Source organism: Vigna unguiculata, chromosome 6 (assembly GCF_004118075.2).
Source record: "Vigna unguiculata cultivar IT97K-499-35 chromosome 6, ASM411807v1, whole genome shotgun sequence".
Lineage (NCBI taxonomy): Eukaryota > Viridiplantae > Streptophyta > Magnoliopsida > Fabales > Fabaceae > Vigna > Vigna unguiculata.
The window spans coordinates 12,730,376-12,802,464 of record NC_040284.1 but is presented as its reverse complement, the minus strand read 5'-3'; the positions used below and the strand labels follow the sequence as shown (position 1 = coordinate 12,802,464).

General features: G+C 35.0%; 1 protein-coding gene, 1 long non-coding RNA gene, 3 other non-coding genes and 2 pseudogenes across 7 annotated transcripts; 5 read left to right on the top strand and 2 right to left on the bottom strand.

Annotated features, from left to right (window-relative positions):
- Positions 1-23,010: 23,010 nt before the first annotated feature.
- LOC114187679 lies at positions 23,011-24,641 on the top strand. Of its 2 annotated transcripts, XR_003605319.1 has the most exons (4): positions 23,011-23,171; positions 23,343-23,514; positions 23,688-23,892; positions 24,187-24,641. It is a non-coding gene; the product is annotated as an uncharacterized LOC114187679 (long non-coding RNA). The 2 variants fall into 2 exon arrangements; XR_003605318.1 differs by having other exon boundaries at positions 23,343-23,892.
- Positions 24,642-25,505: 864 nt separating this feature from the next.
- LOC114189349 lies at positions 25,506-25,666 on the bottom strand. Its single transcript, XR_003605652.1, has one exon. It is a non-coding gene; the product is annotated as a U1 spliceosomal RNA (small nuclear RNA).
- A 10,318-nt stretch (positions 25,667-35,984) lies between these two features.
- TRNAL-UAG lies at positions 35,985-36,064 on the top strand. The gene has a single exon. It is a non-coding gene; the product is annotated as a tRNA-Leu (tRNA).
- Positions 36,065-37,326: 1,262 nt separating this feature from the next.
- On the top strand, positions 37,327-37,448 carry LOC114189288 (annotated as a pseudogene).
- Positions 37,449-45,936: 8,488 nt separating this feature from the next.
- LOC114189373 lies at positions 45,937-46,086 on the top strand (annotated as a pseudogene).
- A 3,810-nt stretch (positions 46,087-49,896) lies between these two features.
- Positions 49,897-50,057, top strand: LOC114189363. Its single transcript, XR_003605666.1, has one exon. It is a non-coding gene; the product is annotated as a U1 spliceosomal RNA (small nuclear RNA).
- A 5,732-nt stretch (positions 50,058-55,789) lies between these two features.
- On the bottom strand, positions 55,790-68,351 carry LOC114187383 (PH, RCC1 and FYVE domains-containing protein 1-like). 2 transcript variants are annotated; one of them, XM_028075627.1, is made up of 9 exons: positions 67,684-68,347; positions 64,687-64,773; positions 62,676-62,765; positions 61,920-62,000; positions 61,328-61,522; positions 59,094-61,232; positions 57,738-57,884; positions 56,565-56,980; positions 55,790-56,233 (listed from the first exon to the last, which is right to left on the bottom strand). In XM_028075627.1, exons 1-9 carry the CDS (start codon positions 67,756-67,758, stop codon positions 56,098-56,100), a joined length of 3,366 nt encoding a protein of 1,121 aa, XP_027931428.1. In that variant the 5' UTR covers positions 67,759-68,347; the 3' UTR covers positions 55,790-56,097. The 2 variants fall into 2 exon arrangements, 1 of the variants encoding a protein (XP_027931428.1); XR_003605244.1 differs by lacking the exon at positions 55,790-56,233 and adding an exon at positions 57,384-57,466 and having other exon boundaries at positions 56,707-56,980; positions 67,684-68,351.
- Between the last annotated feature and the right edge of the window lie 3,738 nt (positions 68,352-72,089).

Sequence of the window (72,089 nt, the reverse complement as noted above, 5' to 3'; positions counted from 1 at the left end):
GGAATTCAAAACCACAATGAAATCCCTACTCTTCTATGATGATTTTTATATTGCTATGATAGCAATCAAAACAACAACTTCTTTTTTCTTTTCTTTTTTCAGCTAAACAATAATTAGATATGTATAAGTCATGAGAAGGAAAAATATGTACAAGAGGTGTTTGATGAAAAGTAAGTCACAGAGCTTTCTTATTTTTCATATTGATATATTAGAAATTTGTTCAATATATAGAATACAATATCCCATTGTATAAAGGAAAAACTAAAACTTAAGATATCATCATAATACATAATATTTGATGATGATAATAATAATAATAATAAAGAAAAATAAAATATGTTATATCTTAATAAATAGAATTGAAACTAGAGATATATGAAATCTCTAAAAAATAGTCGTGTTGTTCGACCACATTGTACTGAGCACATACTCTTTCATAATTCTCGTCCCACCATTGTTGTGCTTTCTCGCTAAACAATTCCTGACTACATTTACCGTTGCAAGGTTAAACCCAAGTTATATATCATATGGGTAAAATTTGGAATGCAAAAACAATTATCTGAATCTGCTTGAAATTGGTACAAATTTCTAGAAAATATCACCGGAGTTGTAAGAAATAGAAAAATAAATCTAGAAAAGACTACATAGCATTATTAAATGTTATAATTCTAGAATTTTCATTCAAGAAAACTCACTTCACCTACTGACATGCCTATAAAAATGCAATTCACTCATACATTGTAAAAACCTCTACAATTTACAATATAAAGCTTGCTATATTTCACCTTACTAGAAATCCTTAACTTGTTCCCTTCCTATATTCTCTTTCTTTCTTTACTTAAATATTTTTCAACTAATTCAACCACATTATATTTTTCTTCTAAAAACCTATCAATCAGAGCTATGTTTGGTCATCTATTGCACATAGATAAACTTTTCAACTACTTCAAAAAAAAACCTATAATTTTATTCTACACCATTTCCAAAATATTTTCTCTACACATGGCCAGTTCCATTGTCATTTTTAGTGTGTCAAAATGATGACATTCTTTTGCTCTCAAGATTTATGGGACATTATAAAAGAGAGATTCATTATTCTAGAACTCTTACTATAGCTCACAAGAAGGAGTTGAAGGAAAACAAATAGAAGAATTAAGTGCTTAATTTGCTCTTCAACAAGCAATTGATGACACAATCTTTCAAAATGCCACAAATGCAAAATAAGCTTCGAACACACCACAAGAGGAGTTTCAAGGTAGTGATGAGATATATAATGTTAAACTTCATAAGAGAAGAGTTTTAATTAATAACAACAAAAGAATATTAGACCATTAAAGACTACTATTCTAGAATAAAAGAAATAGGTAGTTAGCTAAGAGCCTATGGAGAAAATATTCTTGACAAAAAGATCGTTAAGAAAATTTTAATTTCTATTTCCCAGAAATATAATGCAACCGCAACCGCAATTGAAAAAAAAAAGAAGATTTGGCTACACTGTTAGTAACACAATTTATGGGCTATCTTGAAACTTATGAACAAGATTTGAAAATTTATGGGCTACCCCGAAAATGCCTTCAATCAAAACAAAAATTGTTGTCTCAGAATAAAAAAATTTGAAGGAAATAAAATTAGAGGAGAAATTTCTAGAAATAAAGAAAATTCTAGAAGCTTATTTATGACCCGTCAAGGAAAATATCCTCCATGTTGCATTTTTCAAAAGACAAGTCACTTGGAAAAAATTGTCGGCACCTCAATGTCAATATTACAAGAAATTTGGACACATGGAGAAAATTTGTCGCAACAAAAATCAACAAGAAATTTTTTTTAAATAAGAAGATAAATAGCAAAATCTTTTTTATGCATGATACTCCAACAATCAAAAGGGAGATGATTCTTGAATAGTGGGTGCAGTAATCACATGATTAATGATCCAAGCATCTATAAAGAAATTAATAACTCTATCAGAGTTCAAGTATGATTGGGGAATGGCACAATGGTGGAGTCAAAAGGCAAAGGCACTATCATGGTGAAGACTAAGGAAGGAACGAGACTCATCAATGATGTCATACTAGTACCTAAGCTTAAAGAAAATCTCTTAAGCATTGGCTAACTGATGGAGAAAATCTACTACATACATGTTCCTAATCAAAGAAGGCACAAGCTTGAAGACAATTAAAACTATATGAAGAATGTTCTTGGGATATACTACACAGTCAAAAGGTTATCGAGTCTACAACCTACAAACAAAAATCTTATCATTAGTCGAGATGTTGAGGTTCATGAAAATGCTTCATGGAATTGGGAAGAAGAAAAAGTTGTTAAAAGTAACATTTTAGTTTGAGTGCAACAATCTTAAGAAAAAAAATCAAGAAAGACTAAATATTTAGGTACACTTTCTACACCTCCATAACAACAACAACAACAACAAGATTCTTCACTACAGTCCACTCCAAGACTTCTAAGATCTTTGGTAGACATATACGAAACTTGCAATATAGTAATGATTAAACCTAATTGTTGTGAAATAGCATCAAAGCAAGATGTATGGGTTAAGGATATGGAATAAAAGATTAAAATAATTGAGAAGAATAACACTTAGGAGTTCGTAAATTGTCCTCATGGAAAAGACATTATTGGAGTGAAATGGATATATGAAAAAAAATGTTCAATCTTGATGGACCTATACAAAAGAACAAGGAAAGATTGATCGTTAAAGGCTACTCACAACAACAAAAAATCGACTACAATGAGACATTTTCTTTAATTGCTCGCTTAGATACAATTAGAGTTTTAATAGCTCTTATAACACAAAAAGGATGAACATGAATTGGATGTCAAATCAGTCTTTCTAAATTGAATGCTCGAAGAAGAGATTTATGTTGAACGACCACAAGGCTTCATCAACAAAGGAAATGATGAACGAGTTTAAAGAAGACATGGTGAAGACATTTGAGATGACCGACCTTGGCATGATAAACTATTTCCTCAGAGGTGAAGCAACAAAAAGAAGATATATTTATCTCTCAAAAGAAATATATTGAAGCTCTATTGAAAAAGTTCAAGATGTATGATTGTGTAAACGTGACACTACTCCATTGGTAGTAAATGAAAAGCTACACAAAGATGATGCAGCATAAGAAGCAGATGCATCACACTACATGAGTTTAATTGGAAGTCTCCTATATCTCAGCCACATGGCCAAACATTATGTATGCTACAACTCTGTCAAGATTCATGCAAAAGCCAAGTTAGATTCATTAGGAGTAGGAAATAGAATTTTAAGATATGTGCAAGGCACAAAGTAGTTTGGTTTATGATACAAAACTATGACTAACTCAAGAATGAGCGGCTACGCCAATATCGAGCATCAAAGAAGGAAGTAATTGTGGCACAATCAATAACAGAAGCAGAGTATGTAGTAGCTACTAAAACCACGAGTCAAACAATATGGTTACGAAGAATACTTGAAGAAATAGGTGAACCACAAGATGTACCGACTATTATCTATTGCAACAACAAATGACAATAGCAATAGCTAAAAATCCAATCCATTATCAAAGAACAAACACATAACCATTAAATATCACTTCATTTGAGATGAAGAGGCAACTCAACAAATTCAACTCTAGTATTGCACAATAGAAGATCAAGTTGCACACATATTTATGAAAGTGCTACCAAGAACAAAGTTTGAACAATTACAAACTATTTCTACTAGTAGTTCTATTTCTACAATGGTCCCATTAATTCCAACTAAATAGAGAATCTGATGGAAAAGAGGCATTGGAAAGTTCATTCCTAGCATTCCCCTGCTCAAAAAAATTCAAAAATATAATAGAGCATTCTATACTTGAAGCATAGTCTTTTAAGATATATTAGACCTACTAGGGAGGTCAGATAAATATGTACACCAGGTTCATCTTGCTCAATCCATTCAGTCTCATCGGAACCAAGAACATGTAACCTCATGGCCATATCCTTCAACTATTCAGTGCAAGAAACAAAAACATGTAAGATTAGCCAGACCAATTCTGATACATCCACACTATATACTCAAGAAATAACTAAAGAAAGCATCACTAGGGATAAAATGTATTTGAATAAGGTTTCTCTAGATATAGTTAGGTTATTTTGAAAAAACAAAAATAAATGTTACCAATCCTCTATCTGTGTACGTGAGAGCTTGTAGCTCTTGTAGGAATATAGTTTCTACCTGAGAAGTAAGTCACTTGATCACTTTCTCTACTGCTTTGCATTTGGCACTTTCTTCATTTGCAATTGCTTGAAGCTAGGCTTCCGTGTAAGGTTTTTCACCTGAAGGGGGACAAAACATTCATCAGCCTCACTACAAATGAATGAACACGAGATTTCATCAATCTGTTTATGGTGTTCCTTGATTCTTACCCATCCTTTACATTGGTTTCTGCATCTAGGAGGCAATTTTTCCAAAACATCTTCAACAATGTCCTTAAGTAATTCAGAGTCAGTCCTAGCATATGAAAAGGAAAACAAAGAATTACATCATGAAAACATAACTACACAACTATCATGAAAGGTGTTGCACCACAACAGTATGCTTAATCTAGAAAGGAATTAGGTAAACTTAATCCAACACAAAAATAATGTCCGACTAATTTGCACACTCTCAATTCATTTTGTTACCTATAATTTTGAAAGCTCCATCTAGCTAAGTTGGCTGCTTGAGTGAGAGCAGTTTTCCATTTTATGCAGTTGGGTTCTCCTTCATGTTTTACAAAGCTCTCCATAAACCTCCCAGTTTGGTTCCTGACATGGGATGGATCAGTGTTGTAGAACACTGGTATTACAATCTGTCCCAACTCTTTCTTGCAATCCATAATCTTTATGAGTTCATTCAAGCACCACTTTGAGGAAGCAAAATTCTCTGAAAACACAATAGATACACGAGAATCTTCAATGGCTTTCATCAGTGCTGTTGAGATTTCATCACCCTTTTCAATATCTTCATCTACATAGGTTTCCACTTTCTTTTGCACCAAAGCCTCATAAAGATGGGTGCTGAAGTTCCTGCGTGTGTCTTTATCTCGATAGTGTAAGACCCGTAGAATTTAATTAATTAAATAATTAGTTAATTAATAAATACGGGAGGGATAATAATTATGACATTAAATGATGAGTGGTATGACGTGGAAAAGTACTAGCTCAAATGGTTGAGAGTACTTAGTTGTGTGAGAGGACTTGGGTTCGAGTCCTATGTATGATACTTTTTGTGTTATTATTATTATTTCAATCTATGAAAGCATGTTCTGTTATGATATGATGCTTGAATTGTGATTTCTAGCATGAAATATGAATTGGCATAATGGTTTGATATTGATTTGGCAATTGCATGGTTATGGGTTCAAGGTGTGGAGAGCTCACATTTATTTTTATATTTTTGGGCATTTTTGGGTCTGATTTGAATATGAAAGGGTTGGGAAGAAGCCCTAATGGTAAGGCAGCCGAGAGGTGGCTGGAAGGGAACCATAATGGTGTGGTAAATGGTAATAAACCCCATTCAATAAGTAAATTTCGTTTTTAAAATATTAGCATAGTTTTAGGGCACCTTTAAAAGGTTCTAGAGAGGTAGAAAGAAGGGTTTTGCAATCTGAAAAATCTGACTTACATAGAGGGCACGGAGATTCTGGAAGCTTGTGAGGCTGAAAGGAGAGGCTGAAAGGAGAGGAACCAAGGAGGGCTAGTGAGCAAAGGAGAACTATTCAAGTTTCAAGGGTTAAAGCCTAAGAAGAGAACCAGGTTAGGGGAGCTTTCTACGTAAATTTTGATTGTTAGGTCTGAATTGTATGAAATACTATGTAATTTAAGCATGTACTGTGACTGGATCATGTTTTCGTTGAATTCTGGAAATTTTCCAGAAACCGCCTGGCGGGCTATACATAGCCGCCAGGCGGCTCATCCATTGTGTGCATTTCGCTGTGTTTTGAATTGCAGCGCCTGGCGGTGATTCCCTGTGCCGCCAGGCGACTCATAGTCTGGGCCATTCTGGGGGTTTTTGGGATGAACCGCCTGGCGGGATTGGTTATGATCGCCAGGCGGCGCGGGTGAACTACTCGTTTTAAGCTTTTCTTGAGTGTTTGGCGTGAATTGTTTGGGAGGAAATCAAGGGGTGAGTCTTATGAGTGGATCTGGCATGGAAGTGTTTTGGTTTCGAGTGAAATTGACATGGAACTTTAATGGAACAGTGACCAAGCAGTTAGGGTTGAATAATTGGGGTTTGATGTTGTGAGAGTGGTCAGTGATTGGAATGCTGGAATAATTTTAATAGGTGTGTGAGTGTAGGTAGTGAGGAAGACGATATATAAGGAAGATGGCGAGAGATATGATGGAGATAAATCGGGAATGAAAAGCAAGGGAGAGTGAGACTGCGAAGGTGTGGGAATTCTGGAATTTTTACCAGAATTCTGATGCACCGCCTGGCGGCACGAGACTAGCCGCCAGGCGCTAGCACAGTGACGTGGACGTTTGTGGTTATTCTGGCCTAGGAGGGTATTTTTAGGATAACTGGTGTTTGCTCTCTTGGTAAATTGGTGTGTAGAGATATCATTACGGTAACGATGATTTCCCTCTTGCTATACAAGCGAACTTGAGAAGTGTATAAATTGGTTGAGATAGTGGTAATAGGAAGCTTGGGGAGTATGTTAGGTCACGGGATAATCTAGTATTGTTAGGGTTTCAATAACCTGCGTGTCAGTATGGAATTGGGGAACATAAGGATGACACCTAGTGATGGGTGAGTTCCTTGACTTGAAATTATTTTAAAGAGAGTTGTAGTAGAGCGGGAGAGGGGTATAGTTTCGTCTAAGTGAATAGTACCATGCATTGAGTTAGGAGCATAATGGATTAAGGATGGGTGTGAGGGCAAGATGTGAAGGGAAACTGACCAAAACCAGTACTGCATAAGTACTGATACGGCGCCTGGCGACAGGATTAGGTCCGCCAGGCGGTAGAGAGGCAACAATGGAGTTCTTGTGCAGGAGGCGCCTGGCGGCAAGGGGGTTCCGCCAGGCGATGGCGAAGAAATACGTGATCTCTGGATTAGCGTCCGCCTGGTGATGGAAACGATTCGCAGGCGGAGTTGCAGAAATTGTGAATTATGGGGCGCTTGGCGCCTGGCGGTACGTGTCCCCCGCCAGGCGGTCTGGAAGCCATGGCGCCTAGCGGTACGTGTCCCCGCTAGGCGATTTGGCTGCTGTAAGTCCTAGTTGTTGGATTTCGTAGGGTGTTCTACAAGGTTTCTGGTAGTGCTTCAGAGGTGAGGTTGCTGGAGTTCCTTGAGTTGTGGCTCGGAACGTATCCCTTGAGTTGTGGCTCGGGATAGGGGTTAAGCACGTGGTATTCCTTGAGTTGTGGCTCGGAATAGCATCTCTTGAGTTGTGGCTCGGGATAGCAGACGAACACGAGAAACCCTTGAGTTGTGGCTCGGGTTGGCGAGTGTGGCCGGTATGAGTGTGCTGGTTGTGGCCAGTACGGATGGGTCCAGATAGATTGCCCTCCTCAGTTGTTGGCTGATGAGTTTGGTAGTCTTGGGACGATACGGACTTTGTTCGTATGTGGGAACTCTACCTGGCGTTGCGGTGTATGATCCGTAGCATGTATTCCCGCACGTGCTCTATCGGTTGTGGCCGATAGGTATGGCAGCAAGTCACCTTGAAGTAACTAGCAGACGATGTAGAACACGAATAAACGTATTGGAGATTTAATTGAGGGAATAAAAATATAGGGCAATGTGGAAAGTTAATTTAAGTGATGTGATGTGTATGAATACTTATTTATATATATATATATATATATGTTTATAGCTTTGTATATATATGTGTTTTATCTGCTAAGCTCACCCTATCTGCGTGTGTGTGGCGATGATCGTGTACGCGGTACACGGGAGCAGATGCTGGTGATGCAGGTGGCTCAGGTGCAGCTTAGGCGCGGAGGGGGGATTGTTTTTGGGAAACTTTTATTTGTATTACTTTGTGTTGGAAACATTTGTAAACCTGGATGGGTGATTTAACAACATTGTGGTTTTAATTATGTTATGGACGTTCTAGATTTTTTTATCCGTTCAATTAATAAAGCTTTAAATTTTCCCGCGTTTTTGGGAAAATGGGGTATTATTAAATGCGTTGTTTTAATTATTCTATTTATTTATTTATAAATTAGTAATATCCTGACGGGATGTTACAGATAGCTTATAAAAACATCATATTTTTTTGTACAAGAGTTAGAGGAAGAAGAAACAACACTCATAATTTTCTACTCAACCATCTTGCACTTGCAATGAGTATAACACTACAATTGAAGAGATAGCAAATGTTTTTATATTTCCCTTTGTTCTTGACACTTCTCTTCAACATGAGCATAGATAGAAGAGAAAACCAGAAGATACCAAATTAACCATATCCATTATTTCTATTCAGAGGTAAAATTGAAAACAGAGAGAATAACTAGACTCTTTTACAACAATTAAAGAACTAGAAAAATGAATGTAAATAAAATGTCCATGTGATGCAAATTTTTGAGAAGTATCGTAAAAGGGTTCCAAGTGGGGTCCATTGGTTCAACATTGCTTTGAGAAAGTGTTTCATGTCTCTTCACTTTTGACCAGCACAAGCTTGAGTATGCAATATTCCTGCTGCGAATAAAATTTAGGACTGTTTATACGAAGAGCTATTTATATCTAAATTATATATAAAATATACAAGATGATACATTTATTCTAACAAATAATATAGTAATATTTTATCTAAATTATTTATTTATTTATTTAATCACATTAAATATCTAATGTAATAATTAAATATTAACTTTTTTAACAAAAATTATACAACAATAAAAATTTTTCTTAATTCATTCATTCTACTCTAATAAACTCCTCTTAATTTTATTATAAAGCTCAAACTTGTTATTAACGCTGTGAAACGCCTTCTTAGTCGGTAAAATGTTTTGCATTGATAATACAAGGTAACATTAACAAATGAAATCAATTAATATTGATTTATTTCCTTATTATTCAATTTATGATAATCTTAGAATCATGAACAAATTGAACTAAAATTATAAAATACTTGTTTTTCATTATCTTTATCTCTTCCGTTTGCTTCGTACAAGAAATCCAACAATAATTGTGCTTTATGTAGAGTTGTACAACCGTCACAAAAAGACAGTAGTTGCACTAAAACAATGTGCATGAAAAGCAGTTCCTAACCATCAATAAAATTGTATTACATGCACTACACTATTTGTTTCTACACTTGGAGCATAAAAAATGTGCTTCTTGATGCAAATCTTGGTTTAATCACGAGGTTCACGACAACATTATCACTTATGGTGAAGTTCTCATCTCTTTGGTTGCAGAAAGAAGTTGTTCCCTCTCTCTTTCAGAGCCTCTGATTTCTTTACATTCCCATTCAACAATTTCTTTGCTACTACTATTAATCACCTTCAACCATGTTGTTGTTGTGTTGTGGCATAATATAGTGGAAACACACCCACCCTCTTTTATCATCCTTTCGGTGCCAAAAGTGCATTCATGTTCAAACACAAATGTTATGTCCCTAAGCAATTCAGGATCGGTCCTACCATATTAAAAGGGAAACAAAGGAAGACAATGATTCTTTACTTCACAAAACAGAATAGTTATACAACCATTGTAGTGTTCCTGTTTTTTGTCTTCAGAAATTCACACGTTTTCCTAGATAGTGTGATCCAAGTTTCATGTAACTATGCTTGTCGAACTTTTGACCATGCAAAAGGTTAGGGTATATGCTTTTTTTTATCCCGTTGGATATGTTTTTTCGTAAAAATCGATTCTTTTACAATATTAATCTCAACAAATTAAGGTATGAATTTAAAGTGGCAACTACAAAAACATCCCTATTGGAAAAGCATACAGCAAAATAAAATTGCCAACCAGATAAATTAACATCACAAGTACCTATTCAAGTAAGTATATTTTATAACTGTCACACTTTTATTTTGTACCACAACTTCCACATTTCTAACTACTCTTTCAAAGATGTGGGGCTTATATATCTTTGAAAACAGACGTCTCTGATAACTTAACCTCTGCCACCAAATACATTAACATAAGTTGCTTTCTAATCGGAATAATAAATATAGATAAAATTAACCTTGCACTTGGTAACATAGAATGATTATTCATTTAGGATACATCAGGTGCAAAGTGAAATCTTATCGTGGGATTACACACTTAAAAACTTCAATATTTGAAAGAGAAATCCCTCACTTTGTTGTAAAACAATTAATTACTTAACACAACACTATGTGAAATGAGAATATGAAACCAACATAGACAACAAACAAAGTGCAATGTCTTTCTTCTTTTTCCTGTATCCGAAGGTTAAATTTTTAATTAAATTCAGAATAACTAATTCAGATTTGGTTCAAAAAAATTAGATTTCCATGAGCTACATGAGATAAACAAAACACTTCTTCCACATTAAACTAGACTAATTTTGAAGAATAAGAAGTATTTCAAAGCTCAAAGCTAAATAATGAAAACACATAAATATAATACTTTAATATCTTCGTAACTTCTGGATTTGACATTTTCTTTAAAACTCATGATTGGCCCAAGGGTGTTCGGCCAGAGTGATTGGTCATGGTGTTCGGTCAAGGTGATCAGCCCAAGGATGTTCAACTAGGGTGATCAACCAAGGTGATGCCCCAAGTGTGTTCGGCCAAGGTGATCGGTCACGATGATTGGCCCAAAGGTGTTTGACAAGGGTGATCAGTAGGGTTATTTATGAGCGCAGCTTTGGCGTGTTTGCAAGCTCAAAATCTAAACCCATCCAATGCTTCTCACTATAGGCTTGTGGTCTGCCCACCTAACCCGTCCTGCTTTGCCACCCCTACGACAACATACACATGTTTACTAGTTAGACCAATGTAGTCTGTAGTGAGGATGTCATTAATTGGGGTTTGTTTAAGGAAGGTGTTTAGTCTATGGTAAGCAAGAGTTGTGAAGAGTCTTTCTTTTACTCTATGTTAATTGGTACAATTTATTTCTGGTTTGATTGGGTGGAGAACCAAAGACTTTATATAGGGCACGTACAAGTTTTAAACAAAATGTCAAGTCATGAGGTCCTATGGTCTAGTACAGAACGCAGCCCTTATATTTCAGTCTTGAGTTTTGTTTTGTCTGTGAAATGTGAAATTCATGTTTAGATGTTGTCCCAGTATTACAGTCTTAAGTTCTAGTGTAGTTTATTGTATGTATTACAGTCTTACATCATGTTTAGATGTTTTGTTTTGTTTTTTGTTTTTATTGTTACTTCTTAGTTGCTTATTGTTCCTGTAGTTGCCAATTATGACTTTTGACAGTATTTTCTAATTTAACTGTGCAAAATCTTTCTACAACGAACAAAAATGATGCCAGACAAATATTTTGACAATATCTAATTCTAAAATTTAGGATTGTTTATATGTAGGGTTATTTTATATCTAAATTATATAAAGAAATAGAAGATAATACATTAATTCTAACAAATAATGTACTAATATTTTATCTAAATTATTTTTATTTATTTAATCACATAAAATTATCTGATGTAACAATTAAATATTGATTTTTTTTTAACAAATATTATACAACAGTACAAATATTCAATCTACTATAATAAACTCCTTTTAATTTTATTATACAGCTCTAACTTGTTATTAGCGCTGAGAAACCCCTTCTTAAATAATAATTAATTTTACACAAGTATTACTTTTAATGTATGTAACAAAGTAGACGAGCTTCAACTTTTCCCTTCCAAGACATTCAATACATTTGTATTTTCTTCCTAAAATACTGTCTGGCATCAATTTCTTTCCCTTGTAGAAATTTTTTGCAATCCTCACTTCCAACATTATTGTAAGGTTTAATAAGTTTTGGACTTTAATAATTGAATAATTTTTACCAAATAAATTATAGAAACTAAATAAATACTATAAAAACACTTAATGTAAAGTCACAATAAAAGAAACATGAGAATTCCAAATACAAGAGCATACAACAATAAAAAATAAACATCATAAAAAATAGAATGGAAACATCATATAAAACCTTAACTTACACAAAGAAAACAGGACTGTGCAATTATGGGCTGCAATCAAACTTAAATTATACAACATAACAATACTAGAAGAGTTACACTTGAACAAGAACTATACAGACAAACAACTTACGACCGAAATGTAGGACGCGAGCGTAGGCCCCACTGTCCTAGATCATGGGCCTTCTTGATTATCCATTGATCTTGTCCACGTAAGTATGTTACATATTCATACACACTTTTGTTTTGTAGCACAACTTCCACACTACTCACTACTCTTTCACCCATGTGGAACTTGAAATATCTTTGAAAACAAACATCGATAACTTAATCACCTCTGCCACCAGTTACATTAACATACAATGCTTTCAGCTCAGAATAATAAATTATTTGAAAATATCAACTTATAATAGCAACATACAGAGAAAATTAACTACTATAATGGCTTGCACACAATGATTGTTAATTCAAGACACATCATCACCAAAGTGCAGTCCTATAGTAGGATTACAAACTCAAAAACTTAAATATCTAAAAGAAAAATGACTGAAGTTGTTGTCAATTAATCAATTAATATACCCATGTAGTGAAAACATGAAAGATATACCCATATAGTGTGTTGTGTGTTAAAGTTGTACATGTTAGTGTGTATAAATGTAATTTATTCTGTATTTAATAGATTATTCTATACTTTTAATACATAGCTTTTAGTGATTCTCAATTACTCCATGTAAATAGAAAATTTCCTATAATTCCTCCCCCTTTATTGAATATTAATGTACATATATTCTATAGTGCCTATTTAAGAAAAGGAGGCCGGAGAATCAAAGCAAGTTATTCTAAAATACACTCTTGAGTATTGGATTGGAGTATGTTTTCATATACCGTGATATTGTGACAATACAACCATCAACAGAAGACCGTATTTATGGTAAAAAAACTGTGCATGAAAGCAGTTCCTAACTATGATAATATTGTATTACATGCCCTATAGAATATTTGATTTTTCCACTTGGAGTATTGAAAATGTGGTGGTTGATGCAAGTTTTGGTTCAATCATGCGGTTCACAAGGTTATCACTTATGGTGAAGTTCTCATCTCTTTGGTTGTAGAGAGAAGTTGTTCCCCATCTTTCATTTTCATTATTAGAGCCTCCAACTCTGATTTCTCTACATTCCCATTCAATAATTTCTTTGCTATTGCTACTAATCAGCTTCAACCCTGTTGTTGTGGCATATTTGGAAACACCTCACACTCTTTTATCATCCTTTAGTGCCAAATTCATGTTTAGACACAAATGTTATGTTCTTGAAATCATCATACTCTTCATTTATTGTTGTCAAATTTTCTGATGTCATGATGCCAAAATAACGCATGATCTTAAATTCAATTTGTGAAAATTATCTTCTTGAAACTCGAACATGCCTCATCAATGGGTGTGTCCGTGTCTGACACGTATCGGACACCGACACTCGTATGACACTCGTACAACACGTATCAGTAAAATGTCCAATTTGAAAGACATTTTTTTTGTCTTTAAGATGATTTTGAAATGACTCCATACGATATTAATAACTACAAATTCAATGATTTTATAAAAAATCCATAAACTTGTAAATTTATCACATAAGTTTCTATTATGATTATAAAAATAAGGAAAAAGTATTATATGATCACTATTTTTCATTTTTTTATATTAGATAAATAAATTAGATTCATTTATATATTAGTTGACAATGTGTTAGTTGAAAGTTTGAAAATAATATGTATATACATGTCGTGTCCTATGTCCTACATTTTTCAATTTAGCCACCTTTATACCATCTAGATAGACATAAAATGAAACTTCATTGTCAAAAAGATATAATCCTATAGAAAGAATGATACAGTAAATGAAACCAAACAGGTTAGATTTTGGAAGGTAAGAAATACTTATTTCTAGTTGTAACAATGAGTCAATTTGCCTTCTGTCTTTCTTGCATTCCATAATCTTGATGAGTTCTCGCAACCACCACTTTGAGGAAGCATATTTTTCTAAGAAGACAACAATAGAAACATGAGAATCTTCAATGGTTTTGATGAGTGCTGGTGAGATTATTTCATCTCCCTTTTCAAGATGTTCATCAATGTAGTTTCAACTTTCTTTTTCATCAAAACTTCGTAACAATGGCTAGAGAAGTTCCTACGAGTGTTTTCACCTCAAAAGCTTAGAAAAATGTCATGTCTTTTAGATGAGTTAGAGGAAGAAGTAACATATATCATTCATTGCTCAACCATTACGCATTCCAATTATTGTTGCACCTCCAAACTGCAATAACTATAATGTAGAAAAGGTTTTATGTTTCAATGTCTTCTTCACACTTGCCCTTAACATTATTATTTGGGTGTCTAATATTAAAGAGTTCAAAACTAATATGATTATTGTTAGAAAATCTTTAATTAGTAGATTATTTTTACCAGATTTGTTTTATACAGTAGATTATTGCCTTTTATTTTGTGCGTTACACGTCATGTCTCGTCTTATTATTTTTCTAGTGTGCGTAAAGGTTTACTTCAACAAAATGGTATCAGAGCTCTTAAGCTCTGAGTGCCGAGTGAGAGAAAAAGAGAGAGTGAAACAGTGTGAAAAAAAAAGTGTGTGCTTGAGTGCCGAGTGAGAGAAAAAGAGAGAGTGAAACAGTGTGAAAAAAAAAAGTGTGCGCTTGAGTGCTTTTTAAAAAGGAAGGGAGATAACAAAAGTCATTAATGGTATGATTGTACAACAATTGTCAAAGAAAACTAATTATTACAAATGAAGACTCTTTTGAGATCCCAAGACATATGGGATATAGTAGAGAGCGGGTACCAAGAACCTGCGGAGGACGCAAATCAGACGGTGGCCTAAATTACCACATTGAAAAAGACATGAGCGAAAGATAAATCAGCCTAGTACTTCTTGTACAATGCGCTATATAGAGGTATCAATTTGGCCCAGGCCATAGAGTTTAGCCCTAGCCCATGTGGGCTAGGGCCAAGAAAGCCAACATTGAAAAAAAAAACCGCATCAAAGAACCTAACAAGGCCAAAAACTCCACAAAAGCCCTGTGAGTCAACGCTAACCCATGGGCTTTCTTATTCAACATGAAAAATCTCTTATTTTCTAAAATATATTACTAAACTTTCTGGCGACCTAGACATGCCCGACGACCTAGATTGGCCAAGAAAACGCAACAACATGGATGGCTCGGGCGACCCGATGACCTAGACAGGCCCAACGACTAGAACGCGCCCAACGACCCAAACAAGCTGACGTGTCAGACAGACTCAACGACCCGGACGAGCTCAACGTCCCGAATGGGCCTAACAACTTAGACAAGCCCAATGACCCGAACGACTCCAACGACCCAGACGGGCCCAACGACTCGGATGATCTTGATGACCAGAATAGGCTCGACAATTCGGATGGGCCCAATGACTCAAACGATTTTGACAACCAAGACGAGCCTGATGACCAAGATGGTCCCAAAGATCGGGACGAGTCCGACGAGTCAAGCAGTCCCAACGACTCGGACAAGCCCGACGACCAGGACGAGCCTGAATACCAGGTTGGGCTCACTGACCAACACGTCAAGCCTTTCCGGGTCGTCATGCACATTTGGATCTTTCGAATAGTCTGGCTCGTTCGGTTCGTCAGCCTTGTCCAAGTTTTCAGGCTGGTTTAGGTCTTCGGGCCCATCCTAATCATCGACCTCGTCCTAGTCGTCAGACCAGTTTGGGTCTTTGGATCCATCCAGATCTTCGGGTCTGTTCGGGTTGTTAGGTCATTCAAGACGTCGGGCTACTCGGGTCGTCGAACCTGTCTGGATCGTCTGATTTGTCTAGGTCGTCAGGCTCGTCCAGGTCGTCAGGCTCGTCCAGGTCGTTAGGTTCGTCTAGTTCTTCGAACTTGTTCAGGTCCATCCGGCTCGTTGGGCCTGTCTTGGTCTTCGGACTTGTCCAGGTCACTCGACTTGATCTTTGACTCTAGCCTAATGTAGTATTTTTTGGGGAGCCTAACCCACCTTAGCCATGGTGCTAACCCACTAGAGAGGGGGCTTTGGGGGCTGGGGCTTTTGTTTGGCCCCTCATTTGGGGGCCTTCTAAAATGGGGCTTAATGAAGAGTTGTTCAGGGTTAGTCCATGGGCTACAAATTGATAATTCTAACGGTGGACGAGTCAGGCTTCGAGACATGACGTGCACCTTGATTTAGATGGAACTCGTAACACTCAGGGTTGAGTTCCTTGAGGTAGAGGACGAGGTAGCCAAAGACGAGGTGGACGTGACTAAGGTGATGTTGAAGATAACACGGATCAAACCAAGTTGCATAATTGACGTGGCCACGGTCAAGAAAGGGGCCGAGGAGGTCGGTCCAAGTCAAAAGTGAAATGCTTCATGTGTGGCAAGCACGACCACTATGCAAGAGAATGCAGATCGACAAGCTGTTACAACTATTGCAAGGTTGGTCATATAGTAAAGTTTTGTCGAACTGAAGAAATGGAGAAAAATCTTCTAACAAAGGAAGACGACGAGGAAGAGATAGGAATTTTAATGATGATTCAAAACTTGGATGCTGAACTCAGGAGTTGTAATTCGCCATAAACTCAGGAACTCAACCTCGCGCTCATGTTTAGTGCTATTAGGGAAAAGTTCTCCAGGAACCTCCTCCTGAAGCTGGTCCAAGTCACCTGCACATCCCGGGTTTGCATCTACTGCTTCATCCCCAGCCATCAATACTCTGCCTTGGTCACCAATTGGAAGGTGGCGAAGGTGAGCTTCTACGCCTCGGTGCACTCTATCACTCAAAATATTCTCTCGCACTCTCGCATCCATGTGTCTGCCTCGTCTGGGGTGGCTTTTCCAGTGAACTTAGCTAGTTTATGGCGCATGAAATTCTCCATCGTCACAGGCCTGACAGGTGGGATCATGGCTCTCGGTTGCACTACCACAGGCTGCATCGCATCCACCATCTTGTGGATCACGTTCGCAATCTCATCAGCACCTACAGTGTTCCTGCGTCTCCAGTTTGCCATTGCCTGTGCACGCGACATAGTTCAGCTGTTAACATTAAACACCTAAATTAAAACAAACATTATTAGTTGCAAACAAACAATCACACATCACACAATTTCACAACAATACGCGGTCAACTCACTCCCCAAGTTCCCCAAAAATACAAAACATTTGCTCTGATACCAAATGTAACATCCCTAAGGAATATTACTTAATTAAATAAATAAAGAAAGAAAGGAAAATAAAACATCACGATATCATTATTTCCAAATCCGGGAAACTTTAAAATATTTAAACATCGCGCCAAAAATCCAAAAGAAATTAAATCAAAATCATTACAAGTTCCAATGTTCCAATGAAAGTCATGAAAACAGAATAAAATCCCTAGCTCTAATCCCAGCTAGCCCTCACTCTGTCGCCTGAACATCCTCAGCATCACCTGTATCAACATCTGCTCCCGTGTAACGAATCACACAATCATCGCCATACATAAAACAGAAAGGGTGAGCTGAGAAAATAAAAATCACATATATATAATATGCAAGATAAATCATACACCCATCTTATTCAACCTACTCAGTTCCTAGCAGGGACCTTAACCACAAGGCTTTTCAGCCTTCAAATCACACAAATGGTTAGCCTTGGACTCGGGTATATGATGCTCAAACGAACCTACCCGCTCGTGGTCCTACCTCAACGAACCTCCCCGCTCGTAGTACTGCTCTACGAACCTCCCCGCTTGTAGTCCTGCTCTACGGACCTACCCGCCCGTAGTCCAACACATGTGATCCACCAGCCACGTACCTCCACGCACGCAGCATCTCTCAAGCATGAGAATGGAACATACGAACCTACCTCGCGTGGGAGAGTAACTGGATATGAACCTTCCCACTCATATCATCACATGTTCACCACCATCCATGAACCTACCCGTTCATGGCACAACATCTCCCGATCCAAGTATAGCATCATTGTTTAACACACAACACATAAACAAGTCAAAGTCTGCAGGATTTTCGTCCAACGCAGCCCCAAGTGCCGTCAGGCGAAACATGTCTAGGCGGTGCAGAGACCTCTTACACTAGTCCTATCGCCTTGCGCACACACCTGTGCCGCTAGGCTCTACACTTTCGTCCAACGCAGCCCCAAGTGCCGCCAGGCGAAACATGTCTAGGCGGTGCAGAGACCTCTTACACTAGTCCTATCGCCTTGCGCACACACCTGTGCCGCTAGGCTCTACACTAGTGGCCTACATACTGTCTGATTCATGTGCGTTTATTCTTCAACCTCGAATTGGTGTAATATTGTCACACTACACATGATGAACGTGAACACCAATGTCTGATGTGCCGCTTAGCAGTAGGGGATAAGTCGCTAGGGTTTTCATGCCTCAATTATTAAGTCAAGTTCACAACCAATTCAACAAATTCATATTTGTTATAATTCCTATAATTTTAGGATTATATTATCACGTCTCATATATATATATATATATATATATATATATATATATTATATATATATATATATATATATATATATATGATCTGACATGTTTTTAATCTATTATTTTTCACAAAACAACACATAGATGTCATGTAAGACCCGTGAAAATTAATTAATTAAATATTTAATTAATTAATAAATGCGGGTAGAAAGCGCCTTTATGACATTAACTATTGTTTAATGTGACGTGGAAAAGTACTAGCTTAAGTGGTTGAGAGTACTTTGTTTGTGTGGGAGGACTTGGGTTCGAGTCTTATGTATGCTAATTATGTGTAAATGTTTTATTATTGATTTTAAAAGATATGTAAGAGTATGTGATTAGTATTGTAAACTTATGTGATTTGTGTGTATCATCAAATGTGAATTGGCATAGTGGTTATGCTTTGGCCTTATGAGTGGAAGGTTATGGGTTCAAACCTTGGTGGGCAAAGAATAAACTTTATTTTTGCTAACTAATAGTTGAGGTATGAATGTGAAGGGGTAAAGAAAAGCCTAGCAGAATGGGGTAGTCAAGGGGGTTGGAAAATTACCAAATAATTAACATTGAAGAGAAATTAAAACCCACAAAGTCCAAAACTCGTTTTATTTTTAAAAATCCTCTTTAAAGGCACCTATAAAAGCCAAAACTTAGGAAAAGGGAAGGGTTTGGGCATTGTGGTGGACTGTTATAGTGAGAAGCACGAATTGGAGAGTGTGAGAAGAGTTGTGAGTGTGCAAGGGCTGGACCAAGAGGGAAAGTGTGAATCAAGGATTTCCTAATCTCAATTTTTGATCACTAATTCCAAGTTAGGGGAGTTGTCTCTGTGTGTTGTATGTTAATTGATGGTTGTGTTATGATTCTGGATTATTGTTTCTTGATTAAATTCTGAATGGTGGCAATTTCGCATTCTATGTGCCATGATTATGAAATGGAGATATTTAGAATTTGGATGTTTGATTATGTATGTGGAATAGGTTGTGAGATGAGGGTTTTGGATAATTTTAGTCTTATATTCGCAATTGGTAGTATATTGGGTTGGAATGGATGATTCTGAATGGCATTTGTCATTATAATTACATTGGTATCGATTGAATGGTTGTGGTACAATTTTTGGGTATGATTTAACATGGTTTTGGGTAAAATGTGTGTGTGACAGTGAGGGAACTCTACAAGTCTCGCCCAAGCGAGTTTATCTCGTCTAGGCGAGAGTTGCAGAACCTCACATTTGGTTTGGGTCGCGCTGCTCACCCAGGCGACCTTGGTTTGGTGTTGAGCGACTTAGTCTCGCTCAGGCAAGGGACAGCTCGCCTAAGCGATGTCGCGAGGAAACTTGGACGCTTTTTGAGCGCGATATCTCGCCTAGGCGAGAAGTATTGGTGTTTTGAGCGACTCCGTCTCGCTCAGGCGAGAGACGGTGTGGTGTTTGGGCTTGAAGGACTAAGTCCATTAGGGGTTTGGGATGTGCTTGGAGGTTAGACACATGATGGGCATGGAACTGGTTGAGTTCCCGTCGGCTACTAATGGGCGAGGAGTCCTTAGTATGGTGATTGCATGTGTCGGGCGCACGATGGGTAAGGAACTGATATGTTCCCGTCGGCTACTATTGGGCGAGGAGTCCATAGTATGGTGATTGCGTGCGTGCCAAGGTCCAAGTATGAGACTTGGATGTTTTACTGCAGACGAGGAGTTTGTAGGGCAGGACTATGAGCGGGATAGGCTCATAAGGTTGGACCACGAATGAGTTAGTTTCGTGGGAGCACATGGAAGTCCCAAGACCTAGTTCATGCATATGACTCATGAAGGACTATGAGGTCATGGTTGGGTGATTTGGAAATTATGAGTTTTGTACTTATGTTGTTTTGGGTGGGGAAACATGTTTATTTCATATATTTGTTTATACTTTATTGTGCATAGCTCACCCTATATGTGTGTGTGTGGCGATGATCGGATACCTTGTTATCCGGGAGCAGACGATTTGACAGGTGAGCCAGGAGACGCTTAGACTCGGAACGTGGGCTAGCTTAGGATTTTTGCACATATATTTATTATTTTAGTTTTGAGATAATTATGTAACCATTTCGGGAGACATTGAATTTTAATTCCGTTTTATTACTATGGACTCCTGGTGTATCACAGTTATATTAAAGTTGTAAATTTCCCGTGTTTTGGGAAAATAGTTTTCTTAAATGCGGACTTTAATTTTAATTTGGAATTATTTATTAAATATTCGTAATATTCCTTAGGGATGTTACATTTCACGTAAACTGTCGCAACATGAATTTCATGTGATCAGAAACTTTTAGTCTATTAAATTTGCAAAAACAACACATAAATTTCACTTAAAATTGTCACTACACTCAAATTATGTGACCTGGTGCATTTTTAATCGATTGACTCTGAATTTTTATGTGTTGATTTCATTTATGCTGATGTGGATTTGCTCGAATTGCATTCAATTGATAGACCTAGCCAAATTACTCATCATATGACATTGATAGGACTATAGTAGCAACAATAACAACTAGTGCATCAACTAAAAACCAATTTTGCATATTGCATTGACCATAAAGCACTTTAATTACATGATTCCCAATGTGTATGCATTTGTTGTGAACTGTTTTGAGTTGATAGCATAAAAAATGCTTGGGAAACATCTTACTTTATGCTTTAATACTGATTCCAGAACATTTAATTGGTTATGATTCCCTGTACTACATTGAATCCACAATATTTGTGCAAATTAATTGACTGATTTTATTATCAACATGTTGATTCTATAAATACATGCAAAAACATTATGCATTTGCACTCATATCTGCTAGTAAGAGCCAAACCTAGATTTACCATGTCTCGTAGACAAAAAACAACCCCGTCAAATGAAGAAAACTCCATCCTACCTACTCTATCCTTTCCCGTTGCCTTGAATCATGGAAGGCTTGAAGTTTGGTTCGAAGGGCATGAAGATAGGATCCAAACCTTCTTGATTAAGATCACTAGGAAGCACATGATCATTCCTAAGGTGTTGTGTCTATCATGGTTGAGGGCAAAGAACTTTGGGACTATAGAACAACACTTCAAGTCTAAAATATTTAAGGCTTTTGTTGAACTTTTGGGCTAGATCTATCTGGACTTGGCGAAGGTCTTCTATGCCAACCCCAAGTTCAGCAATGGCATCCTCAAATCAAGGGTTAAAGGTGTTGACGTGCAGATCACTAGGAAAACATGGAAAGATGTTGCTTGCCTAAGGCAAATGGGTGTGCAAATTCACAAGGGTGAAATAACTATTATGGATGAATTCAATAAAGTCCAATATTTCAACTAATGTGTGCGAAATCAAAGTGATCAAACTCACAATTTTCATGTGGGAAGGGTTTGTTTGGAGGAAAGGTTGCTAGCCATGGTGTTGACTAAAATTATCATGCCTAGGGGGAGCAATCATTCAACCTTGAATGAAGGTGACTTGGTGGTGATGTATTGCATCCAAAATGGTGTGGTGGTTGATTGGATATACACCATCTATGGTCACATGTTTAAAGCAAAGAGACTCACTGATTTCAAGCTACCATATGTGGTTCTCATCTCCAAGTTCATTGAGCATTTTGGTGTTGATGTGGAAGGAAAGATTGAGGAGTCCATGGCCTGTTGAATCATGTTTCCACAATCAATATGCACAAGATGGGTTTCACAAAAATATGTAACACATGGCTGGTTGAAGGAGAAGAAGCTGCAAACATTGAAGTTGGAGCTAATGATCATGAGGCTGAAACTGGTGGAGCAAACCTAGGAGAAGATGATGTCTCTGATCCACAATCCATGGCCATTGAGATCTATCAACCTCCTAAGAATACTAGACCTGTATATTCCCAGTTTGAGAGGATGGTTCTAAACAAACTTCAAGACTTGAACATGTCACCAAATGCTCACCATGCATAGGTTAAAAATTATATTTGAAGGAGTTGATAGACAAAGATTATGGTAACTAATTTATATAAAAATTCAATTTAATTTATTTCAGTTTTTACTTTTTATCATTATTTATCTAAAAAGTTTTAACTCAATGAATAAACGATATTGCCGAGTGATTTGCTAAATAGTTGAATTTTGTGGTGAAGTGCATTTATTTATGGAATACTAGTAAAATTCTAACTAAAAGGATTATAACTTTAGAAATTTAATTACGAACTTTGAAAGTTTATTGACTTGTTTAAAACTTCTAAGTAGCTTTAGCATTAATGTGTTACAAATATAGATTGGTTGGAAGTATGCATGATAGTGTGATGAGAGAATAACGGGAAAAGTTTCGTTTTTGGATTGAATGGTGAGGTTGCCATGCTTAGAGGTTTTGGATTTAAGCTTGTTGAGATACGATTCTCATATTTCCACGTGCTGTGCATATCCTTTGTCAGACAGTGTTGATCAAATTGATGCACAAAGGGTGCTAGGATATGTTCTTTTCATGGATGGGAAAAAAACTAAGCTGCCTTATCCTTTGGAGAAGTTTCATGCTGAAGTGGTTGGCAGGAGCTTCCATGATGGACGTTTTATACAGATGATGAGAGAAAAGGTTGTTGCTCTGCAATTGTAGTCCTTAATATATTTTGATTGTTAATTTAATTATTAAAATTATTTACAAGGCAAGAAAATAAGCCTAAAAAATTACTAATTTTTAATTGAAATTATTGTTTGCAGTGTTCTTTTTTGCCTGATAATATTGTCTGGTTTGTTTACTGTTCAGTGTACGAATGGAGCAGGGCACTGTGACATCTCTTCTTGAACAGGATAACAAAACTGTTGTAGGGGCCCTGTACAGAACTAAAGGTGGTGAACAACTTAAAGCATATGCTCCCCTCACAGTTATTTGCGATGGTTGTTTCTCAAATCTGCGTCGGTCTCTTTGCCACCCCAAGGTTAAAATGTCTTCTAAATAGTTGAGTGACAATACTTTCCTTTTAGTGACACCATATATCGTGCTTATGATCAATTCAGACACAGTTTGTAGATGTTATGAAATCTGGAGGATTTGATTCATCAGTTTTGCACAAGTTTTGGCTCCCCTAATATGTTATTAGCCACTTGCCAGGTTGAAGTACCCTCCTCTTTCGTGGGTTTAGTTCTGGAGAATTGTCAACTCCCATGGGCATGTTATTCAAGTTGATCCTTCCCCTATCTTATTTTATCGTATCAGCAGCACTGAGGTTCGCTGCTTAGTTGATATACCAAGTCCAAAAGTCCCTCTTATTTGGAGCGGAATGGCCAATTATCTGAAGACTACAGTTGCTTCCCAGGTATCTGTTATGATACTGCATGTGCTTGACATGTGTGTAGTCCAGCTGTGATTTATCAATCATTACTTGTAGTATACAAGTAGCCAATTTTACTTGTTTCAAAGAAGCAAAAAAGTTTATTCCTACTTTATCTTCTTTGTATCTAGTGTAATTTACAGATTCCACCTGAGCTTCAGGATGCTTTCCTATCTGAAATTGATAAAGTTTATTCCATATTTACAGAATGGGGGTTTCTTCTGCAGTGTCCATAATCATTATCTTAGTACTGTATGTTAACAGTGATATATCTTTCAGTGTGCGTTTGGCATAATATTTCCAATCATCAAGGCTGAAGGAATAAGACAAATGTTTTTCCCCACATCCATAGCAGCTTTTTATAGAGCTCCTCCTCACAGGTGATGCATTGAGGATTAAGTAATACTCACACTCCTCTCTCTACTATGCATTTTCAACTTCAAATTAAGAGGAATTTTGATGGAGGCAAAGACATTTGTTATGCCACTTGGATGAGGAGTTTCGATGGGTTGTAGCATTTAATTCATCAATCCGCTTGGTTGTCATTGTACCAAAAGAAACAGAGGCATTGCCTTCAACCTGAAAATTGTGAGCATGTACCATAAATTCTATTATATTTTCCTTGAACCAAAGAAGGATACATACATTCTGGTTCTTAACTCAGAATTAGACAGAATCATTGCGTACTTGTAACCAAAAGGAAACAATACATACGTTGAAGAATAGTGTGGAAAGAAAATTATATTACTTGTGGTACATTCATATGCCTGTGCAATTGTACACTTTGGTGACCATTAAACTATTAAACAAAATCAATTCAAAAGTAAAATTTCTTTTTTCATTTTTTGCAATCGAAAGTAAAATGAGTTTTTTATAAAATGTTTGAGCATTAAAAGTAAACCAGTTATAAGAAAGTAACCATTAAGCAAAACATTAGTTCTTTTAATGTGTATTACTATTAATCTTATATATTTTCATTTTTCTAGTATCAATTTGAGTACTTACGTGTTGTCCCAAAACAAAACATAAACTAGAGTGGCCTCAACGGTTTAGATATCGAAACATAAACTAGAATAGCTTCTCCCTAAAATACTTGTCTGGCATAAATATTTTTCGTTGTAGAAAGATTTTGCACTACTTCTTAATATCCATTCTGATTGTAAGGTTTAATGTTTTTGGATTTTAATAATTGAACAAAATTTACATAATAAAATATAGAAACTATAAAAAAATAAAAAATAATAACTCAATGAGAATACTATAATAAATTAACCTTCAACCTTTAATATGAAGAGTTAAATTGGATAATCAGATAGGTACTATTAAATGACATAATTGGTGACTACATAAACATAAGAATCCCACTTAAAAGAGCATATAAGCAACCAAAAACAAAATAGGAAACAACATACACAGGTTGAACCAACACAAACGAAGATTTATACTGAACCAACACAAACATAGATTTATGCTAAAACAGAGAAGAACTTAAAGACCGTGGGAAAACGTGAACTACACAAACAACACAACACTTAAGATTATAGATAAACCTGAATAAACCTAAATTTCACAAACAAAACAAAACTTATGAACGAAATGTTGGGGTCGCGCGAACGCAGACCCCCTCTGCCACAAATTATGATGTAGGTTCTGCCACTTGGACATACCTTAGAATAGCACCCTTCCCAAGTGCAATGGAAGTCACTATCCTAGACCATGGGCCTTCTTGATCACCCATTGATCCCGTCCAGGTAAGTATGTCGCATAACCATTCATACTTTTCTTTTGTACCACAAGCTCCACACTTCTTACTACTCTTTCGGTGATGTGGGACTCAAATATCTTTGAAAACAAACCTCTCATTATTAACTTAATCACCTCTGCCACCAAATACATTTAACATACCTTACTTCCTGGTCAGGATAATAAACTATTTGAAAATACCAACTTGTAACAACAAAATATAGAGAAAATTAACCTTGCACTTGTACCATAGAATGATTAAATGATTCTTCATTTATGATACATCAGCTACAAAGTGCAATCTTATCGTGTGATTACAAACTTAAATATTTCAAAGAGAAATTACTAAATTTGTTGTAAAAGAATTAGTTACTTAACATGGCACTCTATGAAATGAGAATTTGAAACCAACATAGACAACAAACAAAGTGCATGTCTTTCTTCTTTTTCCTACTTTTGAAGGTTAATTTTTTAATTAAATTCATAATAACAATTTCAAATTTGATTAAAAAAAAGATTTTCATGTGCTACATGAGATAAAGAAAACATTTTTTCCACATTAAATGCAATCATTATGTATAAACTAGACTAATTTTGAAGAATAAGAACTATTTCAAAGCTAAAAGCTAAATAATGAAAACACATAAATATAAAACTTTTAAATCTTCATAACTTGTGGATTTCAACTCATGATTTGACATTTTGTTGCAAAACTTATAAGTGTCCTATATAAAATTTTTGGTATTTCACCAATCAAACCAAAGAGAACATGTACCGAGTATAACATATAGACACAAGAGCAAAAGGCTAAATAAACAATAAGAGAATAATATATCTATTGTAGATAATATAATGTGGGATTTTACACACTTATATACTCTCCACTTGTACCAACTTAACCATTTTCATATACATATGTTACTTTGCACGAGTATAAAGCTCCTTCGATTTTTATAAAGAATTACAATTACAACCAAAATACATCAAGAAATTGTTATTGCCAAAAAAGTAATGAATGCTGAGTTGGTGAGAAATAACAAGTGAATACTACGTTATTCATAAGATGTAGGAGGACACAAGGTTATAGAATTACACACTTGTATACTCTCCACCTGTACTAAGTTGACCATTTTCTTATACATATGTTACTTTGCACGAGTACAAAGCTCCTTTGATTTTTATAAATAATTACAATTACACCAAAATACATCAAGAAATTGTTATTGCTAAAAAAATAATGAATGTTGAGTTGGTGAGAAATAACAAGTGAATACTACATTATTCATAAGATGTAGGAGGAAACAAGGTATTTTGATGCTTTGTACTCTGCCATGGATAAATATTCTTAACAAGGGTAAGGGAAAAAACCGCATTTTCTTTTTCTTTTCTAACCACTTATTTCACATCAATTTATTTTATTTTAGACTGATGTCACAACAATAGATTTAGGTTTGTTCTAAGATGGTCCCTTTTAATTAAACTTGCAAAATTAATTTAGTTGTTAAAATATGTTTTTTCCAAAAATCAAACAAACAATTTTTATACATTTTATTAAAAAAAAATTTACGTGGATCTGACAAGGATTGAATTTGCTCCAACTTAGTCTTGTTCACATTAAGAAATAAGAGTTATGTAGTTCTTTATTAAAAAACAACTATTTTGTGGTTGTTGATATTTTTAAAATTTGAAGTCTTTTCTACTTTTTGAAATTTTAATATTTTTTTTATAATTCGCATTGTAATACCCTTTTCGAGTTGTCACGTGTAAATTTTTTTCTCCTTTCAAACCAACGAAAATACTTGTCCAAGTTCATTCAAATAAAACCTCACAAATACCAAAAACATCTATAAAGGTTACTGTTACAATTCTTTTAAACCACAAAAATAAAAGGAAAATTCAACATAAAAGAAATCCATTTTTTTTCAAAAGCTTTCAAAAACTCCCAAAGTTCTCCTGAGCACGTCTCCTCACACCTATGCATCTGCACCAACATCTATGACAACATTTGCTCCCGTATAACACTCACATTATACGATCATCGCACAAACACAACAATACAATGTAACTCACCTCATGATCACAAACGTTTTACATAAATTTAACCAAGTCATATTACCACCAAGTAATATCAATCAAATCATAATACCACCAAGTAATATTAATCTAGTATGTCATTCTCTTATATTTATCCACTATCACAATGGTCAAACGAAAGAACAACATGTTAAAAATCAAATGTCGCAATTTTAGCTCAATCAAATGGTTAACGAACCGAAAAACTCAATTTTACCAAAATTGTGCAGACTAGAAAAATACACACTTGCCAGAATATGGAAAACAACATTTTGGCATATTAAAATGAACATGTTTCAATACAACCAAGTCTCTAGAATACACAACAAAAAATTTGATCATCCCACCATCAAATTAATTGAGCATAGAATCATTCCCATATTCAAAAGTTTTAATTCTATGTGCTTATTCATTAAAATTGATACAGCCTTCAAAGTTCAAATAATAATGAGAAAAAAAAATACACTGCACATGTAATCCTCTTAACATTAGAATCACTTACCTCATATTCACTTAATGAGCATTCTCCTATTAAATCAAAATTATACTCAGCACTTAATATTAACAGTTTAGCACGTAATTATTTAACCTAAACAACAAAACTATATAAAAAAAACAACCCGAAAAGCAACCCGAAACCACTTCTTATACCCTTATAACATCATCTCATTGATCATATAAAAAAACATCAACAATTAACATATAGTCACAATTTAGTACCTAAAAATATATTTCCATTAGATATTCCACTCACAATTATTAACTCCAAACCCAAACTGACCATTAATCCAAAAACTCAAAATTTAATCTTGCATTATAATTTCTTGTATTTATCATGAATAGAAAAATTGAAAAATCCATAGAACCAATGTCACAACCATTGAGCATCCCTTGAGAATTGTTATCCAATAATACAACTCATCATTCACTAAAATTCCATTTCACAATCCCATTATCATTATTTTTCCCAAAACCCAACAATGCAAAACCACGTAACAAAATTTCCTTCCATTACACCTAACAATAGTCCCCAAAAAACGTGTTCATCACCACCACTTTAGAATATCAACATTTTGATCATCCAATAAGAGCAACAATAGAAAAGATACATTGCATCCACTGTAACATCTTGGTCGGATATACATTGCATCCACTGTAACATCTCAGTCGGATATACTAATTTAACTAATTAAAATAGGAAATAAGTATAAAATCACATTTACGATAATTCATTTTCCCAAAACGCAGGAAAGTTTAAAACATTTATTATACCGCAATAAACCAAAATCCACAAACTATAATTGTTGATTACAAATTCTGAGTCTGGTAAGCTAAAGGTTTACAAAAGTTTAAAATCCATAAAACAAGAAAACATCATAAAGGCTTTTCCCTAAGCTAGCCCCTCTCTGAATCTATGCTTCACCAGCAACACCAGCAACATCATCTGGTCCCGTGTAACACATTACACGATCATCGTCAAACACAAGCAAATAGGATGAGCTTAACAGAACAAAAGTACACTACACAATATAATAAATAATCATTCACTATTCCAAATACATCTAATACTCTCAAGTCTCACCACATAATACATCATTCCCTCAAAACCAACCAGTTTCCTTTCCTACGCCCCAACACCTCTTAGAAGAGAATTTCTCTCCTTACGCACCAACGCCTCGTGGAAAAACAAACAACAACCCTTACATGTTCACTAAAACTCGGTAAAAGCATTACTTTACTTAGGACTTACAAGCAACCACCTTTGCCTGCTCACCAAAACCCCGACAAGAGCACAACCCTTACATGTTCACATAAAAACCGAGCAATAGCACAACCCTTACCTGTTCACACTAAAACCCAGTAAGAGCTTTGCTTTTCCTAAGACTCACAAGCCACAATCCTTAATCCTTGACTTCAAAAACTTCTCCTAGATGCATCTTGATTCTACACCCTTTGATGATTATATTGATCGATCTTTGCTGCCACGAGTGTCTACTCACCCCTCCAACTAAAAACAACCACCTAATAGTCCACACGGAGGAATAAATTTGCCACGACCACGATTCGCGACACAAAGTGGAGTTCCCCAATACTAACCACAATCTGTATTTTTCCCATGACTACCAACTCGTCAGCTAACACTGAGGAGGGCAATCTTCTGGAACCCATCCTTACGAGCTATAATCTCGCACACTCCATTGGACTTCTAAAACTACCAGGCTACAACCTCGAGTGGCCACGTGTTACTCCAATACAAGTTGCACTCGTAACTGGGCCCCCAACAAAGCATCGTATTATGACCTCCATCTAAAGCTGTGTAGAATCCTCCTCACGATCCAACTCTCCACCCAAAACCATTTGGTGCATCACTCGCGTCGCTAGGCAAAAATTGGTCCTAGACCGCCCAGTGTTGTGTTTCTCCCAAACCTTACATGCGCCCACTATCGCCTAGCGGCTTACCCTGTGCCGCCAGGTGCCACACCAATATCGTCAATGCTACTGGTTCTTGGCACTCTAGAACAGGTTCTGATGAACCTACTCACCTCACACGCAATCCAGAACACCAACAACATGTTGATACATATACCAAAACTCAACGCACATTCCACAAGTCACAAGAATCAAGCAGATATATTTTTACATAAGGACTCATGCATTTATATCCTACCAATACTTGGTTTAATACGAATCATTCATGTTGTAAGGAACTAAAAATCTAAACCCAATATGAACCCAATTGATAACATAGTCATCAAGCGATCAAATTAATACTACTTATCTATAACAACTTTAGTATTGTTAAGAAAGTAGTCAACAAAATAAAAAGGGTAAAGTAACCCAAAGTCATCTTAAACTCCATTCAAACTCCATTCAACCAGATCATGCCATGTGGCAATCCTCACCTTTCAAATCTGTCCAACAACATGATGACACGTGTCATGATACTCCACTCACTAAATTGATCAATCAGAGAATGCCACTTCATCACCCTCTCTTCTCCACACAACCATAAACCCTAGCCTCCACCTTCACCATGTGTTTTGCTGCCACTGCACTCAATGTCATCAACCATTACCGACGTTGGTCACTTTGGAAGCACTATCACCACCATGAGACTTCCATCATAAACAAACCACAATAGATCTGAAAATGTGAACCAAACATCATACCACGCCTGCATCCGAATGCGAAACAACATGCATCAGATTGGCCAAGAAACATCTTCCCATTTTTTGTCGAAGCCAATGCGAGCCAGTGTGACGCACACCGTTGGCCACCATAAACACCACCTGCACGGAAAGCACAGCATCTCCACACCATTCTTGCAACCTTACGGACCAACAATCACCATTGTTGCAGCAACACCTCCACGCATCTGTATTTCGAACCTCCCCCTCCGCGTTCACGACACACCAGGTAGGTCGCAAGAACAGCAATTGCAGCAGCGGATGCATTATCTTTTCCATTGCAACAACCATGGATGCAGTTTCGTGAAACACCAGTTCAACACTCCAAAACGCAGATCCAATTTAAGAAACAACCACCAATATAACCGCCGTCGACCTCCATTGATGAACCTTCAGCAGTAACCACAACTCACAAAATTGCCTCTGCAGAAATTTCAACAGTCCGTGAGCCGGCCACCATCGAATCTGCAACAACAAGCAACACTACTCTCTACTCTACCATCGCCACCATGCATACCTTCGTCAGAGCAAAAAACGTGAAACCGGCACGAGCGCCTATACCAGGACGCGGAGACGAGATTGACACAGGGAAATCTTGCTGCAACAATTTGTGCAGTCCAAATTAGATATGGAAAACGTGAACCAAGCTTCACGCATCTGCACCAGCATTTCTGCATCGTTCCTCCAGTGCCTCCATGCATGAACAACAACAGCAATAATTCATGTTGCAGTAGAAACCCTAAGAGAGGAGAGAGAAAGCTTCATTTGAGGGAAAGAGAGGAATGCCACGTGTCAGCTTCTCAATGGACAGTCAAAGAGTCAAATCTGGTCAAACAGTCAACTATGGACAAATTCTGGTCAAAGTTCATCAAATAAGAGGGGTTTAACTGCAAATGTTGATATTTTTGGATGTCTCAGCAAATTTGAACTATCAAATCTCAAAATGGCTAACTTGGAAAATTAATACAAATATTAGTTGGTGATAATTTATCATATATATTTAAGCAATTAATTTATTTAATTATATTATATATTGATATTATCAACCAACTATATTTGTCAAATAATCTATATCTCTCCAAATATCTTTGAATATTTATCTTTATCTTTATTTAAAAAGATATTTGAGAGATTTTAGCAACAGAATAGCTCAGTCCAAGTCCTATATAAAGAGACCAAGGGGGAAGCAGAGAAAAAAAGCTCTGGACTTCGGAGTTTAGGAACCCTTAGGGGGGGCCTAATTTCGTTTCCTTTCTATTTTTTTCTCTCTATTCTTCTTCTATTTTTATTTTACTTTTGCATTCCATGGAAGGCTAAACTTCTTGGGTTGATTCCATTGTAATTTCTTAATTGGATTTTGAGGTTAGATCAATTAATTTGTTTGTTCTTTTGATTCTTGTTGAGATTTATTTTCATCTATGTCTTTTGGTTCTTAATTTAGTAAAAGTAATGATTTTTCTATTGTAGCAAGTTAGCACAGTGTTAAAATTAATCAAGAAGTTACTTTGGTTAATTAGCATTTTACTAGATATAAGAGGTAAAAGAATGGACATGATTAGGATTAGTAATATTTAATTGGGAAGTTACTTTGGTTAAATTTACTAAGATTAATCTACAAAGTTCTTGCTTTTGATTGAGAAGTTACTTTGGTTGAAAGTAAGGACGCCAACAAATTAATTGAGAAGTTACATTGATTAATTTGAAGTTTTCAACAAGAAATCAATAATAATAATCTTTAGGAAACCAATGATGAATTTTATTTTGAAAAAGAAGTGGAATCGACTTATTTTTCTTTACTATTATTTTTATCTTATTTTATCTTTTTATCTTTATCTCTCATATTTTTATTATTTTATTTGACTAACTCTTTTGTATAGTTTTATAAGAACATATTTGTTAAAAATTAATTTCGTGTTCATTGGGAGACAACTTAGGGTTACTTTACCCTTTATATTTTGTTGACTACTTTCTTAATAATACTGATGTTGTTATAGATAAGTAGTATTAATTTGATCACTCAACGACTGCGTTATCAGTTGGGTGCATATTGGGTTCAGATTTTTAGTTCCTTACAACATGAATGGTTCGTATTAAACCAAGTATTAGCAGGATATAAATGTATGAATCCTTGTGCAAAAATATATGTGCTTGATTCTTATGACTTGTGGAATGTGCATGGAGTTTTGGTATATGTATCAACATGTTATTGCTATTCTAGATTGCGTGTGAGGTGAGTAGGTTCATTAGAACCTGTTATGGAGTGCCAAGAACTAGTAGCATTGACGTTATTAGTGTGGCACCTGGCGGCACAGGGTAAGCTGCTAAGAAATTGTTGGTGCAGCTAAGCTTCTGAAGAAACACAACGCCAAGCGGTCTAGGACCAATTTTCGCCTAGCGACGCGAGTGATGCGCTAGGCGGTTTTGGTTGGAGAGTTGGATCACGAGGAGGATTCTACGCATCTTTAGATGGAGGTCTTGATGTGATGCTTTGTTGGGGTCCCAGTTACTAGTGCACCTTGTATTGGGGTAACACATGGCCACTTGAGGTTGTAGCTTGGTGGTTTTGGAAGTCCAATGGAGTGTGCAAGGTCGTGGCTCGTACGGATGGGTTCCAGAAGATGGTCCTCCTCAATGTTAGCTGCAAGTTGGTAGTCATGGGACAAATACAGATTGCGTTTCGTGTCGCGTATCATGGTCATGGCAAATTTATTCCCACGTGTGGACTATTAGGCGGTGATTTGTAGTCGGAGGGGCGAGTAGACACTCGTGGCAGCAAAGATCGATAAATGTAATCTTCAAAGGGTATAGAATCAAGATGCGTCTAGGGGAAGTTTTTGAAGTCGAGAATTAAGGATTGTGGCTTGTGAGTCTTAGGAAAAGCAACGCTCTTACCGGTTTTGGTGTGAATAGGTAAGGGTTGTGCTCTTGCCGGGTTTTGGTGAGCAGACAAGGGCGGTTGCTTGTAAGTCCTAAAGGAAAGTAATGCTCTTACCGGGTTTTGGTGAACAGGTAAGGGTTGTTGCTTGTTTTTCCACGACACGTTGGTGCGCAAGGGGAGAAATTCTCTTCCAAGAGGTGATGGGGCGTAGGAAAGGAAACTGGTTGGTTATGAGGGAATGGTGTATTATGTGGTGAGACTTAGGAGTATTAGATGTATTTGGAATAGTGAATGATTATTTATTATATTGTGTAGTGTACTTTTATTCTATTAAGTTCACCCTGTCTGCTTGTGTTTGGTGATGATCGTGTAATGTGTTACATGGGAGCAGATGATGTTACAGGTGTTGCTAGTGAAACATAGATTCAGAGAAGGGCTAGCTTGGGGAAAAGCCTTTATGATGTTTTCTTGTTTTATGGATTTTAAACATTTTGTAAACCTTTATCTTACCAGACTCAGAATTTGTAATTAACAATTATAGTTTGTGGATTTTGGTTTATTGCGGTATAATAAATGTTTTAAAATTTCCCGTGTTTTGGGAAAATGAATTATCATAAATGCAATTTTATACTTATTTCCTACTTTAAGTATTTAAATTAGTATATCTGACTGGGATGTTAGAGTGGATGCAATGTATGTTTTTTATTGTTGCTCTTATGGATGAACACGTTTTTTGGGGACTATTGTTGGGTGTAATGGAAGGAAATTTGGTTATGTGGTTTTGCACTGTTGGGTTTTGGGAAAATAATGATAATGCGATTGTGAAATGGAATTTTAGTGAATGATGAGTTGTATTATTGGATAACGATTCTCAAGGGACGCTCAATGGTTGTGACGTTGGTTCTATGGATTTTGCAATTTTTTTATTCATGATAAATACAGGAAATTATAATGCAAGATTAAATTTTGAGTTTTTGGATTAATTGTTAGTTTGGGTTTGGAGTTAATAATTGTGAGTGGAATATCCAATGGAAATATATTTTTAGGTACTAAATTGTGACTATATGTTAATTGTTGATGTTTTTTATATATGATCAATGGAATGATGTTATAAGGGTATAAGAAGTGGTTTCGGGTTACTATTCTCTATGGAAAAATTATATTTTTGTTGTTTCGGTTAAACAATTACATGTTGAATTGTTAATATTAAGTGGTGAGTATAATTTTGATTAATAGGAGAATGCTCATTAAGTGAATATAAGGTAAGTGAGTCGAATGTTAAGAGGATTACAGGTGCAATGTATTTTTTTTCTCATTATTATTTGAACTATAAAGGTTGTATCAATTTTAATGAATAAGCACATAGAATTGGAACTTTTGAATATGGGAAGTTTATGCTCAATTAATTTGATGGTGGGATGATCAAAATTTTTGTTGTGTATTCTAGAGACTTGGTTGTATTGAAACATGTTCATTTTAATATGCTAAAACATTGTTTTCTGTATTCTGGTGAGTGTGTATTTTTCTAGTCTACATAGTTTCGGTAAAATTGAGTTTTTTTGTTCGTTAACCATAAAATAATTCTTTTTTAATAAAGAACTATATAACTCTTATTTCTTATTGTGAACAAGACTAAGTTGGAGCAAATTCAATCCTTGTCAGATCCACATCAATATAAAAATATAAAAATTATTTGTTTGATTGTTGGAGAAAAAAATATTTTAACAACTAAATTAATTTTGCAAGTTTAATTAAAAGGGACCATCTTAGAACAAACCTATATCTATTGTCGGATACCACTTTTTATGTAGTTTTTTCATAGTCTTTCTTGATAAATTATGGTGACAACTCCATTCTTGTTTCCAAAAGATGTATTTCTCAGTGTCTTGTTGTGAACACGATGACAACACACGGGAGTTATGTTTGACTAAACACAACTTCAATTTGAGGAGTCATAAGTCATGCCACGCAAGTAGGACTCAGTCATGTACATAATTTTTTTCAAAACTTGCCAATTTGGATAATATCTCAATTAAATTGCACCATTGCGACAAACCTGTCCCATTTAATATCATGTGATCTAATTTATTCATAATCTCTTTATTTTCTTCCTTAATAAAGTAAGTGCAAATTATTTTGTTATGTTTAAAAGTAAATAAAATATAAATTTACAAGCCCAATTGTCAATATCAAAGGACAGTTTGGCCGAGTGGTCTAAGGCGCTAGATTTAGGCTCTAGTTCGAAAGGGCGTGGGTTCAAATCCCACAGTTGTCATGTTTTACTTTTCAGATTATTTATTCCTTCACCCTTGATTACCTTATATGGACAAACAACACCTTTGTTATATACCTTCTTATTAATTAGTTTTTACACCTCACTGAAGTTCCATGAGTACGAAATGATTTTCCAAAAAATTCCATTTTTTTTGACATGATTTTCAAAATGCGCAAAACTAACATCAGTCTAAAATAAATTGATGTGAAATAATTAATGTAAAAGAAAATGTATTTTTTTCCCTTATCTTTGTTAAGAATATTTATCCTTGGCAGAGTTTTTCATGAATAAGGATAATGCATGCATTTGACAAATCCAACAAAAATAATAATGTATACAACACATTGGAGACAACCCACAGGACTAGCATGAGAATGAATTCCACTTATTACTACATTAGTTTTAGTGTATCAAAATATTTTCCTAGGATCTAATTCATCTAAAGTTAGTAAAATGATATAAGCCATTTTAATCACTAATGAGAAATTTATGTATATGAATATGAATGTAGTATCAACTATTAACATTATTGATTTTACTCTCTAAGTTGAATGGATCATTTTAGAGGATCTAGATTCATTTTTCTACAAGTAGAAAGTAAGTAAAAGTTTTGAAGATACCACAATTCTTGTCACAAGAACTTTACGTCTATGAAACTAGTCACTACTAGTACCTTGGTTTTAGCCTCTCAAAAACCTATGATTTTCAAAAATATGTGAAACCATGCAAGCATCAAAATACCTTGTTATCTCCTACATCTTATGAATAATGTAGTATTCACTTGTTATTTCTCACCAACTCAGCATTCATTATTTTTTTGGCAATAACAATTTCTTGATGTATTTTGGTGTAATTGTAATTATTTATAAAAATCAAAGGAGCTTTGTACTTGTGCAAAGTAACATATGTATAAGAAAATGGTCAACTTAGTATAGGTGGAGAGTATACAAGTGTGTAATTATATAACCTTGTTTCCTCCTACATCTTATGAATAATGTAGTATTCACTTGTTATTTCTCACTAACTTAGCATTCATTATTTTTTAGGCAATAACAATTTCTTGATGTATTTTGGTTGTAATTGTAATTCTTTATAAAAATGGAAGGAGCTTTATACTCGTGCAAAGTAACATATGTATAAGAAAATGGTCAAGTTGGTACATGTGGAAAGTATACAAGTGTGTAAAGTCCCACATTGTTTAAGGTATATTAAGTAATGAAAATCAAGAGATATAAAAAAAGAAGTGTGTACGTAGGTCCAACATACTTACATGGACTAGGGTAGTCACTTTCATTGCACTCTTAAGGTATACTGCCTTAAGATCTTCTAAAATGGTAGATCCTACATCATAATTTGTGTTAGTGAAGTTTGCGAAGATCTTCTAAAATGGTAGATCCTACATCATAATTTGTGTTAGTGAAGTTTGCGATTTCGCAACTCTCTCATTGTAGCTCAACATTTTCTACAAAAGCAAAAGCAAGTAACATTACTATGCACTTTAATTTACATTATAATGTCTAGGGGTGGGCAAAAAATCTAATTTTCTTGATCCAATCCACTTTTGCTCCAATCCAATCCATTTATAATCCATTTTATTAAAAATTCAATCCATTTAAAATTCATTTAATGGATATGGATTTCAATCTAATCTACATTTTATATATTTTATGGATTGAATATCCATTTTATAAATCAAGATTTTTAAATATGGATAATCCAAAAAATTCAGTCCAAATTTTCAATTTAAATTTTTAGTTGGGTTAGACTAAAGGTTGAGATGCACTAGGCTAAATTCATACTCGGACGGGCCTTGCTCGACGACCTATACGAGTCGGGCAGGCTCGACGACCATAAGAGGTTGGGCGGGCCTAAAGATATGAACGAACTAGGCGGGCCCGACAAACCAAACGAGTTGATGACTCGAATGGGTCAGACGGGCCCGAAGAACCGAACAGGCTAGGCGGGTTCGATAACTTGAACAGGCCCGGCGTGCCCAATGACCTGAACGGCCCTGGCGGCCCCAATGACCCGGACGGGCCCGATAACCCGGATGGGCCCGATGATCTAGACGAACCTGACGACTCAGACGACCCAAACGGGCCCGATGACACAGACATGCCTGACATCCCGGACAGGCCCGATGACCCAGAGGAGCCTTACGACCCAGATGGGCACGACGACAAGAATGGGTTAGACGACCCAGATGGCCCAAAGATCCGGACAGACCTGACAACTCGGACGACCCAGACGGGCCTGACAACCCAAACGAGCCCGACGACCTAGACGAGTAGGACGACCCGGAAGGTCCTGATGACCTACACTGGCCTTACAACTCGGATGGCACGATGACAAGAACGGGCCCGACGACCCAGACGGGCCCTACGACCCGGAAGAGCTCGACGTCCTAGACGGATCGTATGACCCAGACAGTCCCAACGTCCCATTAATGTCGTCGGGCCCGTTCTTGTCGTCGGGTCTGTCCAGGTCGTAAGGCCCGTGTAGGTCGTCGGGCTCGTCCGGGTCGTCGGGCCCGTTCGGGTCGTCGAGCCTGTTCGGGTCGTTGGGCCCGTCTGGGTCGTCCGGATTGTCGTGCCCGTTTGGGTCGTGCTCGTTCGGGTCGTCGGGCCAAATTGACACCTCTATGGCCTTAATGACACAAGTTTTAAAAAATTCAATTTAAATTTCCTTTATAAAATATGGATTCTTGATTTTAAACTTAATCCAGATATTTGGATTGGATTTAAATCTTGATCCAAATATTTGGATCTGGAATTTAAAAAAATTCAAACTACTTTTGCTAAAAAAATGGATTTGTGTCAAAAATCTAATCCAATTATTTGGATCTAAAATGGATGTGGATTGGATCATTAGAAATCCAATCCATGCCCACCCCTATTAATGTCTAGATATTATCTATTATTTATTTCAAAAGAACTTTGGCCACAATGAATAGTGAAAATAAAATATGGCGTGTGAATTTTAAATAAATGTTCTATCTTCTAATCTATTAGAGTGAAATGGAAGTATGCATTGGAATAAATGTATAATTAATTTACTACTAAGTGATTATCTCTTAATAACATAGATTTTTATTCATTTATTACTGATTTTATATATAGATTTTTGTTGACCTCTCAGTTTGAGTTTATTTTATGCAAGTAATCAATATAGACAACATCATTAAAATTTAGGTTCAGGGTGAATAAAGATCCACTTAACTTTTTTAAGTTAGTTACCAAAATAGACCTATGAATTTCTTTAACGGTATATAGAAGAGCAAAAAGAACATTAATATATTTTTGGGATATATTCATTATTTTTAAATATCTAACTAATCATATCACTTTTTTTTTATCACATTATATTATCTACAATATCTATACATGTTCTGTCTGGTTTGATTGGTGGAATACCAAAAATTTTATATAGGACACTTATAAGTTTTGCAACAAAAGGTCAAATCATGAGTTGAAATCCACTAGTTATGAAGATTTAAAAGTTTTATATTTATGTGTTTTCATTATTTAGCTTTAAGCTTTGAAATAGTTCTTATTCTTCAAAATTAGTCTAGTTTATACATAATGATTGCATTTAACGTGGAAAAAGTGTTTTCTTTATCTCATGTAGCACATGGAAATCTTTTTTTTTAATCAAATCTGAAATTATTATATAATGACTTTAATTGAAAAATTAACCTTCAAAAGATGGAAAAAGAGGAAAGACATGCACTTTGTTTGTTGTTTATGTTGGTTCCAAATTCTCATTTCATAGAGTGCCATGTTAAGTAATTAATTATTGTCAATATCCAATTTCGTCTGGGTGAATAAATTTATTTTCAAAAAAAAATAAAAAATAAAAGTTTAGTTAATGGAAAATAAAAAAATGTTAAACAAAATTTTCTTCAATTTTAGAAAAAAAAAGTAAAAAAAGAGAGATGAAAAAAAGAAAAAAAAAAGAAAAGAGAAAAAGAAGGAAGTGTCCAATTTGTTATTAATTATCACACTCCTTTTCATGAGCCCAACAACTCAAATATTTTATACCCTTTGTTTCTGTATTAGAAATTAGTTATATGATTGTAATAATTAGAAGCAATATCTATTCAAATGGTAAAAATCAATATTACTAATTGGGATTGATTTTCTTCTCTGATTTGTTGATGGTTAGAACCAATATTATTGATCTTAATTGATTTTGTGCTCTGATTTGCTGCGATTTGATTCCTATAATGTGTTGTTATCATGACCAACTCCTTCCTTATATTGTTCATTACAATTAAGATTAAGATTGCATTGATATTGCAAGGTGTGAGTAGGGATGTCAAAAAAATTCGTACCCGCGGGTATCCACGAATAAAACCCGCAACGGGTAGAAAACGGATATTAAAAATGGATACCCGCTACCTGCAGGTACGGATATTTTTGATACCCGCATGTTAACGGGGCGGGTACGGGTATCATAGTATCCGTACCCGTGGATACCCGTACCCGCTAAACTTTAATTAACCCTCACACACACACACACACACACACACACACACACACACATATATATATATATATATATATATATATATATATATATATATATATATATATATTAGTTGGCTTAATTTTTTTTAAGTTGCACATCTTGTCTTCTATCTTCATTCTTCAAACTTTAAGTATTGGTATGTTGTCTTCTTCTAAGTACATCCCTTGACATTCTTCTCTTTCCTTTATTTGAAATTGGGCATATACATGAAATCCTATATAGACAATGACGTTTATGGTATGCTTGTTGTCAAATGATGGAATCAAAATAAGAATACTTGACATGTGCCAATTGAGGTTTATTATTTGTTTATTTTGTTTATTTTTTAGGAATCAATTGGAGAAAATGGACTTTTTGATAAAAACACTAATTAAAAAATTTTCATTGTGTTGAAAGTCATTTTATAATTACTTTTATAATTATTTGGACTTGTATAGACTTTAGTTTATTTGAACTTTATTTAAAATTTATGACACAGATGTATTTTATTTCGTTTTATTTGAATTTATGATTAAATATTTATTTTTTAAATAATTTTGTAAATATATGCGGGTACCCGTGGATACCCGCGGATATGAAAAAAAGGCGGGTACCCGCATAACGGATACCCGACAGATATGGGTACGGGTACGGGGCGAATATTTATCCAGCGGGTAGGGTACGGGGGAGCTACTACTCGTACCCTACCCGCCCCGTTGACATCCCTAGGTGTGAGTATAAATACGCACTTTGTCATAAGAAAAAAGAAAAAAAAATTCTTTACACTTCTCTAATTCTTTCCTATCACCACTCCCACATACACACCTGCTTTTTTATCTCTCTTTAAAAAAACATATTGAAGGAGGTAGAAAAAAGAAGAAGAAAACATTCTCTACACTCTCTCTTTCTCTCATTACCACCCACATAGACACCTCTCATCTTTATCTCTATTGAAAAAACAAACACAAAAATATTAGAAAAGGAAGCAAAAAAAAAGAGAAAAGATAAAAGGTGAGGAGATATTGAAAAATTTTTAAGGTACGTCACTCTCAATTCTTTCATCTTTTGATTTAGTTTTTTTTTTTCAATTTTCATTCTTATTTTTTAATCATAAACTTTTTTTCCGCTTTCTTTATTGTCTGCCCGATCGCTCGCGTCGCATGACATCCAATTTAGACTTTTGTTTTTTCTAAAAATATATACAGATGATCTAAAAATAAAAAATAATTTTCTTTGTTTACTCTTTTATATCAATTTGGTTGCTCACATCGCAATGACATCCATAACTACATTAAAATAACTTAAAAAAATATTAAAAGCTTTAGTAAGACTATTAAGCTAAATTTGGGTTGTCCTCTTTCAATTCATTCTTCATTAACTCCATCTTTGCTCCAACAATAGCCCCGCTCTATACCTAAACCTTAATAAACCTTAAAATAATCCATCTTTATCAATCCCAAACCCAAACTGAGGCAGTAACTTTGTCTGTTCCCATAATTTATTCTGAATTGGGGCATTTATTTACATCAAAGACTGTGATCACATTAGGGGAAACTTGTGAAGACCTCGTCATTTTTCAATCTCCTCAATTAGGAAAAGTCAAAAACGTTTTTGCACCCTAAGACCATCCTAGGCGCTCACACCAGCGGCAATTTTTTTTTTTTTTTTTTTTGAAGTCCCCATCATTTTCTTCATACCATCAATGACTGGGAAAGCCCAAACAAATTTTGTGCCCTGAGACCAATTCAAATTGGGGCAACTCCCTAGTTAATCTTCATCACCTCATCCAAGCCTTTTCAAGCCCTTGACAATTTCATGGATGTCATTCAAATAGTTTTAAAAAAAATGATTAAAAAAAGTGTTTGTTAGTAAACTGATTAGACCAAAGAAATGATTTGAAAAAGTAAAAAAAATATCAAAGTAGAATGATTCCATGAATTCGAAATAACCATGAAATGGGGAACAATTCAAATTTGTTTTAAAAAAAATGCAATAGAAAAATTCATACATAAGGTAATTCATACATCATACTAAGTCATGCATACATGTGTCATCCATCTTTTTGAATAAAATATTTTCCATCTTTTCAATCAAAATCCTCTTCATTCATATGAATTACCAATATACCTTAAGCCCAGTTTTCACACTGGCTCCTAAATCTAGTTTTATCTGGCCTCAGTTTTTTTTTAGCCTCTAAACCTAGTTTTCCTTGCTCTCAAATTAAAATAAAGGAAAAATGAAAAATGAAAAAAAAGGAAATTCCACTCATGCATCCACACATCCATGTATGCATCATCATATAGGTTCAAAAAGAAATCATAACATGTCATGCATCATCAAATCATCCCTCATACTTCACAAAATCATTGAAAATCATTTTCAAAAAAATAATAAAGAAATTTGAAAAAAAAAAGGTAGCAATGACAATTTTTTTGTGTAAGTATCACAAATGTTAAGCATTCACGCGGTGTTTATCGACACTTAAAAAGCAAAATCCAGGTTCTCCTTTTATACATCAAGGCCCTCTACGAGGCAATGGTCATCGATCTCCTTACATCAAGACCTTTTGCGAGATAATGGTCATTGATTTCTTATGTCACATCGAGGCCCTCTATGAGGCAATGATCATCGATCTCCTTACATCAAGGCCCTCTGTGAGGCAGTGGTCATCTATCTCCTTACATCAAGACCCTCTGTGAGGCAATGGTCATTGATTTCTTATGTCACATCGAGGCCCTATGTGAGGCAATGGTCATCGATCTCTTTACATCAAGAAACTCTACAAGGCAATGGTCATTGATTTCTTATGTCACATCGAGGCCCTCTGCAAGGAAATCGTCATCGATCTCCTTACATCAAGACCCTTTGCGAGGCAATGGTCATTGATTTCTTATGTCATATCGGGGCCGATGCAATGGTCATCGATCTCTTTACATCAAGACCCTCTACGAAGCAATGGTCATTGATTTCTTTTGTCAGATCGTGACCCTCTTCATGGTAACGGTCACCGAATCTTTTGAATAGACCCTCTTCACGGGAGTGGGCTAATTTGGTTTTTTTCAAAAAAGTAAAAAAAAAAAAGAAAAAGAATATGGTTTTTCGGATCGGGACCATCTACATGGTAATAGTCGCTAAATCTTAAGATATAGATTATTTCCTCGGGATTGGCCTATTTTTTTTTAAAGTAAAAAAATGTTGTGTCGAATTAGGACCCTCTACTTGGTAATGGTCACCTAGTTCTTTTCTTTCAGATACATACCATCTCCATTGGAATGATCAAGTCTGTCTTCAAATTTGTTTTCTTTTGAAACCCGGTCGAAATTAGTGTTTTTATCTTTACTTATCTTTTATTACGATAATATGAAAAAGTCAATTTTTCATATTATCTAGTAAAATCTAAGTAAAGAGGGGCAACTGTCAACATCCTATTTCGTCCGGGTGAATAAATTTATTTTCAAAAAAAATAAAAAATAAAAGTTTTTAGTTAATGGAAAATTAAAAAAATGTGAAACAAAATTTTCTTCAATTTTAGAAAAAAAAGTAAAAAAAGAGAGATGAAAAAAAGAAAAAAAGAAGGAAGTGTCCAATTTGTTATTAATTATCACACTCCTTTTCATGAGCCCAACAACTCAAATATTTTATACCCTTGGTTTCTGTATTAGAAATTAGTGATATGATTGTAATAATTAGAAGCAATATCTATTCAAATGGTAAAAGTCAATATTACTAATTGGGATTGATTTTGTTCTCTGATTTGTTGATGGTTAGAATCAATATTATTGATCTTAATTGATTTTGTGCTCTGATTTGCTGCGATTTGATTCCCATAATGTGTTGCTATCATGATCAACTCCTTCCTTATATTGTTCATTACAATTAAGATTGAGATTGCATTGATATTGCAAGGTGTGAGTATAAATACGCACTTTGTCATCAACACTCCCACATGCACACCTCCTTTTTATCTCTCTTTAAAAAAAAAACATATTGAATGAGATAGAAAAAAGAAGAAGAAAACATTCTCTACGCACTTTCTTTTTCTCATTACCACCCACAAAGACACCTCTCATCTTTATCTCTATTGGAAAAACAAACACAAAAATATTACGAAAGGAAGCAAAAGAAAAAAAAAAGATAAAAGGTGAGGAGATATTGAAAATTTTTTAAGGTATGTCACTCTCAATTCTTTCATCTTTTGATTTAGTTTTTTTTTTCAATTTTCATTCTTTTTTTTAATCATAAATTTTTTTTCCGCTTTCTTTATTGTTTGCTCGACCGCTCGCGTCGAATGACATCCAATTTAGACTTTTGTTTTTTTCTAAAAATATATACAGATGATCTAAAAAAATAATTTTCTTTGTTTACTCTTTTATATCTATTTGGTTGCTCACGTCACAATGACATCCACAACTACATTAAAATAACTTTAAAAAAATATTAAAAATTTATAAATGATTAAAAAATAAAAAATAAAAGATTATAAAAAAAGAATTTATTTCAAGTGTGTATCTCGCTGCTCGCGTTGCGTGACACCAATTTTAAAATAATACTAAAATTTAAATAAAAAGGTTTTCAAAATTATAAAACAAATGAAATCATTTTTTAAATAATTTTTCAAATATTTTTTCATAAAGAACTACATAACCCTAATTCTCCATTCACATGGAGATACCTAGGAGCGAGGATTAATCCTCGTCGGGCCCAAAAAACAAAAAACATATTTTTGTTTCTTTTGTAAATTCATCTATTATTATTTTTGGTGAAAATAAATATTTTGAAAAATCACAAAACTTTTGCACATTTAATTAAATGTACCATCTTAGGACGGGCGTTGTGGGGTGCTAATACCTTCCCTACGCGTAACCGACTCTCGGACCCAAAATCTGATTTTTCGCATACCTTGTCTTATTTTTTTTTTTGTAATTTTCCAGAATAAACTATGGTGGCGACTCCAAACTCTGTTCTTACAAATTTTTATTTTTGGTTCGTCGTCCCGTTGCGATTTCTGTTGCGACAATTGTTTTACAACAAATTCAATCATTTCACTTTGAAATATTTAAGTTTGTAATCCCACGATAAGATTGCACTTTGCAGCTGATGTATCATAAATGAAGAATCATTTAATCATTCTATGGTACAAGTTAAAGGTCAATTTTCTCTATATTTTGTTGTTACAAGTTGGTATTTTCAAATAGTTTATTATCCTGAGCAGGAAGTAAGTTATGTTAATGTATTTGGTGGCAGAGGTGATTAAGTTAATGAGAGGTTTGTTTTCAAAGATATTTGGAGTCCCACATCACTGAAAAAGTAGTGAGAAGTTTGGAGCTTGTGGTACAAAAGAAAAGTGTGAATGGTTATGCAACATACTTACCTGGACAGGATCAATGGGTGATCAAGAAAGCCCATGGTCTAGGACAGTCACTTCCATTGCACTTGGGAAGGGTGTTGCTCTAAGGTTTGCTCAAATGGCAGAGCCTACGTCATAATTTGTGGCAAAGGGGGTCTGCGACCTAGGTTTATTATAGTTTATCTATGATCTTAAGTGTTGTGTTGTTTGTGTAGTTCACGTTTTCCCACGGTCTTTTAGTTCTTCTCTGTTTTAGCATAAATCTCTGTTTGTGTTGGTTCAATCTGTGTATATTGTTTTTGGTTGCTTATATGCTTTTCTAAGTGGGATTCTTATATTTCTGTAGTTGCCAATTATGTCATTTGATAGTACTATCCGATTTAACTATTCATATTAAAGGTTAAAGGTTAATTTATTCTAGTATTCACATTGAGTTATTATTTTTTATTTTTTTATTGTTTTTATATTTTATTAGGTAAATTTTGTTCAATTATTAAAATCCAAAAACATTAAACCTTACAATCATACTGGATATGAGGAAGTGCAAAATCTTTCTAAAAAAAAAAACTATGCCAGACAAGTATTATATATATATATATATATATATATATATATATATATATATATTAACTCATGTATAAATATGTGGCATAAAAAAATTCTTATCTTTTTAGTTATTTCTTGAAACACAAAGGTGGATGTGAAAGACATGTTAAATTTGTCATTATATCATAATTGTATTATTTATGATTTATTTATATAATCCTACAATTATGGTATATTAGAGGTGCAAATGTAGGAGATAACTATTTAAAATTGGATTTTTTCTAATAATGTAATAGAAAAGAAAAAAGTGAATTATGGAGTTGGTCTAATAATTAATAAATATTTTTTAGAATTTTAAAAATTTAAAAACACATTCCAAATAATTTTTGGCAGTTTTTAATTATGAAAATATCATATATTTTGTGGCGGTTTTTAACGGTAAAAATATGACATTTTATGTGTAGGTTTTTAACCGTACAAATATGATATATTTTTTTGTGGTTTTTTACCGTCAAAATATGATATATTTTTTTTTCAATTTTTAACCTTTAAAATTTGATATATTTTGTGGCAGTTTTTAACCGTTAAAATATAATAAAATATATTCAAATTAGACTATATTTTGTAACGATTTTTAACCATTGTTATTTTTTTTCTTTTTTGACAACAATACCCGTATAGTTAGAATATTTTTGTCACAAACTATTTTTGACTTTTGTAACTGTGATGAAAGTATCAAGCATAGTCGCTCACACTATGTTATACTCTAAATGGTGTCAATTATAAAAAAGATATTGAAATCTGAAAAAATAGAAAAGACTTCAAATTTGAAAAATATCAACAACTTTCTTATTGTTAATGCGATTATGTTGGAGCAAGGTCAATCATTGTTGGATCCACATAAATATTTTTTTAATAAAACATATAAAAATTGTGTGTTGATTTTTGGAGAAAAAAATATTTTAACAACTAAAGTGATTTTGCAAGTTTAATTAAAAGGGACCATCTTAGAACAAACCTAAATCTAATTTTGCATACCACTTACTATGTAGTTTTTTTGGTAGTTTTTCTTAAATTATGGTGACAACTCCATTCCTTTTTTAAAAGATGTCTTTCTCAATGTGTTGTCGTGAACATGGTGACAACATATGGGAATTGTGTTTGACTAAACACAACTTCACTTTGAGGAGTCATAAGTCTTGCCATGCAAGTAGGACTTAGTCATGTACATAATTTTTTCAACACTTGATAATATCTCATTTAAATTGCACCATTGTGACAAACTTGATCCATTTAATATCACATGATCTAATTTATTCATAATCTCTTCATTTTCTTCTTAATAAAGTAAGTGCAAATTATTTTATTATGTTTAAAAGTAAATAAAATATAAAATTTACCTAAAGTCATGATTATGAATTACATCTACCAATAATACAAAATGTAAAAAAAAATGTAAATAAAAAATAAAAATCTACTTAATTTTATCTTGTCTCTTAGTTTTGTATTGGAAAAAAAAAGCTAGTAGCTTCATTAATGGATGCATTACTTCTAAATAAAAGGGTAAGTAACATATGATTATCATAAGGACTGGAAATTATATTTGAGGTTCAATGGTGGCAATTTACCATCATTAAATACAAAAAAAAAAAATCATTAGTCCATAATCTTTTTAGCCTTCTATGGGGCAACAAACAACACCTTTATTATATACCTTATTATTAATTAGTTTGTACACCTCACTGAAGTTCCATGAGTAGGAAACGATCTTCAAAACAATTCCATTTTTTCTAACATGATTTTCAAAATGCGCAAAACTAACATCTGTCTAAAATAAATGGTAAAATTACTCTTTTAGTCCTTGTATTTGTTAATTAGTGTCAAATTGGTCCTCCAATTTTTCGTTGTCTCAATTTTTTAGTCCTTGTTTTTGTAAAAATGATTCAATTTGGTCGTGGACGTTAATTTTGACCAAATGGTGTTAAAGTCAACATCACATGTCAATTTCTGGTTCTCTTTATTTTTTTGAATTTTTTGAATTTATTTTAGTGTTTACACGTATCACTTCACAGTTGTGTCACATGTAAAAATGATTCAATTTGGTCTATATATTTGTTTTTAGTTTCAATTTAGTTCTAATTTTTTTAAAAAATGAAGCAATATTGTCCCTCCTTAAATTGACACTCAATTTACTTTTGTATAAATCTTATGACGATATTCTTACTAAAATTGACATTTTTATTAAATATTTGTACAAATATTTTTAAACAAGCTTTGTTTTTTTAGTTTTATTATTAAACAAAGTTAAACCCCAAACTTAATTTCAACAATTAACAATTTTGTCATCATATATAAAAGCATCAAGTGTACCATATTATACAAACTTAGTGAAGATTAAAAATTAAATAACTTGTCACAGATAAGTTTAGGAACTAAATTTAAAGTTCAAAACAAAACTAAAGTTTAATGATTTGTATAGAATTTAAAGTTAATTTAAAATATTTCTAGAAATATTTAATAAAAACATTAATTTTAGTAAGAATATCACTATAAGATTTATAAAAAAGTAAATTGAGTGTCAATTTAAGGAGTGACAATATTGCTTCATTTAAAAAAAACGGGACTAAATTGAAACTAAAAACAAATATAGGGACCAAATTGAATCCTTTTGACACGTGCCTTAAGGTATAATGCCTTAAGGTCTTCCAAAATGGTAGAGCCTACATCATAATTTGTGGTAGTGGAGTTTGCGTTCGTGCAACTCCTTCATTGTAGCTCAACATTTTCTACAAAAGCTAAAGCAAGTGACATTACTATGCACTTTAATTTACATTGTTTATTATCTATTTCAAAAGAACTTTGGCCACAATGAATAGAGAAAATAAAAGATGGTGTGTGAATTTCAAATAAATGTTCAATCTTCTAATCTATTAAAGTAAAATAAAAGTATGCATTGGAATAAATGTATAATTAATTTACTACTAAATCATTGCCTTTTAATAACATTTGATTCATTTATTACTGATTTTATATATAGATTTTTGTTGACCTTTCAGTTTCGAGTTTATTGTATGTAAGTAATCAATATAGACAACATCATTAAAATTTAGGTTCAAGTTGAATAAATGTACACTTAACTTTTAAGTTAGTTACTGAAATAGTCATATGAATTTATTTAACGGTATATACAAGAGCAAAAAGAACATTAATATATTTTTGGGATATATTCATTATTTTTAAATATCTAACTAATGATATCACTTTTAATTTTTTTATCACATTATATTATCTACAATAGATATATTCTTCTCTTATTCTTTATTTAGCATTTTGGTCTTTTGTCTATATGTTATACTCGGTACATCACTGAAAGAGTAGGGAGAAGTGTGGAGCTTGTCGTACAAAAGAAAAGTGTGGATGATTATGCATCATACTTACCTAAACGGGATCAATGGGTGATCAAGAAGGCCCATTGTTTAGGTTAGTGACATTCATTGCACTTGGGAAGTGTGCTACTCTAAGGTCTGCCCAAGTGGTGGAGCCTACATCATAATTTGTGGCAAATGAGGCCTACGTTCGCATGGCCCTAACATTCCATTCATAAGTTTTGTTTTGTTTGTGAAATTTAGGTTTATTCAGATTTATCTATGATCTTAAGTGTTGTGTTGTTTGTGTAGTTCAGGTTTTCCCACGGTCTTTATGTTCTTCTTTGTTTTAGCATAAATCTTTGTTTGTGTTGGTTCAGTCTGTGTATATTGTTTTTTATTTTATTTTTGGTTGGTTATATGCTCTTCTAATTGGGATTCTTATGTTTCTATAGTTGCCAATTATGTCATTTGGTAGTACTATCCAATCTAACTATTTATATTTAAGGTTGAATGTTAATTTATTGTAGTATTCACATTGAGTTTTTATTTTTTTTTACTTTTTTACAGTTTTTATATTTTATTAGATAAATTTTGTTCATTTATTAAAATACAAAAACATTAAAACTTACAATAATATTGGATATGAGGATGTGCAAAATCTTTCTAGAATGAAAAAAAAATCTATGCCAGACAAGTATTTAGGGAGAAGGGTCTTGAATCTTGGAACGAAAAAGTTAAAGCTAGTATAGTTTATGTTTCCTTTTGGTAAACCTTTGAGGCTTTCGCACTGCCATAGTGTAATCTAAAGTTTATTAGAATTTTTATTTCTAATCATTTACTGATCTCTATTTTATTTTCAAATGCACAAACAACTTTTCAAAGGTAAAATTTCCTTGGATCACAACACGTTAATTATATTACTTTTGACTCTCTCATTCTATACACCCAAATCATAATGTTAAGGACAAGTGTGAAGAAAACATTGAAACATAAAACCTTTTCTACATTATAGTTATTACAGTTTGTAGGTTCAACACATGAAATGCACAATGGCTGAGCAACGAATGATAACTGATGTTGCGTCTTCCTCTAACTCGTCTAAAAGACAAAGATATGACGTTTTCTAAGATTTCAAGGTGAAGACACTCATAGGAACTTCTCTAGCCATCTTTATGAAGCTTTAATGCAAAAGAAAATTGTGTTGGATGACGCGGATACCTCAGAAGAACTAGAAAAAGTGATAACAAACTATGATTTATTAGGAGCAGGAAGTAGAGTCATTGTTCCAACTACAAATAAACAAGTACTTAGCCGAATTGATGAAGTATATAAGGTTGAGGATTTAAGATCTCATCTCCGTAAGACCCGAGAAAATTAAATAATTATTTAATATAAATGAGGGTAATGAAATATTTATGAAATTTAATGTGGGGAATTATGATAGGGAACAATACCAGCTCAAATGGTTGAAAGTACTTGGCTATTAGGAGAGGACTTGGGTTTGAGTCCTGTGGATGTCATTTGTGTGTTAATTTGATTGTTTCATTGTTTTAAATAGGCTTGACCATGGTGCGTAATAATATAATCCTAGTTGTATAAGAATTATCATTAAACATGAATTGATTGGTTGGTTGCCCATTTGCTTGGCAAGTGGGTGATTGTGTGTTTGAACCTTGACTTATGTGAAATAGGTTTCTTTTTGCCAAAACTCTTTTTGGTCATGAAGGGGAATGTTCAAAAACCCTAGCTGTCATAGGGAGCTGGAAAGGCTGAGAAGACCTCGTGTTAATGGCATTTGATGGCCATTGCCATTAACGCCTCATAATAATAATTTTCGGTTTTATTATTAATTAAAGTAAATTAGGGTGAAAAATGGGAGGGGAGGATAGGCCTTCACAACTAAAGGACTGAATTTGGCATTGAGAAAAGAGAGTTTGGGACACAAGTAGAGAAAGTATTAAGGGCTGGAATCAGTTTTGGAGAGGAAATAAGGGCTAAGGAAAAAATGGGCTAAGTGGAATTTTAGGCGTCACCAAGAAAGCAACGAATCTAAGTTAGGGGAGCTGAGTTTTTCATGCTTTAATCTATCGTTAATTTATTGGATGTTGTATGTATTGTTTGTGAATTTTTGGTCCTTGCCATTTTTTGAATTCTTTTTGTGTTTCTGGAAATTTTCAAAAATTGCCTCGCTGCCTTGAAGGTCTGTCAGGCGAGCCATGTGTATTACTGTCAATTTCTGGATTTCTGCCAGAATTCGCCTGGCAGCATGAACTAGCGGTCAGGCAACACAACTAGAGTAACCCAGTTTTTTAGGTTTTTGCATGAATCGCCTGATAGCGATGAATACCCGCCAAGCAACGCGAGCAAGATTTGCTCGTTTTTGGTGTTTTATGGCTTTTGGGTTATTCAAATTGGGGGAAAAGGGTTCTTAGCAACTGGATACATTGCGAACTGTCAAGAATTATTGAATTGTGTTGTGGTTCGAGGTATAGGTTGAATCATTGTGTGTATTATAAGTGCATTTTAGGGTTGTGGGAAAATAGGGAATTTTGATGTTCGGGGATTAATTACAGCATGAATTGCACTGAAAAGCTGGTGGATATAATGTGGGTTGAGTATTTGTACAATTGTAGGCATGATTAGCTGCTGGGTTATGAAACTTGACATGGGGAATTGAGGGTTGTCATAGGTGTAGAGAAATTTTGGGTTTTACCCAGAATTGTATGCACCACTTGGCGAACCTTGCTTGCCATCAGGCACCAGCGTAGGGAAAAGTGGCACTACGTGGTTAAGAGGTGCAGATGCAAGTTTGGGATCCTATTTGGGTACTATGTGCAACATTGACTGCAGAATGAGACTTAGGTTAGGGTGTGTCTTTTAGAGTTGCCTACGTTCAATGTATGATGGAATTACATGGCTAAGTGTTGAGGTTTGATGATGGGATTCCAGGAGTGTTGTAGGAAGGGTGATTGTAGTTGTTCAGTGAGGAAGACTTGATTGTGGTTGAGATATGTATTATTGGTTACTGGAATTGGAGTTCCTACATTTAGGTTTAAATTATGATTGGGTTTGAAGGTGGATATGGTTTCAAATGGGAATGGTATGAGTGCATTATAAATGCATAGGCATAAAAGCAATATGGATCACGTTTAAGTGTAGGATTTCAGACGATACCTAGAAATCCAAAGATTTCTAGAGCGTGTGGCGCATGGCGGTGAAAGGCTTCTGCCAAGTGATCTTCAACCAAACTTTGCCTAGCGGTGCTTAGGTAGGGGACAAGGGGTTGTTCCAATTGATTGGTGCGTGTTCTACAATGCTTTGGATGATACCTTAAGTGCAGAGCTTGTTGAGGCATTCCTTGAGTTGTGGCTCGAAAAAGATGATAAACACGTGGCGATCCCGAGTTGTGGCTTAGTGATATTGGAAAACCGGCATGAATATGCGAGTTGTGGCTCGTATGGATGGGCTCCACTTGATTAGGCAAATCATGGGTTGTGGCCAGTGAGGTTTTGAATCTTGTGTTGAGAATACGAATTGTGTTTCGTATTGGGAACTCCACCTGGCATTACGGATGGTGGTCCGTAACAGGATAGTCCCGCAATGTATCTATTCGAGTTGTAACTTGTAGAGGTGGAACCACGAGTTGTGACTTGTGGTACCAAGGATTATCTTAAGGTCATCATCTGAGGATGAAACTGGTAAGAGGATGAAACTTTCAAGGCTCAAAATTATTAGTGTTATAGTGGTAAGAGGATGAAACTTTTTATGGTTGGAAAGTGATCATGGTAGTAGTTTCTTCTTTCAAGAATTCTAGTGTTATCATGATAGATGAAAGTGTTAATTCAGCATAAGTAAATATTTGAGTTTTAAAGTAATCCTAAGAAGAAAATAAATGTATCAGATTGTGCAATCTAGAACGGGCACTAGTTGAAAATAGACATATTAGAACAATACATTAAATTGGTTGTAACAAAATTGATATAATAAAAAACATGATGAAAATTTTGTAAATACTGGAAAAAATTTTAGTTCGGTTGTTGTGCGAACTGATCTGATAAGTACTTATTAGTTTGGTTATATAGAGAACCGATATAATATGTACATATTAGATTAGTTAAATTGACAACCGATCTAATAGGGGTTCTTTTATTCAACCTACGAAACCTTTTTCACTTTTCGTGAACGCTTTCTTTCTCTCTTGCATTGTCTCCCTACTTCTCTCTCGTGTCGTCACCCTACACTAGAAAAGCTTCTCTCAACACCACTCACCACAATCGTCATTTGTTGTAGGCTCAAAGCAGTCCGTCGTCGTCGCCCCTAACACTGTAATGTAAGGATTGGAATAATAAAACAAAGTACTTCTACAAATTAGGATTCATTCATATACAAACTGAAATAACTCTTAGTAAACTATAATATTTAAAACCCAAGCTTTTCAAACATTACTTATCCATTGTTTCAAAACTTTTCAAACATGTAAAGTTGACTCGTCCCGTCCTGCTTTGAGCTTGTGTGGGGTGTAAGTTATGTGAACCAGATGTTAGTGGGCCAAAAGGCTCAAAATGTTGATTGGTCCTATGTTTTTACTAATGAGCTTGCAGGCCGCAGTGGCGAAACTTGGAAAAAAAATTTGGGGTTCCAAATTACATTATTTCAAATTCATTATATGTAACTCTGAGAAATTTAGATAGTTGTTTTTCGTAGTCTTTAATTTTTGGATTCTCATAAAATTTTTCAAGTTTAATTGATGTACATGCATCACAAGTCTTCTTGAAAAAAAAATTCAATGATTTTACTTTTTATCATAATTTTTCTTATATAAATTTACCTCCTCTCACCTATTTAGAAAAATATGAATTTGTCACCACCTAGCGGTATATAGTAGACAAATTTATCACATGAAATAGGAAAACATATGCTTCAAAAAAAAGATACAAAATAAACCAATTCACAAGAATAAATTAATTGATCTAAAATGTTCTTTAACTCATCAATTTTACTATGATGCAATTTTATTTTGAAAAGGAAGTGATATTGAAAGTAAAAATTTAGATAAAAAGGAGGAGATGAAAAAGAGATGAAAATACAAAATAAAGAAATGAAAAAAAAGGAGAAAGCATGTATGAGATTTTAAGAAAAAAACTTAAAAAATTAATATAAATAATATAATAATAAAAAAATAAATAATTTAAATATATATAAAAAATTAAATGAAAACAAAAGGGGAGTCATGGCTCCCTTGTGTCATTGAAAAAGTCCGCCACTGTCAGGCCAGACTGTCCGACCCGCCCTGCATTGGCACCTCTAATATCAATAATATCCCAATAAAATTATTCCACTATGATAAATTTTCCTACAGAAGAAATCTTAAAACATGTTTAATGTTGTTTGTTTATTTTCTAGTACAAAATATTTAATTCAAAATTTAAGAGATTAAATCAATATTCACATTTAAAACAAATCATATATTCTACAACAAAGAAATTATTCTAATTTTCAACATGAGTGATCTTTTGTTAGAGGGAGAAAGGAAAGAAGGAAAGATTAGACCGGAGGGAAGAGAGAACGAGAAGGAAAAGGGAGAAACGGAGGAAGGTTGGGTTGAGAGGGAGAATCGATGTTTAAGGTGTTATTATATTTTATTGCAAAATCAATCAATTGCTGATGATGAAAACTCTAAAAGTAGTTAATTATTTCATTTACAACAATTCCTCATTAATTTATATTAATATACCTATATCATAATCAAGTTTAAACAAAAAATATAAAATAAATTGTTTACAGCTGCTTAAGATGAAATCGCCATAAACCCATAATTCACATTTTTTTTAATAAGAAAACTCTCAAAGAGTAGCTATTAAGTAACCAATTTCGGATGTTATGACATGGCATACAATATTGGTAGTCAAATGAGAAGGAGTGGGAAAAGAGAGCATTTGGCAGTGGCTATATATATATCAACTACTTAAAGCCATCTATATCCCATGGCTGAAGGTATTATATAACTGGTGTAAGAAAAATTTATGAAATTTACATTGTAGCTACGTTAAACAAGAGCCAACAAGCTACTACGAATTTACATTTCTCACCCTCAACCCCCTGATAAGCTACATATACGGAAAAAAATGGAAAGTGTAATCAAATTAGAAAAGAAAAAAATTAAAGACGTGGAATTTCAAAACCACAATCAAATCCCTATCCTAATGATGCTTTATATTGGATCGCAGCCAGATGTATGTAATTAATGGCGTATTCTTGCTTTATCATGAATGAGGCAGGTCCTCACTCCCAACACCTATTGTCGATTTGTCAATCGTGCGCACGTTGTACTGCTCATATACTCTTCCACGATTCTCCGCCCACCATTGTTCTGCTTGTTTCTCACTAAACCGTTTCCGACTGCATTTACCATTGCAAGGTTAAACCCAGGTTATATATGATATGGCTAACATTTGAAATGCAAGAGTTATCTGAATAGTTAGGAAACTGTCTGTCAAAGCTTACACCCTATAACATGAGATGACAATTAATTACGCACATTCATGTAGTAGTTCTATTTCTACAGTGGTGAGACCCACATGAATTCCAACTACAAATAGAGAATGTGATGGAAAAGAGGCATTGAAAGTGCATTCCTAGCATTCCCCTACTCAACATTACCAAATTTGGAGGTAAAGTGTTTTGTATGTAGACCAAAAAATAAATGCAAATATTATAGAACATTCTATACCTGAAGCGAACTCTTTTAAGATCTATTACACCTCCTGGTAGGGAGGTGAGAGTAATATATACACCAGGTTCATCTTGCTTAACCCATTCAGTCTCATTATCCTTTGTTTTGCTCCCATTTCTACTACTTGCATCTAATTGACCATGTTTGTTGTGACCTGTGCTAGTAGCATCTGACTGACTGTGTTTAATGTGACCTGCAGTCCTGTTGATGATGGTGCTTGATCCATTTGAAAGTAACTGGTTATTGGATCCAGTTGAGTCTGATTCTGGGCTTGTTGCTTGAATATTCAATCGATCAAAGGAAGCATTGTTAAGGTCATTGGAACCAGGAATGGAGCCAAAGGAAGCAAGAGAGGGTGGTGATCTGACAGTCCTAGACACTCCTACAGGCAACCTCTCGGCCATATCCTTCAACTATTCAGTGCAAGAAACAAAGACATGTAAGATTAGCGAGACCAGTTGTGATACATCCAGTATATATACACACGGCATAAATTAAATTTGCAATTTAAAATCCACCAGTTTAGCTTTTAGCTGAATTGAGCCCAACTGTAAATTATTCGTGCTTTCCTGAGTTTTATTAGGATAATAAATTTTTGGTAAAGTTATGTAAAATCAACGCATAGCTTCTGTTGTGTGAGATTTTCCTCATTCTTGTAGTCGTTTAGGGATGTTTTCCAGAGGCTGGTCCTCTATTTAATATGTACACTACTTGGTCTCCGAGAAAGATTTATGTTTGAATGCAAATTTTCTCGATATTATTTATGATAAACAAAAGCCAGTCATAATTTATAGACCAAGGCTCATAACTACTTGCCTCGAATAAGGCTCTATTGCAGACAAGACAACAAATCACATTTATGGCGGCAATGGCTTATTTTTTCATCTACTAGCCTCATCCTGCTCAGTTAGACCAGGTCATCATAACAAAATAACTAAAGAAAGCATCACTATGGATAGAATGCACTTGAATAAGGTTTCTGTAGATATAGTTAGCACATTTTAAACGAAAAAACAAAAATAAATGTTACCAATCCTTTATCTGTGTGCAAATCCAATATGAAAATGAATATTTTTGGGTCCTCCGTATTTTGCTCTGTGAGTATGTGAGAGCTTGAAGCTGTTGTGACAATATAGTTGTTAAAAGTGGCTCGAGGGATAGAGTTTCTACCTGGGCAGTAAGTGACTTGATCACTTCCTTTGCTGCTTTGCATTTGGCAGTTTCTTCACTTGCAATTGCTATTGCTTCTTTTAACTGTTTAGTTGTTCTTTCCAACTCCACTTCTTGAAGCTGGGCTTTTCGAGTCAGGTTTTCCACCTGAATGGAGACAAAAATTCATCAGGCTCACTACAAATAAATGAATAGGAAATTTCATCTTCTTGTGGTTTGGAAAATAAATGAACAGAAGTAAACTCTTCTTCCAAATGAAAGTGACTTAAACATCTTCTGGGGTATAAATGAGATGGTTAACTCCCTACAGAGCTATTGCCAAATCCGAATGGAACAACAGAGAGAAAAATAGCCCTCCTGTCTTGCTCCTCCTATACAACTACCTCTCCACTATCAGTGCATCCCAACCAAAACAGAAACAGAACAGTCCAAATTATGGGCCTGTTTTTCAGAAACTTCTTCGTAGTTTCGTAAACACCTTTAGAAGAGAAAAATAAGGAAAATGAAACTAACTTCCCCATAATTTAAAATTAGTTTACGCTTAATTCATGTATAAGCTAATTTTAGCTTCTCCATAAGCTAATTGTTAACTCATTTTCCCTTCTTATTTTTCTGTTGTAAAATTTTTTAAGGAGAAGTTTCCTCCAGACAGGCCCTGTGTCCTGTCCTGGCCTAGTCTATTTAATTTTGTTCTTCCTATTTCATTTCTTCTACATCCAAGGTCCGTCGCCTTGGCCTAATACTGATGGACCTCTATCAGAGCCAAATAAAAGTTCAAGTTCAGCTCATTGACTAGAGAAAGTCAAATTTTCAATTTTCAACTCAGACTCGGCTCATGAGTTCATGAGCCCAACTTAATGAACTTATAGCCAACTGCATCTTGTACAGTTGATGAGATAGCTCAGCTATCACCACCCTCTCTGAAACAGTTGCATGCACATGATCTGATGTAATGATAATTAAAAATTAAACTTTACATGACTGTTACATCTGCATATAGACTCAGATTTTATATTTTCTGGCTCGTGAATTAACATCCAACTCAACCATTAGCAGATAATATAACACAGCAAATAATGTGGCTACTTCCAATTAAACATGCATTTAGCTAGAAACAATCAAAGGATTATAGCAATTGGTATAAACTCCTTTCTTGCTTATTTTTCTTTCTCCCCGTGGTAGCTGGAGTCATTTATTCAGACACAATCCACATTAAAATAACAAATATCATGAAAAAGAAAGACCTAGTTTGAATACAACAGAGACTAAATGACATGTGAGGTTTCTTACATTAAGATTCTACTAAAATAATATTTAAGGGAATACTATCACCAACGAAAGCATAAGATAAAATACCTGCGATCTTAATTTAATAACCTCCTGACTGAGGTTATCATTGGTTCTCTTAGCATCATCCACAACTATCTTTGGGGATGAAAGTCCCCCTACTGTTGGGGTTGGAGTAGTTGAACGAGGTGGACTAGGTCGCCTAGATATTGGCGATGTTGCCCGGGAAACAATCCTAGATCCAGGAACAGAAGCTGAAAAAAACTTCTTCGATGATCCAAAAACAGGATTAAAAGATTTTGAAATATTCATTGCTCCCCACTGTGAACCACCATTTGGAGCAGGTGAGACTCGGCTACTGTTAAATTCCAATTTTTTGTTTTTCTTCGAAGATCTGCTGTCCACTTGTTTCAAGGATTCTATTGAAGAAAACCTGGCAAGTTGATTATGAGATCTGGAATCCAATTTGTCATCCTTACCAATAAACTCAAGTGACCCCTGATTAACACTTCCTCTTCTGCTCATAGAGGACTGAGATGAAGAATCAGTTTCGGTTGTTTTCCTTATTTTATTAAAACAATTATCACAGACACGATAAGGTTTGTTGGGGTTTGGTGCCATTGAAGCTTTGACAGATTTCTTACTACTGCATGAATGACAAAAAACAAGTCCACAGTTATAACAATTGTGGCGTTTTCTTTTGAAATTGAATGGCAGGCGGCAGCCCGAACACATAGACTGGTCAACACCACATACCCACTTATGCAGGCATATGGCTGCGGTGAAATTTGTACCACAAGCAATACTTTTTACTTGCTTGTCTTTCAGAGCTTCTACTAGTGTTGGGGTGCTTCTGTCGTTAGTATCCCCATGGCCTAAACGACCATTAGCACCTTTCCCCCACGTGAAAACCTCAGTCCTTGAAGTTAGAACTGCTACATGATATGCACCACAAGCTATCTCTTCCACAAAACTCTTTGACAGCTTTCCTTCTACACGGGTTGGTAGCTTCCCATCCGCTTGAGTATTTCCTAACTGGCCATAGACACAACTGCCCATTGTATAGACATGGCCTGATCGAGAAAGTACAACAGTCATACTATGACCACATGACACTTGACAAAAATTAGGTTCAACAAGAGCCACAACACAGGTTGGAACAAGTTTTGATTCCTTGTCACCATGCCCAAGTCGACCTTTGTCTCCATCACCCCATGTAAACAGCTTCCCTGAAGAGCAGTTGCTGGAACTTGAATTTCCAACCATGACCTCCACAACAGCAGCAGTATGCCAAACACCACAGGCAGCCTGAACAGTACGAAGACCCTTCAAGGACTCTATTTCTCTAGGCAAGGAAACACTTTTTCTGTCTCCATGACCCAGAACACCAAATGTCCCATCACCAAAAGTAAATAATTGCCCAGCAGAGGTTACAACAGCAGTGTGCCATGGACCACAAGAAATAGATGAAACATGTATTCCCTCCAAAGGGCCATTTACCCTTTTTGGGACCCAGTGGCTCACCTGATTTCCATGCCCTAGAAGACCATAATTGTAAGTGCCATCACCCCATGTATAAAGATCACCAGAGAGTGTCACAGCACATGTATGATACTCCCCACAAGCTACAAGTTCAATATTTGTATTACTTAGAGATTCAATAAGCTTTGGATGGGGAACATCCGAATCAACTCCATGCCCAAGCCTTCCTCCTGATTCTTCCCCCCAGGAAAAAATTTCACCTTGTTTGGTAACTAAGGCCGCATGTCTCCCACCACAGGCAATATTCTGTACATCAAGAACTACAGCGGATTCCAACGCTTTGGGCAACAAAGAATCTGTTTTCGCACCAAAATCACTCCCAACTTGGTGAGACCCACCACCTAGTACAGCATCACCTGTGCCTTCCCCCCAAATGAAAACATCCCCCAAGGCATCGCCGTCATCATGACCAGAACCTTGGCTAGATGAGCTAACTGCACTTGATAGACTAACTCTAAACGCATCCATAGGCATTGTCTTCATTTGACCATGCATGCTATCTGATCCTCCTGATGACACGGAGTGGAGTGAACCACTCACAGAATCTGGAGGGAAGAAACCCATTGGAGGAATAGGATAATAAATCACATCAGAAAATGCCTTATCCAAACCATTCTTTGGGGGGCTTTCATATGGGCTATGAAGGCGAAGATGATCCCCACTGTCCTGAAAGTGGAAAATGAAACAATCCTCTTAACAAACATTGTAACTGAAATGAAATCAAACAGGGAGAAAATAAAGGAAACATAATATAGTAATACCTTTGGCAAGCTTTCATTACTACCAAATGGAGAATTCAAGGGAGAACTTCTTCTAGTGTATGTTCGAGGACTATTAGTTTCAGATGGAATACCATCACTTCTTGACTCAGGTTTCCACTTCCGGTGATGACTGCGTGAAATTAATGCTTTCAATCCACTGAACCAAACCTCAGCTTCATCTTTATCCTTACAAATCTAGAAGAAAAGCATTGATCAAAAAATTACACAAAGTTTTAGAAACAAAATACCCCACTAATACTCATAAATTATATTCATGCAATCAAGCAGCAGACGAAGCACAACCCCTAAAATGACCCATAATATAGCTTGGGAAAAGTTCTTATTTATTTTGTGATATTTGATTAACCAACATAAGTTTAACTAAATAAATAATTTATCCAAGCTTAATCATGAATCTACCACACATTTCTGCCACCGCCCACCGCCCATTTTACAAATTTGTGGTTGACAGTAGGTAGATATTGATTAAATTAATTGATACCAAGTTAATCAAATACCTTATTACCAAGCTGCATCTATGGATCAAATTTCAAGAAGAGGGGGAAGGGGAGATGAATATAGAAATTTATACCAAGTCTAGCGATCTATCATTGTAAATGAGAGAAAACGACTGGTATTCCTTCTCAGGCCGTGGATATCTTTGAAAGATTGGCTGAAAAAATAGGGTCATGTTTAATCAGTCATAACAGAGATAGACAAGAGAACCTTATCACTTCTGATGAATTCAGTGCAGATGCTCATACTAAAGAATAAACTCTGAATATATTTATGATTATTGAAGAAACCCATGATCATGCTCATCAATACAACATGACTGTGTAGTGTATTCTACGTAAATGACAAATTATTAAAAAAGACAGCACAAAAATACATCAGCATGTATATAAATTCCTGGAAAGAAACATCATAATAGTTGCTGAAAGAAACTACGTAAATGATATCATTAGGACAGAAAGTCCACAACCCCAATAAATTAACCATCAGTAGCCAGTAAATCATAATAAATCGGAAGCTTCCCCTAAAGGGAAACAAGATCCAAAAATTTCCATAAACAGGTATGTAATGGAAAAGATTAAGAATAACAAGAGACCTAGCTTGCAAGTTTCTTAGTAGAAGATGGATAGTGAATGACATCTCATATATATATTGGCCATGAACAAATTGTGAGATAACAATACTACATACATAAAATGCAAGCTTTATTAATTATATGAATATTGCAACTACCTTACAACAATTATTTATAAAAATAAGAAACGACATTGTTGGCAAAATCTAAAGCAGCAAAACAATATCAATGATTTCCTTATCATTGTGAAATACTTACTGTGCGTTGTCCAGATATAATCCTAGAAACATTAGTTAGTTTAAGGCGCTTCTCTTCCTTCCCTGAGAACCATATCAAAAGAGATTCATCCTGAAAGCAACAGACAAGTCAAATACTTTTTTCAACTTTTGGAAACCTAACAATAATTGGAGGGAAAAAAAATGCATAAGATGGAAACTGTCAAAAATCAACAATCCCCAAAACTTTAGCTGTCGTGTGTACACACATGAATAATTTATATAATAAAACATCAAAGGTAATTTTAGGATAGATAAACAATTTTTCATATCGTATCACAGATAGATATTTCCTACTTTCCTTTTCTTAAAAGAAAAAATATATAAACAATCAATGTGATATTTACCTATCCTAAAATTATCTTCACTATTTACTACAATTTCATATCTCTCCAATACACCCCATCCAAAACACTTTCAACTAAAAGCATGTAGGATGTACGAACCCAATCTACACCTTGTGCTAAAAGCCTAAAACTTGGCTTCTATATAGAAGAATGAGGGTGGTGAGAATCAAACTCCAAACCACATGGTTGCAGAAGCTGAAACATGTTGGGAAGTCCCATATTGCTTGCCCCAATTATTTGAGTGTGGCTTACATATCTGTTGAACAACTTTGTTTGACTCCAACTGATTTTAAGATAAAATCTGACATAATATCATAGTCTATAGCTCATCTTGGTAATTAATTACCTATTCTAGAAGTCTCAGTTCTCACAAGCCCACCTATTCTATTCTGAAATTCAACATTCAGAGGAATAGGAGTTCAAGGATTGAAATCCTGACCACTTGGTCACGGACTCTATAAACTATATGATACCATGTAAGTCATCATGACTCTATTATCTCAATTGTTTGGTAGAACCATGTGAATGGTTTGACTTATCTAAAATAAACAAATAACATATTGAAGGTAATGCAAAATCAACAATAAGCAATATTATAGCGATAACAAAACAAGCATGATACTAGGAGAAATGAAACGTCAGCAAGTAGATTCTATAAATGTCACCCATAATCACCGCATGTACCATGTTAGAGTTATACTTTTTCTCTTTGTAATATCTCGATTTTCTTTTTGAGTTATGTAGTTACATCTAACATCTGTTGGTTATTTGCTGTTTGTTGGTTACAACTGAACAGTGTTGCAGTGTTCCCCTGCCCTTACAAACATATATTCTGTGACAGAGGTTCACTGTCTTTGAAATTTTCATTCTAAGCAACAAATTATTTCAATATAGCAGATCTTATTATAGTCAATAAGGCAATAGTATACTTAACTCCAAGTTTAATACATACAGCCTTTGGTAAGGTAAAGCTTCCATTTTTTAATATTTGCATAAAGAGCGTCTAACCAGATCCAATCAGTCTCATGGCTGGGAGAAGTTCTTCCTCATTTTCGACTATGAAAACTATTTTGATGAAGACTACATTTCTGGTAAACTAATCAAGGTTCCCCAGAGTTTAGTAAAAGCATTATCATATTTTTAACATTGTCAAATAGTTGCTCAAAACTTTGTAATCAAGCATAACAACCGTGATTTCCAAAAATTTCACAATAATGCTGAATACCGTTTGGAAACCTAATATCTATGCTGATCTAACTGTAGTTAAGTCATCAATAGTTCTTTCTGTAATTATTTGAAACTTTGAGCATGCACTTCTGAAATCTCCTTTCGCACAATTATAATTTATTCTATGAATGAATACATTTTTAGCCCTCTTCAAAAGATTACTAACAGTGTTCATCTGTGAAATTCAAGATCATATTTCTCCTTAGTTCTGCCTTCTCAAGAAAATTTGTTATAACTAGCTGTAGAGTAAAATAATAAAAATACATTACTAAAAGAAAAGAACAGACTGAGGCTCTAAGTTTCTCTCTGAAAATAATACAAGGACAAAGTATTGGCAAACATATATCTTCAGGAAAAAAGAGAGACATACACTTTCAAACTATTAATCTATATATACAGAAAAACAAGCAGAAAACTCACATTGGAAAGTCGAAAAGGACAAAACTTGGGCTTCCCTCTTCTTCCATACTTGAGCAAGTAAGCCCCCTTTTTTAAAGCAGTAATAGCCTGTAGTTAAGACCATAAAGAACCTCAGTCAGTATAGTCAGCACATTAGGCAAGCACAAAATGTCCTGCCTGAATATCAAATTCCACAACACATAATAATAAACTGAATGCACATCAACTTACATGAAAATTTTGAAAACTTCTTAAAATATGTTATAACAGCGAGATGAGATCATTATCCAACACCCCTTACTAGTTAGACATTCTCTAAAAAGTTTAGTCACCAAAATGGAGCAGCTAGAATGTTTTTAAAATATCTTTGGCAACAACGAACGCATTAGTTTTGAAGAGATTTTTCATTCTTATCCTGATTTGTCGATTAGTACCTTCTCCACAAGCATACAGCAAAGTTTCAAGAAGATGAACTTGCTCTCACTCTTAACTACAACAACCTCAATATCACACGATCAATATTAAAAGAGCAATAGATCTTTTAGTAATTTTCAAAATCAACTTTATCCACTACAGTATGAGCTCATCAAAACATAAATAATAGAGATAGTCAGATACAATGACCAAAGTCTTTTACCACTACACAGGTTTTCAACTACATAAATCAAATGATGCCATTTTGCTGTGTACAAAACAAATTATTCAACAATTCTACATCCTTCTTTAATCATTTCCTTTAGAATCAATCTTTCTTGGCCTATCCGTGCTTCTAGTATTTAGGTTATCCTCCATCTAATGAACACTTTCGATAGGAACCTCTATTAGTCCTCTTCTCACATGTTCAAACCATCCTAGACAGAACTCAACCAACTTTTCCTCAATAGATGCCCCACCAACTTTCTCTCCAATTCTTAGCATAAATAATTAAAAAACTTGGAATTTAGAATCTGTTTACTGGCTGAGTGCTCTATCTCACCTTGTGAATAATGAATATATACAAACAAAATTACCTACTTTTAGTTTATTCAATATGGAAAGGTAGCATTGTCCTATTTATCCGTATGACAAACCCCTTTTTTGGTTAAATAGCCAAAGAGGTAAAAAAACTGATACATGGCCTGAAGATGAATAATTTTAATGCCAGGATGGTTGCTATAAGAAAATACCAGAGATGTGTCCTTTGCTGTCCTGTAGACACCCCAAATTACCCAAATGATTGTCTACCATGTCCCCCGCATGTATTTTTCTCTTTTTCTCTTTTTCTCTAACCTTTTCCCTTACCCTCCTTTCCATTTGAGCAATGTTGATACAACCAAAATCCCTCTACTGCCCTTTACTCACGTAAGTCACATGATCAAGCATATGAATGCATAACAATGAAGGACACTAAATTATAATCCTAAACTTTTTACTTTTTATACCTTATAAAAATGAACAAACAGTTTGAATCCTAACAACAGCTGCAACAAAAAATTTTGAACATTTGTAAAATCAAACCAAAACGAATATCCGAACAGGTATAAAATTTATATCATTAAATTAAAAATTAAATAAACAATTTTTTTGGTACCAAGGTCATTTCTTTCTTGTTCTGTAGAAGCAAACTATGACGTGCAAAAGATGTAATTCAAGATATCAAAGACTCAGCCCATTTTATTTTTTCTCAATATGCGTTATATGTATAATTAGGGCAAGTTAGTTTTATATGCTAATAAGGGCAGCCTAGTGGACGAGATTCCCACTTAGTGGTGGTATTTCACAAAGGTAGACGTACATCACCTTAATTGTTGGTAAACAAGTTCTAGCTAGTTTTTCATCTTTACTAGATTGACACAAAATTAACCCAGCAAGATAAACCATTTATAACAAAAAGTATATTCTCCCTTTTTCTCAATTTAACATTTTATATAACCAAATAAAAATACTGATCCAGAAGAAGCTCTTGCACTTCCATGAGAAACAGAGGTTGAAGGAAGAATTGCTTCGAAAGCAGAACTAGCTCGTTGTGAGACATAATGATCAATCATGGTAAAGCAAATATTTCCTAATATTCTGTGAATTGTGAAGGGTAGGATAGTGTCACAACAACTTTGTTTAAGTGTGCTCAATATTTGATGTGGAGAAACTCTAAAATTAGTTCACTGGTATACTTGGTTCATGAGAGACCAGATTTGGTTGAGCCATTTGAGTTTAAGTTAGGGTAAAATATAAATTTATCACTGAGTAGTAAACCAGCTGGTATGGAAGATATTTGGAGCTGTAATAGGGCACTGCCAAAAGTTTTTGGGGGTGAGGGAGCTCCAACTCACTCCTTTCCAGCACAATTGCAGCTGCCTTGAACAATAAAAGTCCTCAAGCTATAAGTGAAATGCTCCTTTCGAACTAACAAGTAACCACAATGTTCAAGTGTTAAGATCTACAAAGCATCAGATATCAGATTCCACACATGTTCATTCATTTTCCCAAATAAAAGAAGATTGCAAGCATGCACCACATAGCACACCACCCTCTTTTACCAACCATTACTAATAAATGCAAATCTCACCCAACATTTCTACTTAGTGACCCGAATGTCGGTTTTTTTATTTTACCCCTCTCCTCTCCTACCAACAGTTGCAGAGATAAATAAGCAAAATTACAAAGAATTTCAATTTAATGGTGTATGTATATTCAGTGCAGAATCAAACCTATTACGCCATAAGGGTCAAAGGAAACCCAAAAATACAGACTTCAGCTGATGGCACACCCTACCAGGCAGTTCAAACAAATTAATGAACCAACCATACTTGACTTCAAGTACAGTACAAAGTTGTCATCATCTTCATGATTTAACGTTTATTTACTACATTTAAAAACCTATTTGAATATGTATAAATAGCTCAAAATTAAAATCCTTCTAATAGTTATATAATTTTAAACAGAAAATAACCAATTAAAACCGTATTGAATAGTTAATAGCAATAAATAAACGTTTAACAGTTCAATTTGAATACAGTAGTCACGAACTAACCAATTTACCTGTTCAATGTCTCTTTCCACGGGACCAGTTCTATTAAGATCCGAAGTCGTCGTCATCGTATCAGTCCGTGACATCACTCAAAACACAAAATTCACCGCTCAGAAGAAACTACTCCCCAAGCTCAACACTAAACTCACACTAACTCACCCGTTCTCGTGCCCGAACCCTTCCATTCACCCAACAACCCTCCCAAACCCTCACTAAACCCCGAATTCTCACGCGCCAACGCCTCCAACTCCTCACCCGCGCTCAACTTCGAAACCTCCACCATCATAATCGACCTCCAATTCGCACAATTACTACAACGTCGTTACCGGAAGCATCACAACATCTGGAACTCCAGTGGATAATCACTTCGCAACTCCGGCGATCTCCGGCAACGATCGGCAGCGGATGAAGCTTCTAGGTCAAAGAGAAAGTACACGATCGAGCAACGAACGGAGCACTGCGATGATTCCGGCGTTTAAGCTCAGCCGAAAAAGCGTCAGAAAATCGGAATGACAGAATCTTAAAGGAAGCTGTGATCTGATTGTGAAGTCGGAGTAGAGAGAGAAAGCGAGTGCTAGAGAGAGAATCTGAAGATTGGAAAAAAGAAAGCATAAAAATTTTTCAGTGTGGTGTGGTGGCTCTGTAGCTGATAGTGGGAAAAGGAAGTGAAAAAATAAAGAAAGCAAAAGAAAATGGGCGAAAGGGAAAGGAAATAATAAAAGTGAAGGGTCGAAGAAAATTGACCAGGGTTATTGGGTTAATTTTCGAGTTTGCCCCTGCGCTTTTCCGTTTTTTTCGGAGATTCTCGCGAGAAAATGGACAGTGAGTGGGGAGAAAAAGGTGGAATTGACTGTTAATTAAATTGTGAAAGAAATTGGTGAGGGTCTTCTTGAGTCAAAGCATGGTGTGTATTATTCAATACTAGTATTCTTCTTCTTTCTATTATTTTTTTTTTTCAATTTTTCTTATAACTTAGATATACTTATTTTGTCCTTTTGTTTTAGTATTCTTCTTCTTTCTTTTATTATATTTTTTTTTTCAATTTTTCTTATAACTTAGATATATTATTTTGTCATTTTGTTTTATATTGAAAGATGTTTCATAAATGGAAAATAAATAATGTTGTTTAAACTAATTTGCAATATCAGGAATGATATGTAATAAGAATCGTTTCAGTGGAATGTCCACTCAAACAATTTTCAAGTTTTCTGTTTCTCTTTAATTGATGGTTTTGTTCGTCAACCAATTGGTAGGTACCTATTAAAGGTGTACTCTGATGCTAAAGTCAATACAGATCGATTGGTGAAAGTAATAAATGATATAATTAATGTGGAATAAAAGTTTTAATAACCATACTTTAACATATATTTATAGTTTTTTTCCATGAACTTGTGATTACGGTCAGCCTAATCAAGGGCTCAATCCTCCTTAATCATGATTATTAACTTGTTTATGTTAATTAAATGACTAATTGACTTTCAGATGTGTCGTTTGGCCGATAATGATTGTTACATAATTAGAAATTGTACAAGTAATACAATGGACAAGTCCATATATCGTTTCCCATAAAGACTAATGTAATTTAAAATAATTGGTTGTTTACTAATAAAGGAGAAGCGTAACAAAACATTTTTGTGTATAAAAATAAAAAATAAAGAAATAACAAAAATTCACGCAATGGAAACAATGAACTTGATCTAAAAAATTATATGGTAAAGGTTTTACTAGGATTGAGTTTCTGAGAAGTCATCGTTGACAATTTCACTGATTGAGGTCTTGATGCCCTACCACCCATGCATCTACTCAAATTGGTGGTAAAGACGTGCCAAGGGTGTGAAGAATATTTTGAGGGTATGATGGAGGATTTTCTAAAGCATAAGTTTGAAGGGTAAATATGGAGAAGAAGAACTGAAGAATAAGAGTGGGTCTATGATAGCGAAAGGGATTAGAAATCTGGTATTCGAGGTACCAGGCCTCCAGGAAGAAAAGAGAATTTTAGCGTATAATATTCTTATTCCGCAAAAGGTTCATTACACTATTTTTATTGCATGCATAATGGTTTCCGTATATCACGGTAACCATGTAACAAAAAGATTCCTATTTCATAAAGGACAAAATAACAATTTAAAAGAACTCATAGCACTCTCACTCTCTCAGTGCACATATTCCTCCCAATCTAACGACCACATAATGTGTCTTTTGGACCTAGTGCTAACACTTGGATTATTAGTTTCAATTGGCCCATTCTCTTCCTTAGTGTCTGTTGTATTATTTCTCGCGTCAGGCAAAAGAACCTTGTCCTCAACGTTGAAAGTACATTGGATATCAACCCAAGGTTCCCAAGTAGCTTCCTTAGGAGAAAGTCCTTACCATTGAACAAGAACTTCAAGTTAAGAAGAATCATTCACAATGGTCTCACAGGTGCCTCAAATAACTAATGGACTAAGTAAAGGTCCATTATTATAAGTACCCAATGGTAGTGTGTTTGTTTCCCGAGGAGGAGAACCAATGTGTGGTTTCAAAACAGAGCAGTGAAATACCGAATGGATTTTTGAAGTATCCAGGAGAGCTAAACGATAGGCCATTGGGCTAATCTGACTAAGAACTTGAAATGGACCAAAATAGTGTTTTGCAAGTTTCTGTGTGGTTTTATCCTTAATCGAAGTTTTTCGATATGGGTGGAGTTTGACATAAACCTAAGAACTTACCTCATATTGATCTACCATTGATTTCATGTGATCCTAAGCTTTCTACAATTTGCAACGTAAGTTAGACAAAATGTGGTTTAGCTCCCCTAACCTGAAAAACAACTAATAATGGCCTTGAATAGCAATTAACTTCACCATTAAAAAACTCATTTTTCGTTTTAGCACATTAACCTAGCATTGAGGCCTTTAAAAGGCAATCTGTGAGAGAGAAGGGTTTTGGAGGCTGGTTTTTAGAGAGCTCTATCTATGAGGTGCACGAATCCAAGGAAAAATAAAGAGTTGAGAGTGAATTAGAGGGGGGTAATTGAAGTGGTGATAAGGCAAGCCATTCGTGATCAAAGGAAGCTTCCAATTTCAAAAGTTAAGCAAGGAAATTTTAGGTTAGGGGAGTTGAACCTAATTTTGGTATCGTTGAATTGTTTGCATGATTTTGATGCATGTGTACTATGAATTGCGTTGCCAATCTGTTGCGAATCATAATCTGATTTCTTTACTGTTGTATGATTCAAATTCGAAATTGGTGATCAGTTGAGTCTAAATTATACCATAAGTGTTGTGCATTGTTCCTAATTGTTGTTATTGATATTTTTTATGTATTTTGGACATTGGTGGCTATTGTTTCGTGCGTAAATAGTGTAGGAGTCTGCAATTCTCTCTCAAGTGAGCTAGGCTCGCCTAGGCGAGATTAGCAAAGACTCAATCACTGGTTCTACTCGAGCGACTCGCTTAGGCGGAGAATTCTAGTCTGTGCGATAGGCCATCTCGCTTAGGCGAGTGTGCCTCGCCTAAGCGAGAACTCGTGAGTATTGGGAGGTTTGGCTTGAGCATCTCGCTCAGGCGTTAAATGTTGTTTTGGGCGAAAGAGCGTCTCGCTTAGGCGATAGCCTCTCGTCTAAGCGGGAATTCAAGGACTAATGTGGTGCGTTGTGTAACTCGCCGCCTAGGCGAGATACTTTTAGTTTAGGGCGAAGGATGGTCTCGCCCAAGTGAGAAGGAGCTCACTCAAGCGAGAGTTCGCGGACTGCTGCTGTGCAACTTACTCGCTTAGGAGAGTGAGCCTAGCTTAAGCGAGATACGCTTGGGTGTTTGGACGAAGGTTTTTAGCATAAGAGAAGAGGAGTACAATGGTGTATTTCCATGCAATCAATAGTGTTGTATTTAGATTGGTTTGTGTTTGATTTGTGATGCGTGGTCTACAAGGCTTTTAGGATACGCTAAAGGTTGCCTTACTAGTGTGCCTTGAGTTGAGCTCGGAACGTATCCCTTGAGTTGAGCTCGGGATAGGGGTTAAGCACATGACATTCCTCGAGTTGAGCTTGGAATGGCATCCCTCGAGTTGAGCTCGGGATGGTAGATGAACACGAGGAACCCTTGAGTTGAGCTCGGGTTTGCGAGTGTTGCCGGTGTGAATGTGCTGGTTGTGGCCAGTACAGACGGGTCCAACTAGATTGCCCTCCTCAGTAGTAGCTGACGAGTTTGGTAGTCTTGGGACATTATGACTACGTTTGTATTTGGGAACTCCACCTGACATTACGGTGTGTGATCCGTTACATGGTTTCCCGCACGTGCTCTATTAGTTGTCGCCGATAGGTATGGCAACAAGAGACCTCGAAGTAGTCACTAGAAGATGTAGAACATGAATGTCATGGTTGTGGCCATGGGATATGGAATCAAATGAGGGAATTCCTCTGGTGTGATTGTATAATATA

Excerpts from the sequence above, each read along its gene's own strand:
- LOC114187383 (XM_028075627.1), bottom strand. The coding sequence starts at position 67,758 with ATGTCACGGACTGATACGATGACGACGACTTCGGATCTTAATAGAACT. Across the intron at positions 61,523-61,919 it reads ATGATAGATCGCTAGACTTG|ATTTGTAAGGATAAAGATGA; the intron begins GTATAAATTTCT and ends CTTTTCTTCTAG. Across the intron at positions 56,234-56,564 it reads CTTAAAAGAGTTCGCTTCAG|TCGGAAACGGTTTAGTGAGA; the intron begins GTATAGAATGTT and ends TGGTAAATGCAG.